Source organism: Lissotriton vulgaris, chromosome 2_1 (assembly GCF_964263255.1).
Source record: "Lissotriton vulgaris chromosome 2_1, aLisVul1.2, whole genome shotgun sequence".
NCBI lineage: Eukaryota > Metazoa > Chordata > Amphibia > Caudata > Salamandridae > Lissotriton > Lissotriton vulgaris.
This window is the reverse complement of record NC_141687.1, coordinates 1,789,906,637-1,789,978,725: the sequence shown is the minus strand read 5'-3', so window position 1 is coordinate 1,789,978,725 and position 72,089 is coordinate 1,789,906,637. Positions and strand designations below refer to the sequence as shown.

Below are 72,089 nucleotides of genomic sequence, written 5' to 3'. Positions count from 1 at the left end.
CGGGAGCAGCGCGGGCCTGGCGCCAACTGTGCATAGAGAGGAAAATTTTAGCAGCCATGGACCAAGAAAAGGCGGAATATGCGGCCCTCCGCCTTCGCCAGGCCTACTACGCTAGGGGGATAGGTGCGGACGCCTGCTAGCGGATAAACTGCGTGAGCAGCGCCAGAGGCAAGGGGTGCAAGCTATACATACTGCCCAAGTAGATTTGGTCTCGGACGACGGGGCAATTGTGGAAGCCTTCGGGGCGTTTTATGGGACCCTCTAAGCGGGCGATGCCCTTGACCCGCAGGCGGGCCAAGAATACCTGAAGGGTGCACACCTTCCCACCTTGAATCCAGTGCAGGCGGCACTCCTGGATAGAGCTATTGGCCTGGAAGAGGTGGTGTCAGCGATCTGGCGCCTGATACTGGGGAAATCCCCCGGCCCGGATGGGTATACGGCGATTTTTTACAAAACATTCTGTCATCAGGTGGCCCCTCTGTTGCAAGACCTTTTTAATTCCTTTGCCCAACCTGGCGCGATCCCTGCAGAACTCTTGGAAGCATCGATCACGGTCATACCGAAGCCCGGAAGGGATGCAACCCGCTGTAGCTAATATAGACCAATTTCGCTCTTGAACATCCATTTCAAACTGTATACGAGTATTCTGGCAGGACGGTTAGCACCTTACATGACACAGCTGGTAGAACTGGACCAGGTCGGCTTCATACCTCAACGCCAAACCATCGACAACACTAGGCGGGTCCTCCACCTCATTGAAGCGGGGTCCCGACCGTGGCAAGACTGCATGCTACTGGCAATAGATGCCGAAAAGGCCTTCGATAGGGTTCACAGGCCCTATCTTGAACAGGTCTTGCAACTCTTTGGTCTGGGGGACTTTCTTTGTACCCGTATTTTGAACTGCTACAGACTGCCTAATGCTGTGGTGCGTGTCAATGGGCATACCTCCTCTCGCTTCCCGATTGGCAGAGCGACCAGACAAGGGTGCCCCCTTTCCCATATCTTATTTGCACTATATATGGAGCCGTTAGCACACAGGATCCGGCAACATGCACTCATCGCGGGAATCAAATTTGGAGGGGACACACACAAGATTAGCCTGTACGCAGATGATATTTTACTTTACCTCACCGACCCTGTCCAATCTCTCCAAGCCCTTTTCATTGAACTGCACAGTTTTGCATTGGCCTCCGGATTCAAGATCAATACCGATAAGTCAGTTGTCCTCAATATCTCCCTATCGGCAGAGGCGTTAGCTTCGGTTCAAGAGGAACACGGGTAGCCACCAAACACGAGTTAACATCCTTCCCCTCTCCCTTGACACCTCTATTTGCTAATCCCGATTTCACCTCGGGCCTCGACCCCATATCGTTCGCGGCGTGGAGGCACTCCCCTTGCAGATCTTTAGGACACCTTTTTAACCTGGATGGTATCCTTTTGTTCCAACAAATGAGAGAGGATTATGCATCCCAGAAGGGGATAGGTTGCCCTATATGCAGGATCGCCATTGGGCTCTTCACCCACAGGTTAGGCCAGGAGCGCAACGTCATCTCACTTCGTACAAGAAGTGGCTGGTCACGTGCACTTCAGACAAAAAACTAATCTCCAACTTGTACCAACACCTCCTTGTTACAAACTTTTACACTTACAATGCTGGCAGATGTTGCTGGGAGCGGGAACTAGGGAGGGCACTCACACCAAAAGATGGCGTGGCATTTACCACAGAGCTCGACACTCCGCATATCATGCAGGCCTTACTGAAACCCTGACCAAGGTGGTCACTTACTGGTACCATACACCTGAGGCCTTCACCACTTTGACCCCCGCATTAGTGACCGCTGTTGGAGAGGGTGTGGGGAACTAGGCACATTCGAACATTTGCTTTGGAGCTGCGACCGATTGCAAGGGTACTGGAGCACAATTCTGGGTGATATAGACACACAGCTAGACACCCAACTCCCCCGGTTCCCAGCCTACATCCTCCTAGGGATGCCCACCGCCTTGATGTATCCCTTGAAATCACGGAGAGGCCGCCTCATCGCCATTGCATTAGGGGTAGCCACACAAAACATCTTAGCACACAGGAGGACCCCGCAAGCCCCCCCACATACGGGCTGGCTGCATAGGCTGTGGATGGTGCTCGGCATGGAGAAACTGTTGCTTGTGTTGGCCGGTAGAGGGGAGGTATTCCCGGAACTGTGGCGGCCCTTTCTGACACTACTCACAGGGGAGTTCCGAGAACTGAGTTGTCCAAGATACCTGCGCCTTTCTGCGTCTGGCTGATACCCCCATCCCAGGACAACTGTGCGGGCGCGGAAAGCAACACCTTGCTGATTCTTCCATCCCCTTCCTTTCCCTTTGTGTGAGGACTTCTTTTTGATTTGTGGACAGAGGGGGAGGGTCGGGTTGACTTGATTTGGTTTGGGAGATCTACGGGACCTATAATGCTGACCAGCTCCTAGCAAGCATTTAGTAAGATTGTCTTTATTGAAATGGAGTCTGTATCGAGATGTCTGCAGAAGAGATGGGGGTCTTGTTCTATTGTTTCTTTGAAATTTCAATAAAGAGATTTAAACCATAAAAGTGGTGTTTGCAAACACAGAATATTAAAATAAACTTCACTAAAAGATGTATTTTATTATTCTGAGTCCAGGTATACTAAACTCGAATTTCTACCATGTTCCCTGAGTCTGTTAGGACTATAAAGTGTAATAATTTTAACAGCCCATTCTGGGCTATGAAGAACAGGTAGCCTTGCAATAGTGAAAAACGAAAATGGCTGTTATTCACTATTAGGACATGCCACACACATCAGGGCTTGTCCTGCCTTATACTTACAATGCACCCTGCCCATGGGCCTACCATAGGGGTGACTAATATGAAGTCAAGGGAAGGTTTAGAGACTGGCAAGTGGGTGCACTTGCCCAGTCAGCATGATAGTACTAGACTGCACACAGGCTCTGCAATGGCAGACCTCAGACACGTTTTACAAGGCCGCTTCTGTGGGTGGTACAACCAGTGCTGGAAGCCCACTAGCAGCATTTGGAATTACACGCCCATGGCACATTCAGTGCACTGTACTAGGGTCTGACAAGTACACCAAACATCCAATCATGGAACCACTAATCAATACATCAATTTACAGTAGGGAGCACTCGCACTGTGGCACTGGACAGCAGTGGCACAGTGCTGAAAGCATCTAACACCAGCAAAAACACACGAGGCAACAGAAAAAATGGAAGGGAGACCGACGCCAATGGTGCCAGGTCTAACATGTGTCCCCTCCATCTGAAATGTGGGGAGAACTACCCTACCTCCTGGGAGTTCTCATCACTAAGGCAGAAAAATCTGGACAGACCATCAGCGTTGGGGTGTTCTGTACCAGGGCGGTGTTCCACCGTACAGTACATACCTGTAGGGAAATGGACCACCTCAACAGCTTTGATTCCCACCCCTCATCTGCATCAACCATCTGAGGGGCCTGTGGTCTGTCTGAACCCGGAAGTGAGTCCCAAATAGGTATGGTCTCAGCTTCTTCAGTGCCCAGACCACAGCAAATCCCTCACGCTCAATAACACTCCACCTCTGTTCCCGTGGAAGTAACCTCCTACTGATGAAGGCTACAGGTTGATCTAGGCCCTCTTCATTCATCTGTGACAAAACAGCCCCCACCTCATGCTCTGAAGCGTCTGTTTGAACGATTAACTCCTTGGAGAAGTTGGGTGCCAGGAGCACAGGTGCCGTGTACATGGCAGCTTTCAGGGCCTCAAAAGCTTTCTGACAGCTGTCAGTCCAAATCACTTTCTTGGGCTGCCTCTTGGAAGTCAGCTCTGTCAAGGGTTCAACAATGTTGCCATACCCCTTGACAAACCTCCTGTAGTACCCGGTGAGTCCTAAAAAGTCCCTCACCTCTGTCTGGGTTTTGGGGGGTTCCCAAGCCAGGATGGTTTCAATCTTGTGTTGTAGGGGCGCCACCTGGCCGCTCCCAACTTGGTGTCTCAAGTACACCACAGAACCCTGCACGATCTGGCACTTACTCACCTTGATCGTGAGGCCTGCCTTCTGCAGTGCCAACAACACTTCCCAGAGGTGGCACAGATGTTCCTCCCAAGTGACACTGAACACTGCGATGTCATCCAGGTAGGCGGCACTGAACTCATCCAGTCCAATCAACACTTGGTTGACCAACCTCTGAAAGGTGGCAGGGGGATTCTTCATCCCAAAGGGCATAACACGGAACTGGAAATGCCGATCTGGTGTGGAGAATGCTGACCTCTCCTTTGCCCCATAAGTCAAGGCGATCTGCCACTACCCAGACGTCAAGTGAAATATGCTGAGGTACCGCGCAGCCCCTAACCGATCAATGAGCTCATCAGCTGTCGGTCTTCATAACTGAATTGAGTCCTCGGTTGTCCACACAGAACCAGAGTTCGGGTGTGGCACCCGGCGCCACAGCCTTCGAGACCAAGACCACTGGGCTGGCCCAAGGACTGCTGGAGGACTCAATCGCCCCTAGTGCAAGCATCTTTGAGACCTCCTCTTTGATGCAAGCCCTAACCCTGTCAGTTACCCTGTAAGACTTGTGCTTCATAGGTAAGCTGTCTCCTGTATCCACATCATGGACGCACCAATCTGTGATACTAGGAACCAGGGAGAACAGATCAGAAAACTGTCCCAGCAACTGGCGCAGTCATTCTGTTGCTCAGGGGTCAGGGTGGAAGAGAAATTAACACCATCCACTGACCCATCTTGCTCTGTGGCCGCCAGGAGGTCAGGAAGAGGCTCAGTCTCCTCTTCCATTCCAGCATCTGTCACCAAGAGCATGCCCACTTCAGACATCTCTAAGTGGGGCTTAAGGCGGTTGAAATGCAGGACCCTCAAGGGGTTCCTGGGAGACCGCAAGTCCACCAAGTAGGTAACTGGACTCTTGCACTCCACAACCTCAAATGGTCCAGTCTACTTATCTTGGAGTGCACAGGGCTCCACTGGGGCCTTGACCCACACTTTCTGACCAGGTTGAAGCTCGACCAGAGTGGCATTCTGGTCATACCACCGCTTCACCTCCTCCTGGCTGGCTTCCAGATTCGCCTCAGTAATTTGCCTGAAACACCTAGTCTGGTTCCTGAAGGCCAGCATGTAGCTATATACATCCTGGGGAGGTTTCCTGGGAGATTGCTTCTAGCCTACCTTGACCAGACTCAGAGGTCCTCTGACAGGGTGCCCATTGAGAAGCTCAAAGGGACTGAACCCTAGAGATTTCTGTGGTACCTCTCGATATGCAAACAACAGGCATGGTAAGAGGACATCACACGTACGCCTCATGGGTTCCTCAAGACCCATAATCATGCCCTTCAGGGTTCGGTTGAATCTTTCAACCAACCCATTTCCTTGGGGGTGGTAGAGATTGATGAACTTGTAAGTTACCCCACACTCCTACCCTAGGGACTTCATATACTTGGAAATGACACAACCTCTCGAGGGAATCCTGCTCGTGAGAATATTCCCATCAGTGCTCCTCCCACCACAGGGGCCGTCACTAACCTCAGAGGTATGGCTTCCGGGTACTGGGTGGCATGGTCCACCAAGACCAGGATGAACCTGTTGCCCATGACTGTCTTGGGGTCCAGTGGCCCCACTATGTCCATCCCCACCCACTCAAATGGGGTACTGACCACAGGGAATGGCTGGAGAGGAACCTTCTGCTTCCTCCCACTCTTTCCACTTGCCTGGCAAGTCTGACAGGTCCTGCATTGAGTGTCTGAACTCTTGCGCATTTGGGGCCAATGAAAGTGGGTGACAAGCCTCTCAAAGGTCTTGTCCTGCCCCAAATGTCCTGCCAATGCCACATCATGAGCCAGCCCCAGTAGGAAGGCTCTGAAGCTCTTCCAGCACACGGGCTAACCCAGGCTCAGCAACCTTAGGCTCACTATACAGGAGACCATTCTCCCAGTAGATCCAATGTGACCCAGACTGAATACTTGCTGCCTGGGTCAGCTCAGGCAGGTCCCCCAGTTCAGCTACTTGTTACCCGGTAGGCTCCAGGGCATCCCCCTCAGGGTATACCTCCTCCTGGGCCGTGGGAACTTCGGGGGCCGGTTTCCCGCACCCCCTGCCTCTTCTCTCTAAGGAAGGCTCCAGGTCCTCATGAGCACCCCTACTGGCTACCATTGACCAGATGGTAAGGGACGCCCAGTCAGGCAGACCCACAATCGTCAGGTGAGTACTCTTCTCCACCTTCTCCCAAGGTGAGCTCTCCAAATCGCTCCCCTACAAACAGACAACAGGCATGGCGGGCCTCACAGCTACCTGAAGAGTACCATTGTTTGCATTGTTTGGAAATGGTTTGAGTTTCACTTTACTAACATGACTTGGATCTCTCTTAGGAGATACTGCTTTTATAAACATCAGACTTAATAAGTCATAATATGTACATTAATATGTACAAATTAGAGTTGGTGTGTTAGTATATATTGGTTTATCATACACAAAAATGGGGTTGTTATAATTGTAAATACATGTATATACTTGAGATATTGGCAAGGGGGACAATATATTTTTTTTAAAGTTCTGTATAGGGGGGGCGTGGCCAAGCAGCATGGCCGACAGGACGTGAGCTCCACCAGCTCCCGGCCATCGGACCCCGAAATCCTGATTAATCATTCTGTCTGGGCTTCTAGGGTACGGATTTAAGGGTTGCCTGCTCCCCTTGTACCTGGGGTTCACTATTTGAGCGGAAAGAAGGCGGCCCTCCGCAAGTGCGGCTGAGTAAGCTGCCCGGACTGTGGTGCCCCATTCCTCTATCTACGCGAGGCTGCGGTCTGCGGCCTGGTCTGGAGGGGTGACGGAACGGCGGAGCTGGGAGCCAGAGACTGCCTTTAAAAACTGCGTCTGCAGCGCTGCTCACTGGACGACGGAGCCTGCTGCCAACTGGGGCTTCATCCTGAGGAGATTTAAGAGGTACCTGCCGGGGCCGACGGAGGCCTGTGCTGCTCGGGCAGGTCCGGTGCCTGGTGTCACGGGCGCAGCGGCTGGTCCTGCCTCCCTGAGCCTCCCCTGTGTGGGGGACTTCGTCGCTCTTGGAGTCGCTGAACAGCCGGAAGAGCGCGGCTCGAATGAGGGGTCCCAGCGGAGCACAGCAAAATCCGCTGCGAGACGTTTGGAGTTGGCCCGCAGATGGGAAAGGCCCCGGTCTGAGGCCTACACGAACTTGGAGGCGCCGCCTCAAACGCAGGTGGGAGGAGGCGGCCCGGGCTCCCCTACTGTGTAAACAGGCCCAGGCGCCCCATAACTTTGAAACGCCGGGACATGGGCACAAGACTCTGGAGACCACGACCCTCATGGGTGAGCCTTCGTCCGGGCTCGGCCTAAACTCGCTTCCTAGCGGACGGACCCACTGGGGGGTCCCTGGGAGCCGCTGAGTGCAAGGTACCCCTAAGAAGAATTGGGCGGCGTTGCTGGGCCGGAATCCGCTCCTAGGGTCTCCCTGCAGCCCGTGCCCCGAATACTGGTCATTGGGGGCCTGGGACACCGAGTACGACCTAAACATTGGGTAGCCCTGCTGTGCCCATACGCCGCTGTTTTCCCCCATTTAGTAGTGTTGGAAGTTTGCTGGGGCAAGGACGGTAGATCTTGATCCCCTGCTGGGGTCACATGAGCCAGGGACGGTTGCTCCGCGGATGCTGGCAGCCTCCTACCAGCGACAGATATCTGGCGGAGAAGTGGAGCTCGGTTACTGCGTGGAGTTGCGGTCTGCCGCTGGGGCCTGAGGGGGAGACCTGTACCACAGGAGAGCGGGAGTTGTGGGAGCAGTCCTTGTCGCCCCTCCGGAGAACTGGTCGAGACACTTGGGGCACTGGCAATGCGCAAGGACAGGATGTATCGCTCTACGCAGCCCATCACGATAACACAGTACACCACCCAGCAGCTACCATCTCAGCGGATTACGCGGCAGTCGGGGCAAGATGAGGGGGCGGAGGACCCCGGCGAGCCCACCCGGGTGGAATTGCCGAAAGCGATCCAGGGATCCCACACTGCGCTGGAGCGCCAAATAGAAACGGTTTACATCGATGTTAACCTGTTGAGGATGGATCTCCGAAAGGTGGCGGATAAGGTCTCTGATGCTGAGGGCAATATAGAACAGTTGCAAGGCGAGGTGGCCGCCCTCAGGAAGACGGTCTCACAGCTAACAGCCACGACGGGTTCCCTGGAGAGAAGAGCGGAGAACGCGGAAAAGAGGGCACATCGCAGCAACATCAGGGTCCTTGGAGTACCAGAACGGGCAGAGGCAGGAAATGTGGAGCGTTTCCTTGAGAACTGGATTTGTACTAAGCTGTGCCCAAAGGGACTGTCGGAGGTCTTTGTGATTGAGAAAGCACACCGGGCTCTGGTCCCTCCGCCACGGCTGGGGGCCCCGCCATGGGCACTCAAAGCCAAAATTCTAAATTATAGGGACAGAGACTGTATTCTCCGTGCGGCTAGGGAGACAGCGAATCTTACCTTTGAAAACAGCAGGATCTCCATCTACCCGGATTACATCCAACAAGTCCAAGAGCAGGGAAAGTCCTTTTTGGGAGTTAAGCAAAAGCTCCGGGAGATGCATCTGCAGTACATGCTGCTATATCCGACTAAACTCAAGGTGCTGTCCCAGGGAAAGGCGCACTTCTTCGATTCCCCGGAAGAGGTCTGGGAATGGCAGGTGATCATGGGAGATGACCTTTCACTGGGCGAACACAGGGGACCCCGTGAGAACTGGGGAACTCGACCACCAAGGAAATGCCCCAAAAGGCGTAGACGCCGCTCCGAAGCTGCAGAAAGCGAGGAGAGCCGCAGAGTCACAGTGGGGGATGATGGGGCTTTACATCTAGCCCAGTCGGATGCCGAAGACGAGATGGGCGCACTCAAGCCTCAGGAGCCCAAATAAATACTGGTCCCGGAAATGCTACAGGTCACGGCAGAGAGCGCGTCGCTCACCGCTCCGGTGGTCCCAGAGACTGGGGGACCGGGACTCCTGAGGCGGCGGATCTTTCCTGAAGGGACCTATGGACTGCGTGAAATAAATGTTCGGCCTAAGCCAGGTCTTGGGACTGTGTTGAGCCCACTTTAGAGTGTGGTACCCATGCCACGTATCCTTTGCTGGAGGGTCTCCCCTCTATGTATAATGTATGAATGTAGGGGTGGGGAGGGGTGAGTGTGGATAGTGAGATAAGTGAGATTGGAATTGGGCAGCCTAGTAGAGCCCGGTATATGGTTTTCTATTGACATCGAGTCTGGCAGGGGGTTGGGGGTGGGGGGGAACTGGGGGGGTTTCTTTCTTTAGTGTTTATTGAGCGTATTTGTCTTGTTGGGAGACAGGGGAGGCTGTGCACGTCCTGGCACCAGCAGGGTAAGGGCATATTGGCGTATATGGTTGTTGCTGATATCTTGCTCGTAGGAGGGGGGCGTTTGTTTGACAGGGAAGTTGAGGGGAAATGTTTTAGGCATTATTTGTTTTGCAGATCGGGCACTGGTGGGGACAAACTCTGTGAACAGCTGGATGCGGCAGGGTAAATTCTACTGGAAATCATGGGGTATAAGTTTATGAGCTGGAACGTTAGGGGGCTAGGCACATGCACTAAGCGTTATAGAGTCCTCTCCTTCCTTCGCAGACACAAAGTATCTATTGCTTGCTTGCAGGAGACACACCTTGGGGAGGACGGGGCACAGAAGGTGTACACATGCTTCTCCCTCACACATGGTACATATAGTCGCCTAGATAGAGTCTTATTAGCGAATGCCGAGCCCACCATGACAGTGGATATAACGCATCAATCCCGTTTCCTGTCAGACCACTCCCCAGTGACTTGCATGGTTCAGTGGGAGTCTCGGGTTGTCCGCCCCCGGACTTGGAGGCTCCCAATGGATATCCTTCGGGCCAGGTGGGAAAGGACCACGTGGGCAAAGCCATCGAGGACTATGTTGAAATTAATTGGGGGGAGGGCAGCGTGTCCTTGGCTACCAAGTGGGAGGCCCTGAAGGCGGTGGTGAGGGGCGCTTGCATGGGACTCACCTATGGTGTCCGGAAACAGCTCCTCCAGGATCTCCAAAAGGCGGAAGATGCCCTTCTGACCGCCCAACATGTGGTGGACCCTAACGGACTCCAGAGGCTGGAGGAACAGAATGCCAGGACGCAGCTTCATGATACCCTAGATAGGCTTGACAAAAACACCCTGGGCCAATATCGGCAACGCCTCCACAGGGAGGGAGACAAGTCTGGGAGGCTACTGGCCTGGATTCTGAGACGGGAGCAGACACCCGAGCGCATTGTCGCCCTTCGGGACCGTGACGGAGAGTTGGTCTATTCTGAGCAGGTCCTCTTGAGGGTTCTCCACTCCCATTTACGGCAGGTATATTCTGCGGACTCTGATATTTCTGAGGCTTCTTATCTCCCCTATTTACAGGGGTTGCCTGTGTTGACCCTTTTGGATGCGGATCGGGAGGAGCTGGATGCAGGCCTGACTTTGCCTGAGGTTCATGGGGCGTTGGCCCGCTTGCCGTGTGCCAAATCGCCGGGAAGCGACAGGTTTCCCCCGGAATTTTATCACAAATTTCAGGATCATTTAGCTCCGCTCCTTCTGCAGGTCTACTTGGAGGCGTTCGAAAAAGGAGTCCTCCCACAGAGCATGGCCAAGGGGAAATCTGTATGATCCTTAAACCTGGGGGGAACAAGCATGACCCCTCCTGCTACCGGCCAATCACCATGATAAACATGGATATCAAAATTCTCACAAAATTATTGGCCACTCGGCCCACATGGAGCACTTAGTACACCAAGACCAATGCAGATTTATCCCCGGGTGAAACACGGCCATGAACCTGAGACGGGTGGCACACATTCAGCACGAGGTACATAACAGGGAAGAACAGACGGCCCTAGTCTCCATAGATCTCGCCAAGGCCTTCGATACCGTCGACTGGGGGCTACCTGCGGGAGGTCCTCCGGACATTGGGAGTTGGGCCCAACTTTGCCCGCTGGATTAGGATCCTCTATAGCTCCCCTAAGCCAGGTGCGTCTGGGTGGTGCGAGGTCGTAGGAGTGGCAGCTGGGTCGGGGCACGAGACAGGGGTGCCCCCTCTCGCCCCTACTCTTCGCTCTGGCTATAGAGCCGTTGGTTGTTAAGATCCGCACTGAGCTGCAGCAATGGGGTATTCAGGTGGGGGACACCTGCAATGTCATCTCGTTATATATGGATGACGCTTTGTTTTATTTACGAACCCCCAGGGAGAAGCTCCCGAGGTTGCTCAACCTCCTAGATCGCTTTGGTGAGGTGTCGGGCTTGCGCCTAAATCGTAACAAGACCTTAATTTTCCCGTTATCCGGCCTCAGGAGGATTTACCAGAGCTGGGACTAAGATGGGAGCAGACCAGTTTCCATTATCTGGGAATACATGTGTCCTCGACGGAGGAGCAGTCCCTCGAACTTAACCCGGATAGGGTGCCCACGTCCCTCCGGCAATCCATACTTTTTTGGAATACCTTACCACTGTCCCTAATGGGGCGGCTGTTAATCGCTAAAATGGTGATGCTGCAAAGGATACTACATGTCCTTCAAAACTCCTTGTGTCCTCTTCCTCCTAGGGTTTTCCGGACCCTTAACACATTGCTCACATCCCTGCTTTGGGCGGGGCGACGTAGCAGAGTGGCCCTAAGCACCGTCATGCGCTCCTTTGAGGAGGGAGGGTTGGAGGCCCTGCGCTTCGATTTATAATATTACGCGGCACAGCTCCTTCCAGCGGCCAGGTGGTTTGCAGACACGGACGTGTGGGAGACACGATTGTTAGTGGGACGGGCCACGGTGCAGGAGCTTCGTGTGGCCATAATGCGTGGGTCCGGGGCTAACACTGACCTCCATTATGTGGTGCGGCATACGGCTGCAATATGGCAACGCTTTATTGAAAGGATCCTGCGCTCTGCGCCATTTTACAGGGAACTGCCGATTTGGAAATTGGCACCCATGGTGGAGATAGAGCAGCATATGTAATTTCGCGAATGGAGGGAGGGATCTGTACCCCTCAGAGAGCTTCTTGTCATATGAGCAGGCAGAGGAGTCATTCGACCTCGCCGGCGGTCAATATCTGCACTACCAAGGTTTGCGCTCAATAGTGCGCTCAGTCTGGCCGCAGTGCCCGGAGATACCCCCGATGACCAATACTTTACATATTTTGCTGTCATGTGGCAGGGGGCAGAGGTTGATAGCCTTATAATACGCAGCCATGAAACGTGATTCTGCCCCCACCCCCGGTGCCACCAGCGCGGGCGGCCTGGGAGATAGACTTAGATGCACCCCTAGAACAGGGGCAACGCAAGCGCACTGGGATCTTGACACAGCGGGTGTCCTGTAATGCACGTTTTAAGCTTATCCACTTTAACTTTATGCACCGCACCTACCTCACCCCGACAACGGTGAGTCGTTGATTTGAGGTCTCATGGACAGGTCACTAGAGATAATGACGCCGAGGTTCCTCACTGTATCGACGGGACATGGTGGGGGGCCGAGAGATTGGGGCCAGAAACTGGAATCCCAAGGATTGGAGGACCCTCCTGTCAATACCAGCTCCATCTTGCTGGGATTGAGCTTCAGCTGGCTAAAGTGCATCCACTCAGCGATAGTAAGCATAGTGGACTGAAAGTTGGTACGAGAGGCAGAAGAGGAGTCGATGGGGAATATTAGCTGTAAGTCATCCGCATAGTTGAAGATGGTTACTGGAGTGTGACGGAGGGAAGCTAGAAGAGGTTGCATATAGAGATTGAATAGAAGGGGCGAAAGAGCAGAACCCTGAGGGACACCACAGGAAAGTGAAGAGTAAGGAGCAGAGAAGGTGGATAGGTGAACCGATTGAGAACGTTGGTGTAAGAAGGAGCTGATCCAAGTTAAGGCCAAGCCCTGGATGCCTGCATTTCTGACACGGTCGATCAGGATAACATGATCGACCGTGTCAAAAGCTGCCGACAGGTCTAATAAGACAAGGGCCTGGGTGAGGTTCCTATCGGCGCCTTGTCTCAGCGCATCCATCACAGCCACGATGACAGCTTCGGTAGAATGGGCCGGTCTAAACCTGGCCTGTTGGTCATCAAGAAAGGAGGATTTTTCAATGAATGCGCTGAGGCATCGGGTGACATAAGTCTCCGAAACTTTCCCCAAATAGGGGAGGAGGGAGATAGGCCGATAGTTGCTCAGAACAGATGGATCAGCACCGGGCTTTTTAAGTATGGGCACAATGACAGCTTGTTTGAAAGCATCGGGGACAGAGCCTGTAGCAAGTGAGTCATTGAGGAGAGCCAGGGGGGGACCTGGACAGGCCAAAAAGGCAGCTTTTAGAATTTGAGGGGGGCAGCAGTCATTAGGGGAGCCAGAGCTGACCGCGTGTAATAGGGAAGTGAATTCAATCAGGGAGATGGGGGGGAATTCAGACAGACAGCAGGGATTCATGGGAGGTAAGGAGCAGACGCTGGAAGGAGAGGGGGAAGGAATTTTGTTTTTGATGTTAGAGATTTTCTCGATAAAAAATGAATTGAGTGAATTGCAGAGAACTTGTGAAGGTTGGGGTTGCGCAGTGATACGGTCAGGCAGAGAGAGTTCTCCTACAATTGAAAAGATGTCCTTGGTTTTGGAAGCAGAACTGATAATTTTCTGGGAGAAATAGGAGGTTTTTGTAGAAAGGATGGATTTTTTATACAGTTTTAGTAAGTCGATGTAGGTGATTTTTAGTAAGGGATCGTAGTTGCGCCTCCAACGATGCTCAGCTTGTCTAAGAGCTAATTTGTTCTGTTTGAGTTGGTCGGTATACCAACGCTGCGCGTCGTGCAGGCGTTTGGTTTTAATGACTTTCATCGGGGCGACCACGTCGCTTGCCTGTGTCAGCCATTTATCGAGAACGGCTGTTTGGGTGCTTATTGGAGGAGAATCACTGGGGATTGTATTGAGCAGAATAGAATGAAACTGAGCAATATCAGCTCGCTTCCAATTGCGTGCCATGAAGTTAGCAATGGGAGGGGGCGGGTGGGTAAAGAAAGATTCAGTGAAAAAGAAATGAAAAAGTGGTCCGACCAAGTACAAGGATAAACTAAGGACGGAGAGATGTCAAGGTTAGCCGTCCATACTTGGTCGAGAATGTGTCCTTTGATATGGGTAGCAACTGAGATGTGCTGTTTGCAGTTCAAGCCATATAGCAGATCTGTGAAGTCAGCCGACAGACTGCTTTCCCGGGGGTCCTTTGGCCAGTAGTTAAAATCGCCTATGATAAGGATTTTTGCAGAGTTAATAACTAATTGAGAAAAGAAGTTGCCGAATTGTGAGGGTAATAGAGGCATATTGTCAGGAGGACGATAAACCAGGACACATATAAAAGAAAGTTGAGGGGAGGTGAATTTTAGCGTGAGAATATCAGTGTTCGGAATTGGGGTAGTTACTAAGTTAGTGAAGTGGAATTGGGAGCGAATGATAGCAGCAACCCCGGCACCCATTCTGCCCATCACCCTGTTAGACTGTAATATGTAATAGCCCGAGGGGGTGGCCGCCAGGATATCGGGGGTGGAGTCGTCTGTTAGCCAGGTCTCAGAGAGAAGGAGAATATCAACATTGCTGCTGTCAAGTAGTTGGAAAACCTCGAGTTGATGCTTGGGTAGCGATCGAGTGTTGAGGTAGACAACAGAAATGAGGTGGAATGTAGAAGGAGCAGTCATAGGTGATGAGGGAATAGGGTTATTACGGGGGTGGGGGCAGGCGCATCAGGAGGAATAAGGTGAGGGCAAGGAGACACGAGAATGCCACTAGATTGGGCAGTGCCGGCGGCGCAGGGGTTAAGGGGCCCAGGGCGACGGAGGGAAAAAAGTTCCTGAGGCGAATATGTAATGCGAGGGGCAGAGTGCGTGGCTTCTGGACGCGATCGGCCGCGGACGGGCGCAGACGGGCTTAACTTTGGCGCAACTTCGGCGCGAAGTCAGCGCTCCCGCTGCGCTCGTCCGCTGCGCTTCCGCCAGACCACCATATTATACCAGTAGGGAGGTGACCCACTAGACCGCTAACCTGCAAGATGGCGAGGCAGGGCAGAAGTGGTGTGAGGGCAGGAAGTGGTGCTCAGTACAGCGACCCTCCGCACAAACGGCACACTGCCGGGGCGGAACGGGGTCTATAGCAAAGTAATCAGGTAAGACAAAGCCCGAGCCCAATGCCCAGTAGTAAACAGTAAATAAATGCACTTTTGCGCTACAGAATACAGTTTTAAAATTAGAGCTTGTAATCAGCTATTAAGTGGATTAAAAAGAGCAGCAGCGCAATCCCACGCCGCAGCCTCAATCGCCACGTTTGTCTGTGGTACATGCTCTTTTTGGGCTTTAAGTGTGCTGTTGATAAGAAGAGAAGTTCTTAGTATCTCCTTAACATTCTTCATAACTGCCATTAAATGTTTAGCAGGATAACTCCGCTGATTGAATCTACGGATAGTGTCTTGTGCTTGTAAAGCAAAATTGTGAGGATCACTACAATTATGTTTGAGTTGCAATAGTTCACCGAACAGAATATTGATTTTCTGTCTAATAGGATATCCAGAACTAAAATGTAAGGCACTGTTGGTCGCAGTGGGTTTGAGAAACGATTTACTGTGTAGTGTCTCATTCGAGATCTAGAAACATCATTTGATGTTTATTAAATTCCAATGACTATTCTACATGAAGTGTCTTGCTATTCAAAAAAGGTATGGTAATCCTTAAGTTCATTAGCAGTTCCATTCCATATAAGAAAGATATTCTCTATATACTGATAACAAACGAGATCCTTCTGATATCCTGTGTGTAGTCAAACCAACCGTGAAAAGAGGGAGCAAACCTGGCACCAACTGCCGTACCATGCAACTAATGAAAGAAATCCTTTAGGAACAAGAAGTAGTTATTTTCCAATACAAATTCAGTCATGTCAAGTAGCATCTGTACATCTTTGTAGTGGCTTGCAGATTAAATTGAAAAGAAATATTAAAGGGCTCTCAGCTAGGCGTGGGCGGAAAATCCGTTCCGCTCGCGGATTTTGCGGATTTTCGGGAAATCCGCAATCCGCGAGATTTGCGAATTTCCCGCAAAATCCGCAAATCCGCGAGCAGCGGATTTTGCTCGCACTGCTCGCACTGTTCGCGTGAGTTCGCGCCCCGCGAATAAGTGCAAAATTGCAGAAATACGATCTTAGCAAAACTGAAAGTAACTACTTACCAGGTTCAAAAGTTCAGGCTCATCATTAGTAGCCATTTCCTGGAGTGCTTCCTGAGGGGCCCCTCCAGAGTTCAGTTGCCAGTTGAAACTATTATGTGACCCTGCTCTGAACCTCAGAATAGTTACACATATGCCACAAAGGTCCTGAATTACAGCTAAGGGAGACAAGCAGGAGCCAGGCTGGAAGTTAAAATCCATTAATCAGCCCCTAATTCATTATTGTCAGTTGGGGCAGGGCAGGTGTTGTAACTAATTTTGCAACAATGAAAGCACTTAGCAAGTGCAAAAGATCACTAATCAGGGCGCACTAAGGAAGCAGGTGCCAGCTAAAAAAATATTCTGTGACACATGAATCAGCCCCAAATTAATTCAGGTCACTTGAGGCAGGGAAGGTGTGCTTTGCTTTGCCGAAAATAATGTACACTGGACAACCAGAGGGTGTGGTGATGAAACAGAGGGTGGCATGGGTGGGCCAGAGGGTGGCATGAGTAGTCAGAGAGTGGCAGTGGTGACAGAGAGTGGCAGTGATGAAGAAGAGTGTCCCAAACAGGCTGGACACGTAGAAACAACAAGTTCGCGAAACTTGCGACCCGACAGGTAAGTTCGCAATTTGCGAAAGTGTACAAAACCCTCGCGAACTGGCAGAAACACGGGCGAACACAAAAAAAAAAAAAATCCGCAAATTCGCGGGAATTCGCGGATTTTGCGGATTGCGAATCCGCAAATCCGCAAAATTCGCGAACGCGAGATCCGCAAAATTCGCTCATGCTTACTCTCAGCCCATCTTTATGAGAAATGCTCATGTAGAAGCTCTTCACGTCGGTAGACACCAACAAGTATGAGCTTTCCCAGGAAATTTCGGACAATTTGCATGGAATATCTTGAATATCTTTTAAGTATGATGATAGTGTTGTGACAATGGGGGCTAGATTGATATCTATATATTCTGTCATCTTCTCAGTGTAAGAGCCAATACCTGATATGATCGACCTACATGGTGGATTGGCACATCCTTTGTGTATCTTTGGCAGAAAAATATTATAGGTGTAATTGGATTATTTACCACCAATTATCAGTATTCTTCTTGATCAAAATAACTCTCTTCAAACTATTTCAATAACATTATCAGGCATTTTTGTTGAGCATTCATGTATATATTACGTGAGCATTTGACATAAACAGTTACAGCAATGAACTGTTTGTAAACTTCCATTTAATAATTCTTAAAATCCATCACAACATTTCCCCCTTTGTCTGCTTGGCATACTACAATAGGATACCATAGGGGTTTGCCCAAGTGACTCCAGTATTCATGGGCCTCAGAACAAAAATACAAAGGAAAAAATTGTATATTGTGTAACTAAATTGTCAAATATTGCTTTAAAAGTGAAAACTTTAATTAAAAACTTGTATATTGGTATAGTTACCACCAGCAAAGATTTATTATTTTCTGATGTGCAATCTCCATAAACTGTACTCTTGGTACTCACACCTAGGAAAGACAAGTAGATTAACATAGAAATTGACATAAATGATGACGTTATACCAGATGAAATGGTATTAAAAAAAATGGAGGGAAAAAATGACACAATCACAATACTATTGTATACAAACAGGTACAAACAAAATTGAAATGCCAGCCTTAAAACTTCTCTTCAATCTTCCAATCAATTTGAACATATCTGGCTTTCTCAACAGTTGAGCCCAAAGGTAGTCTTTAGCTAAGTACATACAAGAAGACACACATTTCCTCTGCTACTTTAATGTATGTTCGAAATACTACTTAACACTATTCTACTTTACAGAGCTCCTCCGTTCGAGAATGTCGACATGTTTCGGCTGTAATGGTAATGAGCCTCTTCTGGATAAAATGGAGAAAAATTAAGTCATTAACGAAATAATATATACAAGCAGTAAGACTATTTATAGGCATGATAAACAACTACTGTGCATCCTGATAAATTCCGAACTCAGAGTGGGTACCTGTAAGCCACTGACATGCAGAACCATAAAGTGCTGTGTGAATGAATACCTTTAAACACGACTGAACCACCGCCCTATGAAGGATGCAGAGAGATTGTACCGTGCAAACATACTTAGCTCACCATTAATGGTAAAACTGCAGTGAATGGATTGTACAAAGTGGTGGTCCTGGATATTACTACATCAACATGTACAACATGCATGAAACACCTTAGTGCGTGACACGCTAATACTTAGATTGGATAGTACGCAGTCATGGTGGATAGCAATCAACAGTTGAAGGGCAAAATAAATGTCTCCTGTGGATTAAAAAGCACTTACAAAATCACGCCAGACCTAAATCCACTGGGTTGCCACAAGGAGAACAAATGCTTAGGGCATGACGTGCAGTTCAGCCTAAGATTGGCCAAGGAAACTGGTAGACCAGAAAAAAAGGTTTACCTGTATACCTGGCATGACTGTGTTCTGAGCATGCTGTCCAGACTGAAGCTAATATTTACAACAAGGGGTGGTGAGGGACAGAGTCTCTGAATTAAGCAGAAAGCTCCCACCCAGTCAAGAGATCAGGGCTAGATCCAACACTGTTTTTTAGCTCACTGCACCATCCCAGTTTCAGAACCTGGCTGTATGCAAATTAGTCTGTTCCTGTCCCAGTGCATGATGGGAACAGGGCAAACCAAACTACAAAAGCCAATTCTTACACTGGGAAGGAAACAAGCTCCCGGGGACCGGTTTGTGGCATTACAGCCGTCTTCGGCCCGGTTTGCTTGAATCCTGATGGTGCAATGAGCAAGGGTCTCACATCTGAGAATACCCTTCCACGCTTAGGGTGGACAAAAATATTTACAACAAGGGGTGGTGAGGGACAGAGTCTCTGAATTAAGCAGAAAGCTCTCACCCAGTCAAGAGATCAGGGCTAGATCCAACACCGTTTTTTAGCTCACTGCACCATCCCAGTTTCAGAACCTGGCTGTATGCAAATTAGTCTGTTCCTGTCCCAGTGCATGATGGGAACAGGGCAAACCAAACTACAAAAGCCAATTCTTACACTGGGAAGGAAACAAGCTCCCGGGGACCGGTTTCTGGCATTACAGCCGTCTTCGGCCCGGTTTGCTTGAATCCTGATGGTGCAATGAGCAAGGGTCTCACATCTGAGAATACCCTTCCACGCTTAGGGTGGACAAAAATATTTACAACAAGGGGTGGTGAGGGACAGAGTCTCTGAATTAAGCAGAAAGCTCTCACCCAGTCAAGAGATCAGGGCTAGATCCAACACCGTTTTTTAGCTCTCTGCACCATCCCAGTTTCAGAACCTGGCTGTATGCAAATTAGTCTGTTCCTGTCCCAGTGCATGATGGGAACAGGGCAAACCAAACTACAAAAGCCAATTCTTACACTGGGAAGGAAACAAGCTCCCGGGGACCGGTTTCTGGCATTACAGCCGTCTTCGGCCCAGTTTGCTTGAATCCTGATGGTGCAATGAGCAAGGGTCTCACATCTGAGAATACCCTTCCACGCTTAGGGTGGACAAAAATATTTACAACAAGGGGTGGTGAGGGACAGAGTCTCTGAATTAAGCAGAAAGCTCTCACCCAGTCAAGAGATCAGGGCTAGATCCAACACCGTTTTTTAGCTCACTGCACCATCCCAGTTTCAGAACCTGGCTGTATGCAAATTAGTCTGTTCCTGTCCCAGTGCATGATGGGAACAGGGCAAACCAAACTACAAAAGCCAATTCTTACACTGGGAAGGAAACAAGCTCCCGGGGACCGGTTTCTGGCATTACAGCCGTCTTCGGCCCGGTTTGCTTGAATCCTGATGGTGCAATGAGCAAGGGTCTCACATCTGAGAATACCCTTCCACGCTTAGGGTGGACAAAAATATTTACAACAAGGGGTGGTGAAGGACAGAGTCTCTGAATTAAGCAGAAAGCTCTCACCCAGTCAAGAGATCAGGGCTAGATCCAACACCGTTTTTTTAGCTCACTGCACCATCCCAGTTTCAGAACCTGGCTGTATGCAAATTAGTCTGTTCCTGTCCCAGTGCATGATGGGAACAGGGCAAACCAAACTACAAAAGCCAATTCTTACACTGGGAAGGAAACAAGCTCCCGGGGACCGGTTTCTGGCATTACAGCCGTCTTCGGCCCGGTTTGCTTGAATCCTGATGGTGCAATGAGCAAGGGTCTCACATCTGAGAATACCCTTCCACGCTTAGGGTGGACAAAAATATTTACAACAAGGGGTGGTGAGGGACAGAGTCTCTGAATTAAGCAGAAAGCTCTCACCCAGTCAAGAGATCAGGGCTAGATCCAACACCGTTTTTTAGCTCACTGCACCATCCCAGTTTAAGAACCTGACTGTATGCAAATTAGTCTGTTCCTGTCCCAGTGCATGATGGGAACAGGGCAAACCAAACTACAAAAGCCAATTCTTACACTGGGAAGGAAACAAGCTCCCGGGGACCGGTTTCTGGCATTACCGCCGTCTTCGGCCCGGTTTGCTTGAATCCTGATGGTGCAATGAGCAAGGGTCTCACATCTGAGAATACCCTTCCACGCTTAGGGTGGACAAAAATATTTACAACAAGGGGTGGTGAGGGACCGAGTCTCTGAATTAAGCAGAAAGCTCTCACCCAGTCAAGAGATCAGGGCTAGATCCAACACCGTTTTTTAGCTCACTGCACCATCCCAGTTTCAGAACCTGGCTGTATGCAAATTAGTCTGTTCCTGTCCCAGTGCATGATGGGAACAGGGCAAACCAAACTACAAAAGCCAATTCTTACACTGGGAAGGAAAACAAGCTCCCGGGGACCGGTTTCTGGCATTACAGCCGTCTTCGGCCCGGTTTGCTTGAATCCTGATGGTGCAATGAGCAAGGGTCTCACATCTGAGAATACCCTTCCACGCTTAGGGTGGACAAAAATATTTTAATAATTCAGACACTCTGTTCATCACCACCCCCTTTTCTGAATCGTTTTTGGCCACTATAGGTGTGGCAGGGTATACTCAGACATGAGTCCCTTTCTCACTGCACCATCAGGATTCAAGCAAGCCGGGCCGAAGACGGCTGAAATGCCAGAAACCGGTCCCCGGTAGCTTGTCTCCTTTCTGGTGAAGAATTGGCTTGGTAGTTTAGTCTGCCCTGTTCCCATGATGCACTGGGCCAGGGACAGACTGATTTGCATATAGCCAGGTTCTGAACTGGGATGGTGCAGTGAGATAAATAACGGTGATGGATCAAGCCCTGATCTTTGGACTGGGTAAGAGTGGTCTGCTTAATTCAGACACTCTGTTCATCACCACCCCCTTTTCTGAATCGTTTTTGGCCACTATAGGTGTGGCAGGGTATACTCAGACATTAGTCCCTTTCTCACTGCACCATCAGGATTCAAGCAAGCCGGGCCGAAGACGGCTGAAATGCCAGAAACCGGTGCCCGGTAGCTTGTCTCCTTTCTGGTGAAGAATTGGCTTGGTAGTTTAGTCTGCCCTGTTCCCATGATGCACTGGGCCAGGGACAGACTGATTTGCATATAGCCAGGTTCTGAACTGGGATGGTGCAGTGAGATAAATAACGGTGATGGATCAAGCCCTGATCTTTGGACTGGGTAAGAGTGGTCTGCTTAATTCAGACACTCTGTTCATCACCACCCCCTTTTCTGAATCGTTTTTGGCCACTATAGGTGTGGCAGGGTATACTCAGACATGAGTCCCTTTCTCACTGCACCATCAGGATTCAAGCAAGCCGGGCCGAAGACGGCTGAAATGCCAGAAACCGGTCCCCGGTAGCTTGTCTCCTTTCTGGTGAAGAATTGGCTTGGTAGTTTAGTCTGCCCTGTTCCCATGATGCACTGGGCCAGGGACAGACTGATTTGCATATAGCCAGGTTCTGAACTGGGATGGTGCAGTGAGATAATGACGGTGATGGATCAAGCCCTGATCTTTGGACTGGGTAAGAGTGGTCTGCTTAATTCAGACACTCTGTTCATCACCACCCCCTTTTCTGAATCGTTTTTGGCCACTATAGGTGTGGCAGGGTATACTCAGACATGAGTCCCTTTCTCACTGCACCATCAGGATTCAAGCAAGCCGGGCCGAAGACGGCTGAAATGCCAGAAACCGGTCCCCGGTAGCTTGTCTCCTTTCTGGTGAAGAATTGGCTTGGTAGTTTAGTCTGCCCTGTTCCCATGATGCACTGGGCCAGGGACAGACTGATTTGCATATAGCCAGGTTCTGAACTGGGATGGTGCAGTGAGATAAATAACGGTGATGGATCAAGCCCTGATCTTTGGACTGGGTAAGAGTGGTCTGCTTAATTCAGACACTCTGTTCATCACCACCCCCTTTTCTGAATCGTTTTTGGCCACTATAGGTGTGGCAGGGTATACTCAGACATGAGTCCCTTTCTCACTGCACCATCAGGATTCAAGCAAGCCGGGCCGAAGACGGCTGAAATGCCAGAAACCGGTCCCCGGTAGCTTGTCTCCTTTCTGGTGAAGAATTGGCTTGGTAGTTTAGTCTGCCCTGTTCCCATGATGCACTGGGCCAGGGACAGACTGATTTGCATATAGCCAGGTTCTGAACTGGGATGGTGCAGTGAGATAAATAACGGTGATGGATCAAGCCCTGATCTTTGGACTGGGTAAGAGTGGTCTGCTTAATTCAGACACTCTGTTCATCACCACCCCCTTTTCTGAATCGTTTTTGGCCACTATAGGTGTGGCAGGGTATACTCAGACATGAGTCCCTTTCTCACTGCACCATCAGGATTCAAGCAAGCCGGGCCGAAGACGGCTGAAATGCCAGAAACCGGTCCCCGGTAGCTTGTCTCCTTTCTGGTGAAGAATTGGCTTGGTAGTTTAGTCTGCCCTGTTCCCATGATGCACTGGGCCAGGGACAGACTGATTTGCATATAGCCAGGTTCTGAACTGGGATGGTGCAGTGAGATAAATAACGGTGATGGATCAAGCCCTGATCTTTGGACTGGGTAAGAGTGGTCTGCTTAATTCAGACACTCTGTTCATCACCACCCCCTTTTCTGAATCAGACTGAAGCTAAGGCGCCAAAAAAGGATGGAAGCATTAATGAGCCTGAGCAGGGCTTTAGCAGCTCAAAAAGTAAGCCTTCGTAGAGGAAGAATGCAAATAATCAAGCTTAATCATGCCAGGCAAGTCAGGGCAATACAAAGTATAGGGTCAGGTAGACCTTCCATGACTACAGGCTCAAGCAAATGGTGTATCAGGGGGAGGAAAGACTTCTCACTCTGCATGAGACACCTGCAATCATGGGAAATAAACACAGGTTGAACCTATATACTAAGCAGAGAAATACTAGCTCCATGGAGACATGAAAAATGCCGAAGCCACTTACTGGTGGCTAGGCTCCAAAATGGATCCGTAGGAATCTGCCGCCAATGCAGTCGCTTTTTGGAAGGTATATGCACGGCGTCAGGAATCCAGAGCACTCTGAACCCATTTTGGGGCGTGGCGTGCTGTCGCATGATCAGCACCCACTGGTGCATCTTGAAGCAAGCAAGGGCTGAAGAGGAGTCTCAGCCTAGCAAACTAATAAGGGGACGTGTCAAATGGGGCTGGAGGTGAGATGCTGTGGCTATATTGGAATGTGCAGGCAGACAGTGAAGTTCGGTTAATCATACTGATAGATTGTTATATATGGTGCCATGACGTAAAACTAACGTAACACTTTCATAATGCATGCACAGATTAGAAAGCATTAGGGTACCTGTGAAGCCTATTTACATGTATAATGTACATATATACAGATTTGCATGGAGACAGACTAATAGTGAAAGTTTTAGTGTAATTTGTGAACTGGCAGGCAGTGCAATTATTGCATTTGAAATGGCCGTGCAAGCCTAAAATTTTGCGGAGTTGAGTTTGATTTTCTTTTGAGCGTGCAGCTTTGATCAGGTTGTTGCGAAGCGTGGTACCTCTTGGGAAAGGGAACATAGATTTGGGAATGCCCAAGAGGCTCAAAATTCCCAATTCTCTGAATTATATTTTTAACTTTGTTGGCCTTGGGATTGTATGTAAGGGAAACAACCATCACAACACAACTTTTACAACGCACTACCATCACAACGCAGGATCCATTACAACGCAGGATCCATTACAACGCATGCCATTACAACGCAGATGCTATTAAAACCGTGCCATCACAACGTAAGTATAGGTAAGTATATCATTTTATTAATATTAATTTAATTTTAATTTAATTACAATTTTTTTTATAAATTTTCTTAAATTAATTATTTCATTTATTATAATAAATTGGAATCTTTTTATTTTATTTTATTTAAATTAAATAATTAAAATTACATTTATTTTAATTAAACTCCATGTTCACTATCCAACACTTACCCTACTATTACATCCCCCTGGAGTTAGAATAGCAATTTTTACCCCTACACTATCCAACACTTACCCTACTATTACACCCCCCTGGAGTTAGAATAGTAATTTTTACCCCTACACTATCCAGCACTTACCCTACTATTACACCCCCCTGGAGTTACAATAGTAATTTTTACCCCTACACTATCCAACACTTACCCTACTATTACACACCCCTGGAGTTGGAATAGTAATTTTTACCCCTTCACTATCCAGCACTTCCCCTACTATTACACCCCCTGGAGTTAGAATGGAAATTTTTACCCCTACACTATCCAGCACTTACCCTACTATTACACCCCCCTGGAGTTAGAATAGTAATTTTTACCCCTACTCTATCCAGCACTTACCCTATTATTACACCACCCTAGAGTTAGAATAATAATGTTTACCCCTATACTATCCAGCACTTACCCTACTATTACACCCCCCTGGAGTTAGAATAGTAATTTTTACCCCTACACTATCCAGCACTTACCCTACTATTACACCCCCCTGGACTTAGAATAGTAATTTTTACCCCTACACTATCCAGGACTTACCCTACTATTACACCCCCCTGGATTTAGAATAGTAAATACAATTTTATTAAATAAAAATTAATTGGCATTAATTATTTCAAATTTTTTCAATTACATTAAAATTAAATTAATATTAATAAAATGATATACTTACCTATACTTACGTTGTAATGGCATGCGTGGTAATAGCATCTGCGTTGTAATGGCATGCGTTGTAATGGATCCTGCGTTGTAAAAGTTGCATTGTGATGGTATGCGTTGTGAATGTATGCGTTGTAACGTCATACATCCGTATGTAAGGACGCATGTGAGGTGTTTGGTCTCTTGATGTACTTTCGAGGTGTGCAGTGTTTCTCTTGGCATAAACCAGGCCCTTTCCAATGGTGCTTTGATCAATTTATTTGGGTACTTCCTGTTTTTCCTAATCAGAATTGTATCATTTTGAAAGTAGTCCTTTCTACGTGAAAAAATCCTCTGAATACCGAGGTAATTGCCCGTAAGGTAAATTCTCCTTCATAATGCGTGGATGTCCACTTGAAAAATGTAAGAGGGTATTGCTGTCAGTAGACTAGGTAAAAAATCTGACTTCTAGGTGTCCTTCGTCACTTAGTATCCAGAGGTCAAGAAAATTGATTTTCTTATTGTTGCATGACATGCTAAACTTAAAGTCCAGTGTTCGTGTGGTGAGTCATTCTAGAAATCACTCTAAGGTTGTTCACCTCCCCAGAACATCAGGACGTCATTGAGGTAACAAAATCAGTGTATCATATTGACCTCAAAGTGGTTGTCATTGGTGTATAGACATCTTTTTTCAAAGAATTACATCACCAGGTTTGCTACCGCTGGTGTAAAACTGCATCCTATTGCTACTCCTTTGTCCTGCAAAGAAAGGTTCTCATTGAAGGCGAAGAAATTGTTCTTGAAGCACAATGTGGCTAATGCTACTGTGAATTCTGTAGAGACACCATACGGCCTAGATCTGGTTTCAAGGACCTTCTTTTATAGCCAACAGCACTTCATCTTGAAGGATGTTTGTGTAAAGCGCCTTGATGTCAAGGGTCACTAAAACGTGTTTGGTCTCATCAAATGGAAGTATTCATTCTTGCTGCAGTTTTGTTTGAAGAACAACTTTTTGCTATTAAGATTGTCTATTTCCCTGATGATTGTGTCTTCAAATACAAGAACCTCAGGGGGCATGCTGCTTTTCTCAGAACAAAAAGAGGACTTGTTTTTAAGACCACTTATGTTAGGCTTGGGGGTCGATTCCGAATCGGTAAAAAGCGCTCCGAATTGCCGTTCGGAGTGTTTCTCCCGTACGAATCGTACCCTGCAACGTACCCCGTCCGTACGACGAAGTACGATCCGTACCAGGAGCTGGACTCCGTACGAATCGTACAGGGACCGTACGAATCAAATCCCCGTACGAATCTCCCTCGGAACCCGCTGTACGGTTTGCAGCTGTTTTTTCCAAACCGGCAAGTACGATTCGTGTTTGGTACGCACCATACGACCCTTTTTCTACGGGAGCTGAAAACAGCCATAAAAGCAGAGTTCGCCCCAAAACAGGTACGGAACGCCCCCCCCCGATATGGTGCGTACCCCCCATGATCGCAGGGGGACGGTGCGTACCCCTGCGATCATGCGGGGGTACGCACCGTACGGTGTGTTTGTGAATGTACGCTTTTCTGTACGAATCTCCCTTACCGTACAAATCGCGTCCTGATTCCCCGGTCCGGATCGTACTCGTCAAGTCGTACGGATTATGTACGAGTCGTACGGAAATGGCTCCGGATACGAATCGTACGGACGAGAATTTTACTGGATCGGAATCGGCCCCTTGGTGTTATTAGTAGCAGAAGAAATGTTTGAAGTCTAATTAAGTGGTCTTAAAAACAAGTCCTCTTTTTGTCAATTTTTGTGTGAAAACAAAAGCAACCCAGTTTTAGTCGCTATGGTCATGGATCTTGTTTTGACTCCTGTATTTGGATGTCCTCCTCCTTTTGTGCTTCTGTCCTCCCTTCCTAGCTTCTGACTTTCTACTACTCTGTGTTTTGTAAGTTATAGTTACATAACTGCTGAATTTCTATGGTGTTGTGTGTGTAAAATCTGAGGCTAACTATAACGTCTGTGTAACCTTTGTTTTTTTTTCTGGGAATATATAGATATATGCATTTATCAGATGCAGCAGCTGTGATATTTTAACTTTTGCAGGATCTGCATGAACATTGTCAAACAAGTTGATAATGCTTTTTTTAAAGGACAGCTGCATTGGCAGTTTGCTTTTATGTCCATGCAACACGTGATATGTGTAACGCTATTTAAGGCGAGCTCAATTTGGCGCTCAATTTATGTGAAAAAGGCCGGTGCCTCGGCCGAAACGCGCAATATTGGCTGTAGTATAGGAATAAATTCAGTGGTTTAGAGGAATTGGTGTCATGTGCTGTGTCAGAGCCTGTTCTACCCATGGACATGTTGTGGTTGGATTATATATTAACAATTTCTTTGCATCGTTTTCTGACATGCTCCTTCGCGCAGGTACACCGCAGAGGATAATGCTTTGGTTGGAATGTGCTACACCCACACCAATGAATTTCATAAATGTATGCATTTTCCGTTCTTCCAATGGTTAAATGATGGATTTGGGCACATTGTATTTACAATATTGATCTCCATAGGCATGGAACATGACACTGGTGTTGTGATCTCTTCATCAAAATTGTGTGTGCTGCAAGGTGTTTTGCATAAATTGGGGTTTTTCTATGAAGATCCGACACTGGTCGTTGGTATTTAACCGGAGGGCTTCAAAGTGTTAAACATCGAAATATGCAGTCATTAGCAGTAGTGCATTTATTAGATGCAGCAGCGGTGATATTTTAACTTTTTCAGGGTCTGCATGAAAAAGTTGATAATGTTTTATTTAAAGGACAGCTGCATTGGCAGTTTTCTTTTATGCACATGCAACACCTCAATTTGCAATTGTTTAAATTGAATTGTTTTCTAAAAATCACACTTTCTTTTTCTAAAATGTTATGTATGAATCATCCCTTGATGCGCACGTATAATAATTTCCCGTTGCATTGCTCTGAAAACAAATGTCACATTTCCTGTTTTGCACCCGTTCCCTCTCTTACACATTCCAATCTAGACGTGACAACAGAAGAAAACTCTTGCAGAGAGCGAAAACATTGAGAGAAATACGTTCTCAAATTAACTTTCATTAAGGGCATTTAGTGTAAATAAAATAAAAATAAGGTTAGTTGTGCTAGAAAAAATCTGAATTCTACAAACTAAATAGGAGCGCTGGAATTCAAACCTAACTGTTTTCTGTAACTCTCTCTAGATTTCATGGAACTGCACCACGCGCTTTTAACTACACCTGCAACAGCGGGACCACCAATATACAATTGGAATAGAGGACACATGCTATTATCAAGCACGTTTATAAGGCACTTTAGGGGCGGACATCCGGTGGCGCCAGAAGGGACGTCACCCAGGAAGTGACATCACCTACCAGTGCCGACGTTATTAGAAACAGGCGAGGCCGTTTACGGCTGGAAAACCGAAGAGGTATGCGAAATAGGAAAATGATTGCTTTTCTTTGTCCTTCTCAGATGCGTTTTTCAGCAACTAGCAGCTCTAGGAGGTCGCATTAAGCCCCTGTTTCCGAATTACTTTGAGGTAAAGCTTGGTCAGGAAAATAGTGGGTTCGGATTGTAGTCCGGGGGTGGGGGGGGAATTAACTCACTGAGCACACATTCCTCGCACTCCAGCTCCAGGAGGTTATTTTTTATTGCATCACTTTTAAAGTATTATTTAATTTTGAAGTAATTATCTTCCCGGTTTGTGGCCTCACTCTTAGCATTATTCTGGAGATAAGCAGAGGCAAGTTGTATTTACCAAAAACTAGGCAGCTGCGGATTTGGACATTTAAAATGTATGCAACAGCTGACGTTTAAAAAAATGCCTCATTTATCTCTCACTTTTTATCCTTTCTGATCTATATATTAATTGCGCTCAAATCGCTTCGGGTCAGTTTCTGCTCCATAAAACTGAAAACAAAATACTTTCCTCCCGTTAGTTTCTAATAGCAAGAGGGTATGTTTTTTAGACATGGGTTTTTATATTTCAGTTTTATGGAGCAGAACTCGACCTGAAGGGATTGGAGCGCTTTTACAAGGGCATCCGTATTACACAAGATCACATTTGTGTTTTTCTTTAGGCACGGGAAGCTTACGTTATTTGCAGAGAATCACAGGATGTCTGTGCTACCAATTTATTAGGTGTGGGGGCGTATTTGGCAATCCCTGTCCTCTGGCTTTTTCTACGGTATCCCTATCCACCACTATATGAGGCTGTCTTCCAGTAGCACAGATGTTTTCACCTCACATAGGCTATGCTGTTTGCAAAGCTATTTTTCATTCACTGCTGGGTCTGTCAGTTGGGACGAGACATTTTCAACATTAGAGAGCCACCAATATAATAGTTTGTCTTTCCAATCATCCCTCCTATCACTGGTACCCTGATTCTTAAAATGCAGTGAATGGCACTTTTTTGCACTAATATTTTACTAAATCACATTCCGACAAGAACTGTGCTCCTTATTCGTGCCCTTTGCCATGGAGACATTTATTTTCAGTCTTGCCCATGGCAAGGGACACAGTGGTGTCAGTTATAAGGTCCCAGCTGTTTGGATCTCCCCAACTCTGCAATCAGTATTTCAAATGCCGGGGGTGTGGCTGACAGAGCAGCAAGATGGCCACTCATTGAGAGTGTTCTGCTTGCCGCAAATAATATCCTACATAATCTTGCATAGCTAAGAACCAAATGTGACTGCTACACTGGAGATTGAAGTGGACAGCGGTGCGCTTTGATTGTTGCCGCTGTTGGGGATTTCTGCCCAGCTTCGACGATTGTAGACGGCCTGGTGAATATATTGGGGCTGCGCCCGCAGTACGTAACTGGCGGCTGGGCACAAGCGGAGGGTCTGCGAGGTGGTACCCCCAACAACGTTCCTGCATCCTGTAGTGTTTGCCCGGCGAGGCAGTGCTGCACATTGCCGACATTTTTACTCGTTGAGCTAAGTGGCCTGTTTCCATGTTGCCTGGGCCCCAGCTCCGGTGTGCAGCTATCTAAGGTGCATGCGGATTGGTATTGAGCTGGAAATGGATGTGAAGCTGCTGGTGCTTCCCTGAGGTTCGAGATTGTTCCTGCCGTGCTGCTTCGGTTGGGCCGTGTGAGGAGCAAGAGCGGTCCTGTGAAACGATGATCCACCATTTCGAATTTGGGGCCGCCTCTGTGCCAACTGAGGTGTAGTGCTTTCCTCGCGTGTATAGTGTTAGAGGCCAGAGGCACGTAGAGGTGTGCTTCTGGCTCCTTGCTTGGCCCTACTAGTTGAATTGCTGCTGAGCTCCCGAAATCTCTGGCAGCTGCGCTGGGCAGCAGAGACCTGACCGTGGAGGGCGACTCGTGGGTGCCAGCTGAATGTGAAGCAGGCAGGCGCGGCTCTCTCACCGACTCATTCGTGTCATCCTTTGTGGTGAGTGGCACTTCCTGCTCCCCCGGGGGCTGTGTGCTTTCTCTCCTCGCCTGAGCTGATCTGCGGAGTGAGCTGGGAATTACCATCAACACTAGCGAAGAGGTGGAGACGGCTGGAATATTGTATGCAACATAAGCAGGTGGATTGTACATCTTCTCCACTCAGAAATGGTTGCTCTGCTGCCTGATTTGCTGGATGTATAATTGATGTGTGCTCGGACGAGCAGCGGCATATGCCTTGTGTCAAGAGAGACCACGTGTGTGGGCTGCGGTGCGCTCCTCTTCCGGTGGACTGAGCTCGTTCTACCTGGGCTTGCCTGTTCCACTTTCTTTATGTGTGTCACACTCCACCAGGGTATCTGAAGACTGTGGGAGTAAAGGTGGGTTCAAACTTGTGCCTGTAGCTTTGGAACTGTAGAGTGGCAGCCCAACAGTCGAGGAGTAAAGTGCACTGGACAGTGATTCTTAGGGCTACTCTCCAACAGTCCCTTTCACCAATTTGACATTGTCAGGGTGCAATCTTCCTATCCTCGTATCTCTTAAAACTGACGGTGCTGTCAAAAATTGGAAGTTAATGCATGTTTGCCCACGGGTCTTTGACCATACCAAACACTTAATTATTGTGGTTTTCTCATTCTGCTGTTGACTGCTCAGGGTCAGTTAAGATGGGCAAGTCGGATACAAAGCAAACTAAACTACAATTTTAGAGAAGGCACTTAACCAGGCATACTGAAAACAAAGGTGACACAGATTCTGAATCTGGCGCGAGGGATGGTGCTTTGGGTGGAAGGGTTGATCTGCGGACTCTACTTCTTGACATGAAGTCTAGCTTGAAAACTATAGATACCAAATTAGGCCCCCTCACATCACGGCTAGATCAAGTGAAAAAGCATGTGGACACTCATGAGACTCGTCTTGACCAGCTTGATAACCACGCCACTGAACTGTATGAATTTCAAACAGACACTAAAGAGCAGCTGCTCCAAATGTACAAGCTTCTGAACGTTCTACGGGCCAAGAATGATGACTTAGAACCCAGGTCCAGAAAGAACAACCTTCGTATAACGGGTATTCCTGAAACGACAGCCATAGATAAAATGGCAACCATTGTAGAAGAGCTGCTGCGCGACTTGTTCGGTCCCGAACTATCCACAATGTTCTTTGTGGAGAGAGCTCACCACACGCTGGGCCCTAGGCCTCCTCTGGGGTCAACGCCCCGACCTAATCTTGCACGTATACTAAATTACTGAGAACGGGACACCATTCTAAAGCTCTCCAGTGAAAGAGGGTCCATCAACTACAAGGTAAATAATATTTCCATTTTACCGGATTTCACCCCATTGGTCCAGGCGGCTAGACGCAAGTTTGTGCCGGTTAAACGTATTCTTAGGCAGAGGTTTCAATATATCCTACGAATTTGTAGGTGTCACTGGAGGGCACAACACACTGTTACACCGACGTCAAATCAGCACTGAAGTTTGCTAAACATGTACGGGGAAGAAAAACCAAGGGAAGAGAGCTACAGGATCCCAGTCAGACACCAGACTAAGTGATATAGAATAGTTCTGCTGGCTTGGCATGTGGTATTGCTGTTAACAAATGTGCTCTGTCTGCATAGTTTGAAAAAACAACAACATTTTAAACAAGGTTTGTTAGACTTGCATATACTATTTAATATACTACCACTGGTCCTCTGGATGATCAAGTTCTTGCCTACCTTATCTCAATGCGGCCACCCTGTCGCCGGACAGGGGTGTATGCTGAGTAAACAATGCCCCCCGAAAGAACTTCCATCTCTGACTTTCACGCAAGAGTAGTGGGGCTGTTTTTTAGGATGTTTCTAGTGGGTGGGAAATGCAGCTGTGATGATCTACTCATTACCTTGTGCACAGTTGACGTGTTTTTTCAGAGATCTGTTGCGTGTATACTATGGGGATTTCGTGCCCGGTTAGGACTAGCCATAACTGTGACGTATCTGTTCCCACTCATTATCTTGCTACTTCAAACAATCAATCAATCAATCAAAGCATTTGTATAGCGCGCTACTCACCCGGAGGGTCTCGAGGCGCTGGGGGGGGGGGGTCCGCTACTGCTCGAACAGCCAGGTCTTGAGCTGTTTCCTGAAGGCGAGGTGGTCCTAGGTCAGGAGGAGGTGGGTCGGGAGGGAGTTCCAAGTCTTGGCGGCGAGGTAGGAGAACGACCGTCCCCCTGTGGTGGCTCTTCGGATGCGGGGGACGGCGGCGAGGGCGTGGCCGGTCGATTGAAGCTGGCGACTGGGAGCGTAGAAGTTGAGGCGGCTGTTGAGGTATCCTGGGCCTTGGTTGTGCAGGGCTTTGTGTGCGTGGTTGAGGAGGCGGAAGGTGATTCTCTTGTTGACCGGGAGCCAGTGCAGGTCTTTCAGGTGTCCGGAGATGTGGCTGCGATAGGGGATGTCCAGGATGAGTCGAGCTGAGGCGTTCTGGATCCGCTGGAGTCTCTTCTGGAGTTTGGCGGTGGTTCCGGCGTAGAGGGAGTTGCCGTAGTCCAGTCGGCTGGTGACAAGGGCCTGGGTGACCGTCTTCCTGGTCTCGGTGGGGATCCACCGGAAGATCTTGTGCAGCATGCGAAGGACGTTGAAGCACGACGAGGAGACAATCACTATAATAGTGAAATTAATTAAATGAAAGTGGGTTTTATAGAGCGCATTACTACCCGAAGGCCTCGTAGCGCTGAGGTTGCTTACTTCTGGGAGACTGCACAATTATGTGGGTATATATATAAATTATAGTATCGTGGGTATATATATAAATTATATATATATAAATTATAGTATCTAAATGATCCTCTATAATATATTTCCCTATAACATAAGGGGGCTGAACAACTTCTGTAAGACTAAACTACTCCACTTGTTTCTAGGTAGGCATAGCGTAGATATCTGTTTCCTTCAGGAAACTCACTTAAACACTACTTCTAAGGTTAAATTTCACGCCAAACGTTGGGATCCGATATACTCCTCTAATTATTTTAATTATGCCAGGCGGGTGTCGATATTGATTAGAAGGGGTATTGGTTGGACCAATGTCGAGTCAATTGCAGACCCTGAGCGCAGGTATATAATTCTGGTTTGGAGGCTGAGTAATGTTACTGTTACTTTGGTGGCAGTCTATCGTCCGAACTTGGACGCACCCAAATTCTTCCATAAGCTGTCCGCATCTCGGATACAATCCCTATTACTCCTGATTGCACCCCCTGATCAATCCGGCTTTAATCCTGGAAGGTCCACTGCCCATAACCTCCGCACCTTTTTATTTATTTTTATTTTACTGTTTTACATTACCTAGATCCTTGCTGTAAGGCCTTAGCGGCTCTCTTGGATGCGACCAAGGCTTTTGATTCTCTAGAGTGTTCCTTCCTTTTCACTATCCTGACTCCGCTAGGTTTCAGCCCTCCTTTTTATTAACCAAATAAAATTGCTGTATAATCATCAACTGCTAGGCTCCGTCTTTACGGTGTAATATCTGCTCCTTTGTCAATCATACGTGTTACAAGACAGTTTTGTCCTCTGTTCCCTTTATTCTTGGCTATAGTCATGCAGTCTCTGGCTGTGCGTCTTAGGCAGCACCACGCCGCTAGGGTTCTAGGGTTCTCCACCAGAGGCTCATTGTATTATTGTACATTACCCTACATGTCAACAACCCAGAGGAGAATCTAGACCTGGTGCTGCGCAAGCTGCTTTTTTTGATGGACTATCGGGTATAGAAATTGGGCAAAGTTGGTCCTCTTCCCACTCACTAAGGATACTGCTCCTTTTCCATTCGAATTTTCTCTTGGCTGGGCGCAGGACCCTGTCTGATATCTGGGCATTTGGCTCTCCGGTGATCTACAGAAGCTGTGGGAAGCTAACTATGGGAAAGCTACCACCTGGTTGGAAAGCAAGGTACAAACTTGGGTGCAGCTACCGCTTTCCCTAGCTGGTACAGTTGCCATTGCCAAGATGGTTGTTCTTCCAACATTTTTATATCTAATTGATAATCTACCCCTTATGCTAACATAAGCCTTTTTTGACACCTTGAGGTCCTTGATGATATTGCTGGTGTGGGCATGCAAACAGGCACGTATCTCGTGGGAGTTGTTGACTCTCCCGCTGACATAGGGGTATCGGGACTCCAGATCTTTAGCTGTATGCTTACTGTGCTCAAGCCCAGTTCCTGCACTTCTGGATACACCGTTGCCTTTCCAGACCCATGTTGCGATGGAGATGGACAGAGTGGATCCAGCTCCTCTCTCAGTGGCGGTTTATCATAAATACAAGAGACCAACTGCTGAGATAAATACAGTAATATCACTACGCAGGAGCTGGGAGGGCTTGAGGAAAAGGGACAACCTCGATTATGTATACGCCCCATCAATGCAGCTGGCCTATCATCCTCCTATTCCTCGCTTGGGTGATAAAGGTGCGATGGATCGGGCACTCAGACTAGGTCTTCATACTTTCCAAGATTTGTTCCCGGGAGGTAATATTGGCTCTTTGCGGGAGTGGGAGAGGGGGTAGGATTAAACTTTGCCTACCTTTTCCTGCGTCACAAAGTACTAGATGCATGCAAATAGAAATACAAGACCTTTCTCAACTCTCCGCCCAGACTGTTCGTGCTTGAGCAAATACTAACATGCCCATCTCAGCATAAGCTTATTACACGCATGTATAACGGTATACAGACTACCCATCCAGCGGTCCTGCCCAAAGCACTAGCTGGTTGGAAAGTAGACCGAAGTCCCACAGTAGACCTGGCACAATGGAAATACTGTTGTGGCCAGTTACGCATGTTATCCCCCAACTACAAATTAAGGTTGATTTATTTTAAATTCTTGCAAAGATTTTATCGCATCCCTGTGCAGCTATTTTGGATGGGGCTTCGTTCGAACTCCAACTGTTGGAAGTGTGGGGCTACCCCAGCTACCTTTTTGCACCTGCCTTGTACCTGCCTGGTCATAGCGACATACTGGGTTGCTGTTTTCGCCACAGTAGGAGATATTCTGGGTACGTCGGTCGAGCCCAGTCCCCTGCTAGGCCTACTGGGGTACGTTAAAGATGCTCCAGCAAATGTTAGCCATCTGCTTGCTATGTTCCTCCTGAAGGCAAAGTGGGTAGGTATACATTGGGGCTTACCTGTTGCTCCATCAGTTGAAAACTGGTTACAAGACATCACCTTTTGTCTACTCAACTGTCATTATTTTGGTAGCAAATGCAGACTTCCTCTAGACCAAAGTACATCTGGGAGCCATTGTTGGCGTGTTTCCGTAATAATGCTACAGAGGACGAGGCCGGACGCACCCCCCTATCCACTAACACTATATCAGAACGGAATGGCACGCCTGTTCACCTCCAAATGGCTGGGGTACGTTGCTTATATATACACATTGTAATATGCTGTACCCTGTGAATAGGTACTTGGTAATTGAATTGCTCTATGATTGCAGAAATGGTAAACTATTCTGTTGTAAATAACTTCAAGCACAGACCAGTTGTTTTAATGTTGTGTTGCTGTGAGATATTGTCTATCTATTACGCCATATTGATGCAGAACATTGATATGTTTATATGTGTTTGTTATTATGGCAAAATGACAATAATTAAAAAAAAAGTGTTTCAAATGCCTATGTCTGCCATCATATGCTCAATAAAAACATATATGTAGATGTCGAAGTAGTCAAAAAGCAGTGTTAGAATATTTTGGCCTCCTACATGATTGTTTCTGAACCAAGCAGACCTCTGAGTTTCTCACATCCATGTATGAGTAGCGCAGGCGATTCATTTTTCTGCGTTCTGGGCTTTATAGTCCTATTTATCAGAATATAAAAGTGACACAATAGGTACAGAATACAGTGGGAAACCGGACCTGGCAAAGCAAATGGGTTGGACATTACCTGCCAGCCTTCTGACATTTTCTGTGCTAGTTTTGTACCTACATGTCTTTTGCAAAACTTTGTTAGCAGCTTCAATCAGTTTTTTTTTGTTTTCAGATAGCTCACTTGCTATAGCAGTTCCAGAAATGAACTACGCTGTCTCGCAGTATCTTTCTTATGAAAGGAAGAATGATGTCACAGGGAAGTTAGTCATTCAGCTCAAGTGAGCTGACTGACCCTCTGCCCATGCTGTATGCTGCACTGGGTGGGACAAAATTGTAAATTACACAACATGCCAGTGGAAGAAGAGGCCTGACTGAACGTCCTTGCAATTTAAGTCTATTGCATAAATAATTTTAGTGAAATCACCAGACATAAAACACCTGGGCTGAATAACCTACAAAAGAAATTATGCTTGAAACTCATTCTGTCACCTTTTTTTTTTCTCTCTCTACCCTTTAGTCACTTTTTGTCTTTTACTTTATTCTCGATTTGTTTAATCTTCATCACAATTTTGTTATTCCTACTATGTTTCACACTCTTCCTTTCTATATATTTTTTTAATCTACGTAACTAAGCTCATTTTTAGGTAAAAACCTGCGCTGTCTAGTTTGCTGAAAACATCTTGCGGAGATTCAGAAAACTGACCTAGGAATGCATTCACCCTTTGTTTACCATTGGCTTTGTGGTTTGTAACTCACATTTTCTAGCTTTCTATTTGCTGGCTTTATTAGCTTTAAACTGTCCAGTTCGAGTTCGCGCCTCATGTTGCCCAAACCTTGTTTACTGTATTCTTACGAATTTGCTATCTGCTAACATTCGTTTAACTCTTGTTCCTATCATATCATATTTGCTGTGCATTCAAAGACAGAGGTGAAAAATCAGGCTTTTTCTTTTAAGAACCTTTGGTTTTTGTTCTCTGACTTCAAAGTGAGAGCATTTATGTGACAGTCCTGCTAAGTACCCATGTAAGAGGAGAGTATGTTGGAAGTCTTTTTCCCAGCACACTACAAATCAATTTCAATTGTCTTTATTTCGATTTGATTCATCATAAAAGACATTTTGTACAATAAGAACAGCCACAGGGAAAACGAGCAGTAATTCATGAATATGGTTAAAATACAATTTCCATAGGCTAAAAGGGCACTTAGCGTATAAAATAAACATAGTTAAAACAATTGTTAAAATTCATAAAAATCAAAATAGATGCTACACTGATTCCGGCCTGGACCTAATAATCCATACCCATCCTAAAAATGTTGCTATGGCAATAACAATAGGTTCACTTGTATCATACCTTAGGACCCTTAAGGCTACAGATCCCACCCTTGTACCCAGATTTCGACAAATCGCTTTTAACCATTTAACCCGAGGGGCCACATAGGCCGGACACTCAAAAATATGTGGCCAATAGATTCCCTGCGATCCATACACCATCTACAGGATTCACCAGCCTTTCCCCGCCAGTTTTTAGTAAATGAACGGATGGGAAGACAACCAACCCAAAGCTGATGGTATAATTTCCTATCACTGGACCTACTAATAGTGTCCCAATATTCTTCTAGTAGACGGTCACTTTTTAATTCCAGTAACATCCCAGTCAGTGAAGTGACCGGAGTCTGACTGAAGTGTTTCTGGCTAATCATAGTCCAGTACTGCTGTTTAAATAGCTTTTTAGATGGAAAGAGGCTATTAACAGGGTCAGACCACAAGTTTCCCAGTCCCATAGCCTCCAAGAGCAATCTGATCTGCCTAAACCATGGGAGATTTCCCGAACCCATGATGGAACGGGCAATGTCATCTATGGCATGGTACCCAAGGTCCAATAATAACGGTTTCGTGGGGCTAGAACCGGGGAGACCTATTAGGTTCCTTAGACATTTGTTTTGTGCCTTAACCAAAGAGGAAAGGTCCGCAAAGCCCAATAGGTCCGCTCCGTACAGGATCGCTGAACCTAACCTGGAGTTATATATTATCAGAGCTGGGCCTATCCTAATGGTCTGGGACGTTCTCTCCTCTTTTATCAGACATCCTGTGAGTTGGGCAAACTTGAGGGTCAGAGTGTCAATTTGCGGCTTCCAAATAATTTTGCTCTCTAGCAGAATACCCAAATAAGTCATTACATTAGTCTGATCTAGTTTTGTGTTGTTCATTGTAACATGGCCCACAACAGGTCTACCCCTATTTAATACCATAAACTTAGTTTTTGAGACATTAACCTGTAAATTGTGGTCTTTACAAAAATCATCTAACTTGTTTAGGGCAGCCTGCAAGCCCATCTGCGTCTGTGATAATAGAAGCGTATCATCCGCAAACATTAAAAGCGGATATTTGGTCCCACCCAGGGAAGGGGCGTCCGTTGAGAAGTTTGAAAAATACTGCACAACCCTATTAATGTATAACAGAAACAGGGTTGGCGCAAGGACGCACCCTTGCCTAACACCCCTTGACACTGGAAATATGCTTGTGACCTGCCCTTGCTTGCCCCATCACACTTGAGCGAAATTCGACTCATGGAGTCTCATAACAATATTCAGAAGTTCCGGGGGCATCCCCATACTACCTAGAACCCACCACAGTTTGGTCCTAGGGACAAGGTCAAAAGCAGACCTAAGGTCAATGAAGGCGGCGAACAGGGTACCACCGCCAAGGGTGACTAGTTTCCAGTAGATGAGTTTGAACCTGAGGACCTGTTCGATGGTACTGGTACTTGATCAAAACCTGGCCTGAAGTGGTGATAGAATTTCCTCCAGCTCCATCCAACTCTGTATTCAAGCCAGGACCATCCTTGCAATGATTTTTTGGATGGTGTCTATCAAACTAATTGGGCGATAGTTCCCCGGGTTTGAACGGTCCCCTTTCTTATATATTTGTAATATCTCGGCACCTCTTCACGACTCCGGGACAACAGCTCCCTTAGATATGCCATTAGCCAGAAATGTAATATAGGGTACCCAATTGTCCTGGTCATGTTTGAAGAGGTCCGCCGGGATACAATCAATACCCGGAGCCTTTCCACTAGGGATCTTACTCAGGGCCTCCTCAACTTATCTACTTTCAATGACTAGGTCGTGCATACTGGCCGTATCTTGAGTGACTAGGGGAATGACAACCTCATTCAGATTTAACCCTGAGAATTGGGACTCCAAGTGCTCGACCCATCTATCAATAGGGACATGATTTGCGGGCACCTGCGAGTTTTGGGAGTTGCCCCATTTCACGATGTTCCAGAACTTGGTCAAATTTTTATGTTGACTGGCAACAAGAAGGTCCTGCCAGTGGTTGTTATCCCACTCTTGCTTGGCCTGGGTTTTAGCTTTGCAGTAGATCCGCCTGGCAGATCTGATAACATCCATAATCTTTGTTTTATTGGCTGCAGCTAATAGACCATATTTCTCCCTACACTGTTTGTTATACCAGTTTTTGCACTTGGATTGGCCCATTTTTTCCTTGAGATTCACAGATTTAGTAAAGTGCATTTTTAGGCCAGAAAATAGGTCTACATGAAGTTTTGTTATCTTCCTGTTTATGTCTGCCTGTGTTGGGAGAGAGCGCAGGGTTTTATGGGCCCTAGTTACTTTGGTATTCATCGCATCTAGTACCCCAGGGTCAATAACAACCTTCGCCCAGTGCACCCTACGTTGATCATTTGTTAAAAGGGCATCAGTCGTGACTATCTCTGCGTGCTCTTTACAGCGCAGGTCTCCGCTTAGCTGAAAGGTAGCTACAAGGGGATTGTGGTCGCTCTCAGAGCGATCCACAATCTCCATATCCCTTAAGGTTGACCAACACTCAACTTTGATAAGGACATAATCTATTCTATTTTTGCGCAAGCCATTATCATATGTATCCCTGCCCATTTTGTCAGAGACGGTCTGCCCATTCGCTGCCCTAAAACCACGTTCTAGGCAGAGACCCATCCATTGTAGGGCCGATTCAAGAGGGGGGATATTCCATTGGGCGTCTGATTCTGTCAAAAGTATATCCCCGTCAACATACAGTGGCTCAGAAGAACAATTTATGTCTCCTGCTATTATTATGTTTATACCCGGGCTACCTGAATCCAAAAAAACTATCAAGGTTTTGAAAGGTAACCGTCCCACGCCCGCCAGGCAGGCCTCTATTATAGACATTAATAATGAGTATTTCTGGGCCGCCGGAAAAGTGTAACTTTACAGCCAAAAAGATCCGGGTTGTCAAAGGCTATTTCCATGGGGCTACATTTGATGGTTTGCCTAACTCAAGTACTCAGGCCTCCCATTGGTCTACCTTTTGCCCCTTTGGCTGCTACTTTATAAAAATTAAGAAAACCTGGTAAGTAAACCGGATCAACTGCCCATGTCTCCTGGAAGACTAGTATATAAAAAATTTCCGCCCAAGCCAACCACTCTCCTATAGAGATTTTGCTCCACAGACCAGCTATGTTCCACGAAACCAAAGTAATTTGTTGGGTGTCAAAAGCCTTGAGTATTGCTTGAAAAGGCAAAGCAAACTGGGCATCCAATAGGTCAATGCTACCCATGTTATTACAACCTCTCACGCGTGGACAACGGTCCCTGGGTCTGGGCTAATCATTACCCAAGTTTAATCCACCCACAGATAGGGCCACCCCAGGATTTAAAGGTCTTATATAAGATGTGTTACTGTCATGGGCGCTCTCTTTGGGGGGGGGGGGAAGAGTAGATTGAGAGTCTCGAGCTGTCTTGTGGTACTAGAAGGGAGGAGATTTCAGTGTCAATTACTGCGTTTCCAACACCCAATGACTCCCCATTTAAGGAACTACTAGGTACCATCTTCTCATCAATTTTACAGGCTTTACCACTATGCATAACTATACTGTTTCCCCTGTTCCCATGGGTCAGTCAGTCCACACACTCCAAACTACTCAACGCCTCAAAACGGTTATGCAGGGGGAGACGGTACTTCTGACCACATGGGCCATAGGGGCTTCTGGAAAACATATCCCACCCATTAAACTGATCAAATGTCTCTCCTCTGCGATAGTGGGGAAAAACGTATCCCAGGTCTAGGGTGAGAATTTCCTTTTCACCCTGATTGCTATGCTATAGCAATGTACTCAACCCCTACTCCACCCTAATGTACAAGAATACAAAGTACGGAAAGGCAACCTAAAAGGGAAGATTATTATTATACAGTTGTGATTCCACAGAATGAGATCAGGAGTCTTCGGTGTCTCTTTTGCTTCTTTTTATTTTCAAAATATTGAGGTATAAGACAAACTCATGCAGCCAATTCGTTTCGCTCTGAATAGGGCTTCATCATGGCTGCAAAGATTAACATATCTTACAATAAGACAAAACAGAACACAGTCTCCAACATAAATACTTAACCCAAATGATATATCCCAGAGACTGTAACACTGGGTTTGTACATGTTACTGAATTCATTTCACCAAACATTGCTTTCTTTACTGTTCGCTTACAGTTTATCCTGAAAGTTACTCAGATACTGTTTCGTGTAGTCTCATGATGAAAAGCACAGAAAACCCAAAAGGCGTATTAAACGATGAGCAATACAGAATAGTGTTCATACCAAGAACCTTCAGGCATATCAATAAAAAGAAGAAAGAAAAAGGAAAAAGAACAAACGTGTTTGCTACCCAAAAAAGTGGGAGGCAAAATACCAACTCATAAAATCATTGTAGCTTTCCATATCACCAACACAATTGTACCAAGAGAAGAAAAAGATTTGCAAAGTAGAAAAGGAGATCAACTGATTCCTGTATGAGAGTAGGATCTGCTTACTATGGTTACCCCCACTTTTTGGTGGTGTTGAACTGTTTTTTTACTTTAGTCTGGCTGGGGCCCTGCTACCCAGGACCCCAACCTAGCTGCTTCCTCTCTAAATGTATTGCAAGTATTATAAGTACACTCCAGTTTGGTTACTGGGGTACCCTTGTGAGTCCCTAGTATATGGTACACTAGGTACCCCAGAGGCCTACCAGGGGCTGCTGCATGTATTACGCCACCCCTGGGCAGCCTTCCAAAATGACACCACAGGACTGCTACTGCAGCCTGGGTAAGGTGGTGCATGCACCCCTTACTAAGATATAGGTTGCCTAGATCTACCTTTAATCACTGCACATAAAAACCTATAAGTCACCCTATGGCAGGCCTTGTCAATCCTGAAGGCAGGATGCTTGGTTTCGTGTGAGAGGGTGCCCATGCATGAGCAGGACCCCTCTACAGCTTTCGGAATGTATTCTCCGAGGCTGTTCGGTGATGCAGCGAGACCATATACTCTTAAGTGCATTATGACCTCGTGGTAAATGCTAACTTTGGAATGGCTGCATGGACTGGCGTCCGAGGTAGAATTTCACCCTTCTAGAGGGAGAGACATGTATACAATGGTCTTACCAGTAGTAGTTTAAAAAAGCCTTGGCATCACAAAATGAATGCCACACCCACAGACATGGGTCTGACCTTCTGCTGCTGGATCAAACTCCGGCAGGGAAGGTCTGGACAATAGGTTTCCTGTCACAGGCAGGTGTAAGCACCTCCTAGACAGGCTTTAGTGTATTGGGGCTGGGTGGGTGCACTCTGAGAGTGCCAGAAAGTCTGCACTGGGGCACATTTGGTGTCCCTGTGCATAGCCCAGTTCAAACCAGTTGCAGGTGCTACCAGCCCCTGCTCTAGCACGAAACTGGACAAAGGAAATGGGTGTAGCCACCCCTCTTTGCAAACCCTCCCGTAGGTGGGTCCCCAGAGTATGCCCAACCCCTTTCTTGAGTATAAGTAAGGAACCCCTGGCAACAGGACTTTAGGTTACACCTTGACGAAACTCTGAAACTGAATCTTGGAACTTGGACGCTCTACTAAAGACTAGAGGACAGAAGAATCTCCCTTAGGGTGCTTGGCATGCATAACGAAGCATCTTGCCGGTCTACATTTCCAAAGCTCCCGCCGGACTCTGAAGTATTTTCAGCACAGGAAGAGGATTTCAAGACTTCAGAGGCCCAACCCGAGTCCCCAGCAAAGCTGAGACCCGCAGCCCTCGTGAGTGACGTGAAACCGGAATTCCTGGACACCGTGCACATTTGCTAGTGCATTGACTTCTCGACGTCTCCTGAAGTTGTGCTTTGGGTTACTTGTAGCCCAAGCTCCGAGCACCATCTGCACTGAAGAATCCAGGGCCTACGCTCCACTAGTGTTCCGTAAGCCCGCTTCTTGCATTTACGCTTGAGGCTCCTTTGCGATCCCTGGTCCTTCGACTGGTGGGTCCCTTTGAAGGCAACTCTGATTTTCCTTGGGCTTCCCTGGTTACTCCAGACGTGCCATGACTCCCCATCCTGGCGTGGTGAGTCCCTCAGACCTTGCTGGTCTGCACCAAAGCATTTCTTTGATTTCTGCGTGGGTTGCTGTTCCCAAGGCTTGTTGGGTCCAATCTGGGCACCAACAACGCAGCGCTCGACATCCTTCGTGGGACAGCTCGTCGACACCTCCTGGTCCTCGTGACTGAAGAGTCAAGCTTCACCTTCACCTGAAATCACCCAACATTGGTGGGCATTCGACTATCGTGCCCCTGGTCACTGGCAAGTGACCCAGACTCTGTCCCCTCTGCTTTCAGGTTCTTCTCATCTTCAATTCACGCTTGGATCAACCTGTACACTTTCCACTTTGGCAGCAGCACTTTGCAGCAGATTGCCATTGAATACGATGACGATTCCCGACACCAAAAGACACCTATGCAGCCGGCTTCCCTGAGTGAGGTAACTTGAGTACTCCGGTGCTCCTGTGGGTGTTGGCCCTAGAACCCCTTAAGTCTAAAGGGGTTTAATCAAAGTCCCCCTCTAAGTATCCTTTATCTTTAAATTTCCAACAGCGACTTTCCCCATGGAAGCTAATGGTTATTCACGGGTATGTTCTCATACTGCACGCGTCCCCCGTTGGTCCCCTGTGTCACTACCATGGGTGGTTCCTTGTGGCCCCAGTAGTTCTACAGGCTCCAGGCCTTGTGTCTAGGCAAGTCGTGGTTCATATACCACTTAATATATGGATTGGTACGCCCCTAGGGCTCCATGTTTATTGTGCTAATTTACTGTGTGTTATATTAAGTCTACTGTGTGTACTTTTGCCTCTAGCCTCATAAAGAGACTAGTGGGATGCGTTTAGAATAAATACATATATTATATTTATATATATATATATATATATATATATATATATATATTTTTTTTTTTTTGAAAACAGCAAACTCCCAACTGCTATGGACGCAGTTCAAGCGAGCGCAGACCTCGAGCAATCTCCTCAATCAGATCACAATAGATGAGCCAGAAACCAACGCTGTTTTAGTTGAAGCAGTGCATTTAATGAGCAGTGAATAGTGCAGAGCAAGTGCCCTCCATGACGCGTTTCGCCCCGCGGACGGGGCTTGGTCACATGACGCGTCAGGAGTAGGCGGTGGATTAAATTACAATTAAAAGCCCAAACACCTAAAGAAACAGGTTGTAAGGGTAAAATAACGACATTAATTGGCAATAAAATTCATGTGATGGTAAGTCCATAAACAAAGTTCCCAAAAATAATGGAAAGTTGCAAAACAATTAGAGCATAGTGCTAAATATATTTCTGCACGCTCTCTCGTATACAAGAAAAAGCAGACGGCACTCGAAGCTGTAGATTAGGTGGTTTATTGACAGACCCCCGTCACCCCATCAAAGACAAACTCGTTTCGCCGTAAAAAAAAAAAAATATATATATATATATATATATATATATATATATATATTCGAAAAACAAAGGTTGCCCTTTAGAGGATGCCACCTATATCAGAGTTACAGCACTCGGCGCTGCAGGCAGCAATATAGACAGCAGGCCGCCTCCCAACTCTTACAGCCAAACACGTTTCGGGCTCCCATGAGCCCTTGATCACTGGCGAGAAAGAAAGCAGGGCGGGACTCTGAATGCAAATAAATGATGTTCCATCCTCCCGCATCCTGCTTTCTTTCTCGCCAGTGATCAAGGGCTCATGGGAGCCCGAAACGCGGTTGGCTGTAAGAGTTGGGAGGCGGCCTGCTGTCTATATTGCTGCCTGCAGCGCCGAGTGCTGTAACCCTGATGTAGGTGGCATCCTCTAAAGGGCAACCTTTTGTTTTTCGAATAAATTGCAGCCATGCCCGGTCGCGAGGATGCCCTGACGCTGATTAGCGGACCCAGGCACTTGTTACCACAGGTGCTTCTAGGACATCAGGGGCCTGAGCCGCAGGGCGGGACTCTGAATGCAAATAAATGATGTTCCATCCTCCCGCATCCTGCTTTCTTTCTCGCCAGTGATCAAGGGCTCATGGGAGCCCGAAACGCGGTTGGCTGTAAGAGTTGGGAGGCGGCCTGCTGTCTATATTGCTGCCTGCAGCGCCGAGTGCTGTAACCCTGATGTAGGTGGCATCCTCTAAAGGGCAACCTTTGTTTTTCGAATAAATTGCAGCCATGCCCGGTCGCGAGGATGCCCTGACGCTGATTAGCGGACCCAGGCACTTGTTACCACAGGTGCTTCTAGGACATCAGGGGCCTGAGCCGCAGGAACACAGTGGCAGTTGGAAGCGGCGCTGCCTTCACTTCTCTCCTGACAAGGAACAAACATTTATTTATTAGAGGAGCAGGAGCGGTTTCCACTTGGTAAAAGGAACTGCGAGTCAAAGGGCAGCACTTCGAACTACAATTTCCAGCATGCCTTTGGCCCACCTGGGCGGGACTCTGAATGCAAATAAATGTTCCATCCTCCCGCATCCTGCTTTCTTTCTCGCCAGTGATCAAGGGCTCATGGGAGCCCGAAACGCGGTTGGCTGTAAGAGTTGGGAGGCGGCCTGCTGTCTATATTGCTGCCTGCAGCGCCGAGTGCTGTAACCCTGATGTAGGTGGCATCCTCTAAAGGGCAACCTTTTGTTTTTCGAATAAATTGCAGCCATGCCCGGTCGCGAGGATGCCCTGACGCTGATTAGCGGACCCAGGCACTTGTTACCACAGGTGCTTCTAGGACATCAGGGGCCTGAGCCGCAGGGCGGGACTCTGAATGCAAATAAATGATGTTCCATCCTCCCGCATCCTGCTTTCTTTCTCGCCAGTGATCAAGGGCTCATGGGAGCCCGAAACGCGGTTGGCTGTAAGAGTTGGGAGGCGGCCTGCTGTCTATATTGCTGCCTGCAGCGCCGAGTGCTGTAACCCTGATGTAGGTGGCATCCTCTAAAGGGCAACCTTTGTTTTTCGAATAAATTGCAGCCATGCCCGGTCGCGAGGATGCCCTGACGCTGATTAGCGGACCCAGGCACTTGTTACCACAGGTGCTTCTAGGACATCAGGGGCCTGAGCCGCAGGAACACAGTGGCAGTTGGAAGCGGCGCTGCCTTCACTTCTCTCCTGACAAGGAACAAACATTTATTTATTAGAGGAGCAGGAGCGGTTTCCACTTGGTAAAAGGAACTGCGAGTCAAAGGGTAGCACTTCGAACTACAATTTCCAGCATGCCTTTGGCCCACCTGGGCGGGACTCTGAATGCAAATAAATGTTCCATCCTCCCGCATCCTGCTTTCTTTCTCGCCAGTGATCAAGGGCTCATGGGAGCCCGAAACGCGTTTGGCTGTAAGAGTTGGGAGGCGGCCTGCTGTCTATATTGCTGCCTGCAGCGCCGAGTGCTGTAATCCTGATGTAGGTGGCATCCTCTAAAGGGCAACCTTTGTTTTTCGAATATATATATATATATATATATATATATATATATATATATATTTATATACCTGCTGTGGTTCTCCTTTCATTTGGTCATTCACGATTATAGACTGTTAAACAAGCTGCTTTAAATTCCTGCAAGACTTAGCCTGAAGGCTGCTATACACACCTACCACTAGGATAGCTTTCTGTAAAGGTTGTCTTTAACCTACCATCAATAAGGGCCGTTTGGACTGGTGCAAGGTGCCCACTAGAATAGTGGACAGAATATGTCAGGCCAACTTCTCACAGTTCCTTACCAGTGTTTGCATATATTGAGTAAAAGAGCACCAGCTTCTAAGCAACGTTATAGCACGCTGCAAAGAAAATATGAATATAATCAGTACCCCTCCGGCACAGTTCAGTCTCGGTGCTACTAAATAACTAGCATCAAATGGCTAAAACAAGGCATGTCATGGAACGAGGGCTTGTAAACATTGCGGGAAATCATTAAATCCTATTCCAATAAAGTTTATGCTCTATAACTCAGGCTGATATTTGTGCGTACTGGTGTTTAAAGTGAAATTCCACTTGGTTGCGCACAGTTGCTTCTGCTTTTATCTGATCATTTTCTGGATACGTTATGTGCCTATAAATGGAGGTACTTTGGGATGCTAGTTATTAAGTAGCACTGAGACTAAACTGTGACTGAGGGGTACCGATTTGTATTCATATTCTCTTTGCAGCATGCTGTAAGGTTGTTTAGAAGCTGATGCTCTTTTACTCACCGTATGCAAATACTGGTAAGGAACCAGTTGATCTCCTTTTCTACTTTGCAAATTTGCTAATCTTCTTCTCTTGATACAATTGTGTTGGTGATATGGGAAGCTACAATGATTTTATGAATTGTTATTTTGCCTCCTACTTTCTTGGTAGCAAACACATTTGTGCTTTTTGTTTAATGTTTTTTTCTGCTTCTTCTTTTTATTGATTCGTCTGAAGGTTCTTGGTATGAACACTATTCTGTATTGCTCCTCGTTTTACACGCTTTTTGGGTTTTCTGTGTTTTTTCTCTCTTTTCATCATGAGAATACACGTAACTATCCGTGTAACTTTCAGGATAAACTGTAAGCTAACAGTAAAGAAACCAATGTTTGGTGAAATTAATTCAGTAACATGTACAAACCCAGTGTAACAGTCTCTGGGATACATCATTTGTGTTAGTTTTTATGCTTGAGACTGTGTTCTGTTTGTGTTTTTGTCTTATTTTAAGATGTTTTTATGTTAATCTTTGCAGCTCTGATGAAGCCCGATTCAGGGTGAAACGCTCTGGCCACATGAGTTTGTCGTATACTTCAATATTTTGAAGAAAAAAAATAAGCAACACACACACGAAGACTACTGATCTCATTCTGTGGAATTGCAACTGTATAATTAGGGACCCCGATTTTATGTTATTTATTTTTTTCACATTTCCGTCTGTATTTATCCATATTTCTTTTTTGGTCATTTTACCTGTACTTATCCACATTTTAGTAAACTCATCACTCCCTACAAATCCACCAGATCCCTTCGTTCGGACACAGAAAACTTCATCACTACCCCCAGATTCAAGAAAGCCCGCTCAGGAGGAAGACGTTTTTCAGTACAAACTGCACGCCTTTGGAACTCGCTCCCCCGCGACCTGCGGCTCGAACCACAATACCTGCGCTTCAGGAAGCGACTGAAGACTCATCTTTTTCCCCAATGACTCCTCTCCACTCATTAACTGATCTTCTGTCCCCCCCCAACCCCCCCTTTTTTAGGTTTCGACTTTCGGCGAGGGGCGAAGCCCCTCCCAGTCGAAATCTTTTGTTTTCAGTAGTGAGGTTAGGACAGCCTCTGTTTCCAATTGGCTAGCTCCATAAATGGAGGCTAGCCATTGGGAGGCAGAGGCTGTCAATCGCGCTTTCTCACGAAAACGCGATTCGGGGGCATTTCTGGTGCTTTTTTTAAGCCCCGCCCCTTTGTCCCGGGCCGCGCTGCGATTGGCTGCCGGCCCGGGACACCCCCGTGACGTCATTCCCGGGCCGCGCTGTGATTGGCTGGCCGGCCCGGGACCTGACTTGTTTACGTTTCTTTACACGAGTTCGTGGTTTCCTTTAAACAGTTTTCCGTGTGCCCTGCGTCTGCCGGCGCTTACTCACGTCGTAAGCGCCTTTCTCACAGCAGAGACCTCGGCTTCGAGCCCGGCAGGCTGAGAGGCGAGCGGATCCCGCGAGCGCGTGGGACAGTGTCGCCCCTCCACCCTCCCGTCCCGCCGGCTCTCGCGCGCGCCCTGCGCACACCTCCTCGTCCATAATTGATGCCCGCTTTGGGCAGATGCTGCGGGGCCGGGGACTGGAGCATCTGCTAAGTTTATGGAGGAGAGCGGGAGCAGGATGGTGCAGCAGGTATTTCACTTTCTTTTCCGCTCGGCGCTGGCGTTGCGTCACAGGGAGGGCACTGCGGGTGTTAATCTGTCCCGCGCCGCGTGAGCCTCTCGCGAGCCCCTGCTGCCCAAGTCATTCAGCAGGCACCTTCCCCGCCCCCCGCAGTGCGTGGTATCTGGAGCGGAGACACCCGCCAGCAGCAGGTTAACGGCAGCAGCATGTGCGCACTTCATTTCTGCAGCTTTGTGTTCCTGCCCCGAGGAAAGAGATGGCTTAGCTTTTTTTAACTACAGTAGATGCGGCTTCATTTCGCAAACGTTATGCCACTTGAGTGGTAAAAAAAAAGAAACAAAATACCGCTATTTCAAATGTTGGCAGGTGTAGTTGTGACGTTAAATGGGAGCTGTGTTGATGTGTGTGACTGTATTTGTATCAATACATCTGTCTATCATTCTATGTTTGCTTTGAGTAAAAGACCGCATGTTTCTGTTTACCAATCTGTGTACTAGTGTGTCTGTGTTTTGTTTATCTATCTATCTATCTATCTATATCTATCTGCATGTTCATTCCACACATCCTCAATAGAGATGCACACGCTGTGCTGATTCCATTGCTTGCTACGTAAAAACTTCCTTTTGTTTTATGAAAACTGCTGCCACCGTAAACTACGGAGACAGGCACTTACGAGACTTAATGCAGGCTAGAAAATGCACGGCTTCTACTAGTATCGATTTATTTTTGTTCAGAAAACAGTTTTCATCCATAGGGTATGTATGATTTTTCAGGTTCTCCCTTTTATTCTCTACTTTTCTGTTCAGCCACTTCTTCGCGAGCAGTTCCGTGCAATGCCACGTAAGGCATATTTTGGGAGCTGAAATGTGGTTTTCATTAGATTCCAGGCCAGAGCACTGAGCAGAGTCTGACTGCCTGCCATCTTTTGTTCTCCTCACGTCTGCCAGGGATTGCTTTATAAGGGATCCTCGCGCCACGTGCAGTCGACAGATCTAATGACCGTTGAAGGGCAGTCTGAAGACGGTGGCCTGTAGGGAGTTCGAATCCCCCAGCCCATACCTGCAGGAACACTGCAGCGCAGTGTTGAAAGTTGCTACTGAGAATTCTTCGAAAAGCCCAGTTCTCTTAATTAAATATTAGCTGTGTGTTTGAATGCAGCAAATATTAATCAGGGTCTCGTGGAACTGCTGTCAGCGTTAATGAGAAACAGTGGGGGTTTGGTAACATCTGTTTTAGCACTCAAGGTAGTAGTAAAGCCTTCTGATGAAATGCACCTGCATAAATGCTGCTCGGGCCCCTTCTGCCCTCCGTGTTCAATTTATGTCTGCTGAGGAGAACGCTGGTCGAATGCAAATCTGGCAGGAGGGCAAAGGTCAAGCTAGGCCAAACCATGGGTGATACTGTAAGTGATGTGACATTACCATATCATTTCTCCCGATCTGAGCTACAAAATTCACCATATTTCTGTTCTTCCCTGCTTGCTTTTTCCAGGTCTTTTCTACCAAAATGCAAGTGGGGAAAACTGCTGCTTGCAGTCATTTTGCAACAGTTATAATCCCTGCTTTGGTGCCAGCTAGCCAATTGCGGTTGATTATGGATTACGGCAGCCTGCAGAACCCGGGTTTAGACAAGGCAGGTGAAAAATAGTCATGAACTAAGTGCGCCCACTGAGCGTGGCCAATCATGCTGAACTAGCAAAATGTAATAAGATATGTAGAATGTGATTTGGGAAGAAATAGACCTACTCATGCCGCACCTTGGACCTCATAATCAGAGGCCTCTACATTTATGTGGGATGTGAATTAAGAGATCTGCTTTGTTGCCAAAATCTCAGTGTGAGAATCCAGGGTAAAATGAGCAATAACCAGGGAATTGGACCCAGAATTACTGATTCCCCTGGTAATTTCTAAGGAGCCCTGATGTAATAGCCCGACCTTTCATCACCTCCAGAATTTCCAAAACCCTCTATAGCGTAACTCCAAGGATGAGAAAAATTGAGGCAGATTTTGTGTGTACTCATAATGAGGGCCCTAATAGTGCTATCACACAGAGCTGAGAATTCTACAAGTTTAGAGTCTATACTTTATAAAGTTATGTAGAGAAGGTTTAAATATTTAGTTGTAATCCACACCATGCTTTGCAAGCTTAACATGGATATGAAATTGGGCTTTCAACTGCATGTCTTATCTTACATCCAATCAGGCCTGCCTACATAACAATGAAGCTGAAATTTTGTTCCTCCATTTCCCACAATTTCAAAAATTCCTGACTGCTTCAAGTACCCCTGGTTGGGAAAAGTCCAAATTAAGGCCAGAACATTCCTAAGGGTAGCATGCCGAGGATGGAATGAACAGCCTGTTCCAGGTATTTGGTCAGTGCACAATCTTCTGTTCAACCCAAAGCTCCACAGCTGCTTTTCAATGAATTTTATCTACCCAAATAGTACGGAATACACAGGGTGTCATGATCTAATAAATAGTTTTTTATGTTCTTGCTTGACTGTGCAGCTGTTGCCAGACAATTAAGTGAAAATCACAAGGAGTGGGGCTTTGGCTTTTCCAAAGACGAAACCGTTGCATTGTAAATGCTTGTTTTACTTTGTTTTGCCCTCGGTCCCGCTAAATTTAAGAGATAGGGTTCCTAGCGCTGGGATACCTCAGGGTGACTATGCGCTCTACAAAAATAAATAATAATAATAATAATAATAATAATCATTTATTTTTGACACAAGAAAAAAAACGCTAAAGCTAGTATTTTTCCACATTTATTTAAGTTGACATGCACACTTGCAAAAGGTTGTTATAGCTGTTTTTTTTAATTGGAGCCTATGCTTATTGGGAGGAAAATGTCTTCCCTGTCCTCTAAGAAAATATGTGTGAATTTGTGACTTTGACTAAGTCTCATTTGCGCATCTGTGTTGCAAAATGTCAACAAATTACTGCCTCTTTTAATCCCATTTAATCAGCCATCAGAGAGTGTCTGCTCGAAGAATACCAGATCACTCTTAGTGTGCACTAGAAGATTACCTACCCCACGAGGCATTGTAAATCGCCAAAATATCTAAAGAATCCTGTAGAGAATAGTGCTTTGATGTGGACGCTATGGAGAAAATGTAGCGCACAGGTGGTGCACAGCCATTTCTGTTTTCGTTTTTATTTAAGTAGCACTTAAATAAACATTAAATAGAAAATTTAAGTCATGCTAACTGACTTGCTCACCTCTCACTCAGCCTCACTGCCCTACAGCGTGTATAGTCACTGAGAGATGCAGCCAGACTTTATGCTAATAGTTGTTGGAGGCATTTCTGCCCCCCCCTGCCCTACCACATCAACCTCCTTCACCCTACCATACAACAAGCAATAGGTCTCGCATTTACACGAGTTTCAGCTATTGGCATTCTAAATGACAATGCCTTTTATTTCGGTTTTAAAAACTGAAACAAAAATAAAAAGCTTTGTTATTTTCAAAGTCAATAGCTCAAACTCGCGTAAATGCGAGAGCTATTGCATTGCAAATGCTTGTTTTTCATTACATTGTAACTGGTGCTGATGTAAAGCATGCCAATACCTTCGGCTCGAGTTAACGCTATATAAAAGTGAAAATAAATAAATAAACCACTTCTGACAGATATCATTACTGGTATAAAGGTAAGTATGAAAACTCAAGTTACACTCACTTTAATTGAGATATGCACTCCTTTTCAGAAATACGCACTATTATCATTTAAGAGAGCACTAGCCTCATTGTGCAGTGATTGAATACCCTGTTTTGGCACTTACTGGCACACTATTGGACCGCCACATTTAGTATCAAATACTAAATAAGGTGCATTAATAAGAGTTTAAACCCGAGTCAGGAGTGAGAGTCCCGATTTATTTTTGTTGTAAAAAAAGCCCTTTATTTTGGTTGTCTCCCGCCTGACATTGCCTCGATTTCAATTGAGGTCAATGGGGAAAATAAATTAACCCCATTTTTTTTAAATCACCCACTTATCTATATTGTTGGCATGTCTGCAGGAATTCGAGGCACAGCTGTATCAGACACAAAACGATCCTTGCACATTCTGAAGTTCAGTGCACAGAAGCAGCGCTGTTCTTGCCGTTTGTGGGAAGAGTAGGAAAAAGACTGTATTGATAATTGCTTTGCTACCATCCGGTTTAGCTGGAGGTGTGGGGGTTTCCATTGCGGACAGGTGCTTGCATATTAAAGGAGGCAGTACGGGGCAGAGGATGGAATCTATTTCCTTTTGAAAATCTACGTTCTTTTAGAATTGAAGCTTCCTGAGCGAGAAAATGAACACCCTTGATAAAACCCGCCAGGTAACGAGACGTATTGATAGCAATTAAACACGCCTCTGGCGCTATACCAGCTTTCTAGGTGCTATGTACATGCACGCCAAGATGCAAAACTGTGAAGCCTCGTTTAAATTGAAGACCCTTTGAAATAGGCTGCTTGAAGTGCTATTACAGAAACTCTGATATATGTCTGTTGTGCATGAAAGTGAAAGCATTCACCCAAATTTTTTTTGTTTTTAAATCCCCCACTTTCATCTTCTATCTATATTGTTGGCATGTACGCAGGAATTCGGGGCACAGCTGTAACGGACACAAAACGATCCTTGCACATTGTGAAGTTCAGTGCACAGAAGCAGCGCTCTTCTTGCCACTTGTGGGAAGAGCAGGAATTAGACGGGGTTGGTAATTGCTTTGCTGCCATCCGGTTTAGCTGGAGGTGTGGGGGTTTCCATTGTGTACAGGTGCTTGCATATGAAAGGAGGCCGCGCAGGCCGAGGATGGACATCTGCTGCTTGCACTGCTCCAGCCATTATCTTGTGTGAGCTACCGCTTTGGGGGGTGCTGGTGTGTCTCTGCAGACACCGCGCTCCCAGTTTTCCCGTCTCTGGAGAAGATTCAGGGCAGCAGTTCCCGTTTCTTTTGGACGCCCCTGTGCACCTCTGACTCAGATTTTATAGAGGAGCACAAAGGCAGGAGGAGCATTTGTTTTGCTGGTATTTTCCCGATGTATATATATATATATATATATATATATATATATATATATATATATATATATATATATATATATATATATATATATATATATATATATATATATATATATATATACAGACAAAAACAAAAAAGTTTTCAGTCTGTATTTATATGTAAAAATCAATTTAAACTGAAAACCGGGAGCCTTAATTATAATCTTTCCTTTTGGGTTGTCTCTCCGTACTTTGTTTTCTTGTGCTATACATTTTGGGTCTTCTGGCAGCAGATCCTGGAGGTGGGCATCCGGACCAAGTATAATTATCTATACTAAGCATTTAGTTACCATGAAGTTAGTGCGGCTTTAATCATCCCTTGCTGCCTTTTTTGTGCATATTATCCACCCTAATGTATCCCTCTACACTCCAATCTACTCCATTCTACCTCACTGCACTCTAATCTTGATTCCACTCCAATTCATCCAGCTCCACTCCCCCACTCCACTCTACCCCACTCCACTGCACTCCACTCTTCCCCAGTCTACCCCACTGCAATCCACTCTACCCCACTCCAATCTGCCACATTCCCAGTCTACTTCAGTTTACACCACTCAACTCCAATCAACCACACTCTACTCAAATGTACCCAAACAACCTCACTTCAATCTCCCCAGCTCCACTCCACGCTACCCCACTTTGCTCCAGTCCATCCCACTTTGTTCCATTCCACCTCACTGCAATCTACCCCACTCCATTCTAATATACTGTACTCTAATCTACCCCACTCTTCCCCTTTCAATATCGACTCCATTCCAATCTATCCATCTCCACTCCACCCTACTCCTATCCACCCATCTCTACCTGCAGTCCACTCTACCCCAATATTACCCAACCCCGCTACCAACTTTTAGCCATGCTGAGCAGCTGCCACATTTGTGCACAACATGGCTAAAATGCATTGCGAAAGCCAAGAGCTCTCTCGTAGGTAAAGCCTATTGGCTTTGCCAATGCGTGTTATCCTCTAGTTGTGTGCTACTCACTTTTGTTCACATGATGCTCTTTTAATTTCTGTAAGAAGGTGATCGATTCAATGTACAATGGCTGCCTTCAATGTATAGTGGCTACCTTGGTGTCTGCTGTCCGGTTGCAATTTGACTAATGAAAATTTCAAAAATGTATGCCTAAATGCTAGACAATGCCGGACATAGGTTATGATGTGTATTTATTAGAAACTTAATTTGTAAATACAATTAATTGTTTTCTAACCTCGGGTTTATGACAAATTCCTAAAGAGAGCACAGATGACTCCAAGCTTCATCAGTTTTACAAAGCTGCATGCAGAAAGCGCTGGACAGACTGGAGTCAGAAATACCAGTCAGTGAATTGACAATACTTAAATCAATATTGGCATTGCACTCCAAGCTAAAATGGCTTACCAGCTTTCATCTTTCTCCCCAGGAGTAGGCATTTTGATAGGTCAGAAGCGCCAGGACTTGCCCATTAGTGCATCCCTGATGATGGGAACAGGAACAAGTACAGCTACAATTTACATTGTGTCTCAGTGCCACTGACCAATGTTCACATCCAGTACGGTGCTTACAGGGTCAAACAAGGGGGTTACACTTCCCTGTCTAAACCTCTTCCTTAACCCCTCCTTAGTTCTTCTATTCCACCCCCAGTAGTATTTCTCATTTTCCAACCACTCTCCTCTGTCCCGCACACGTTTACTACTAATATGTATACTTGTGCATGCAGAGAGTCTGCAGTCAGATGAGGGTTTTTGTAGGAGGAGTCGAGTTCTGCACAGAAAAGTATAGGAGAGGCGTAAACCCTGCACATGGGTTTGTGAATAGCATTTTGTAGTACTTCAAAACCGATTCCAAAATGCAGTTTGACTATGCCGGTCAGTGTTTCGACACTTCAATATGGCTGTGTTCATCATCAAATGACCTGCCCTACAGTGAAGTTTATGCTGGTGCAATGATCACTGATATGCACCATCCTGCTCGTCTTCAAGACCAGTTCACAAGCAGTGAGTGTGGCGGCCATCATGTAAGCTGAGATTTATAATTGCATAATTATACGGAATTGCATAGAATAAGCCTGCACTCCTATTCTACTTTGCATGATGACGAAGGCATCCTTTTTTTTTAAGACTTAATCCTTTCTTGTAATACAGAAATAATGTAGTTAATTAATTGTTTTGACTAAAAAGCCCTTTTAACATAACTTTTAAAAAATTTGAATGAACAAAAGAAAAGAGGTATATTATTAACAGTTGCACAGGAGGGATTTTAAGTTCACTGGTTTCTCTTGTTTTTGTTTCAGGACAGGGAATTATATAATCGTTTGATAACTCAAAGTGCATAATTTCACACTGGGATAAAGGTGCTTGCTCCCCAATGAAATTATGTATGACATGTCAATCATTAATGAAGAGAACACCTATTCCTCTGATTCCATCTCTACCTGTATAAAAAAAGAGTGAATACTTTTACGAGCAAAATAGAGGTGTACAATCTGAGATTGACTGCCTAAAAGGTAAAGGATATTCTGTTTTGACCAGATAGATGACAACTCATTTTCTGAGATGTATATCTCGCAATACCTAAATCCATAATTTTTTCTGCCCTCCACTTGGGTTTCCCATATCTGCTCACTTGAAATTGTTTGTTTCCATTATAGCTCAGGTATGTGGCACATGCTGAAAGAAGATGACTGAAAATCGTTTGCTGCCAGCAGTCTGCATTGACAAGGTCAAACATCCTACAAAATATCCACATCATCAAAAATATTCAATGGATCATTTGCAATACAAAGGGTGAGTTGCTTTGTTTTTCCTCTTTTGGTATATTATATCTGTTACAATCTGAAAGTATTGTGGATATATTTCATACATATCTACTTCATTTTTATGGATTTATAAACATAATCTTTGTCACTGTTATGTGAGTTATGCCTAGATGTCCGATTACTTTACACAGAATACCACTATATATGTTACATTATGTTAATAATAGTATGATGGCATGTGTTAATACGTAGTGGGACCATGTGTAGGCTGATGTGCAGGAGATGATCAAAGATTCGATTGATCCTTCCTGATACAAAAATTACCTTTTCCCAAAGAGAGAACTGCACAAGCTGTTGGAAAAGGCCATGTATGGTTGGGACAGTGCACATTTCCTCCTCACTTTTTTAAGTGAGATATATTTTTACCCCCCAAAAAAGTAGAAGAGGTGTTGCCAAGGATCATGATGGAACTGCTACCCTTGATTTAAAGAAAAGGTTGATGTTTAATAAAGTAGTTCACTTAATAATTATCACAACGCATTTTGTTACATGTGGTTTCATAGCATGTCCAATGAGCACATACAGATTCTGTTGTTGCTGTTTTGTATTGCCTTTTCATTCTTAACTGTCTCCAAATTAGAATGAGCAGGTCTGCTCTGGTCCCAGGGAAAGAGCTCTAACATGAAATCTGATGACTGCTCACTGCACTGATTGCACACACCACTTGAAGCATTACCAGGCTCTTGAGCACCACTTGCAATCTGTAGATAAGCAGGCCTGTTTACAACTTGGGTGTAAGATCCTTTTGGGGACCAGATATTTGTTGGCAGAGCAGTCCTTAACTAATTGAACACAGTCTCTGAATACGTTATCCTGTCTAACAGTTGGGTCCCTGTAGGGCACAGCTAGGAAGGTGTTCTTTCCTTTTTTGATGAGCAGGCGATCAAAAAGTGAACTAGTTCGCTTTGCAGACTGACCATATTTGGCTACACCTTCATAACTAGAAGATTGATCTTCTGAAACTGCTTCATTCTCTATCACAGTTCAGAAATGGAAACGTTCTTTCTTCACCTCCAGCATGACCAATGACCTAATATCACCTGTGCACCAGTGACTACTCACCATAAGCAAACTGTTGGAAGCTTATGGTCTTATTCCATTTTGAAGGCAACACCCTCTTTGACAAAAGATCCTAATAAATGTTTTTGTTATCTTTCAGAGTTTATGAAATCTGTGTAGAAGGCCAAAAGCTGGTAAACCATGAACATCAAAAAGATGCAATGAAAACTTGCCATAAAGACCTGCCTTGTCAGAAGAGAACTGAAGAATCCAGCAAATCTAGCAGCAAAGTGTTGTTTTTTTTATTGAACAGTTCTTGCCTGCTTTTACTATTCTATTTTATGGTAACCTGAGCCCTTTTGCGATCAGGTATGTGTTTCAGTTCAGACATGGCCATATGCAAATCAGTCTTGACCCTGTGCCTCATGGGTACAGTCTAGCCCGAACTGCCAAGCCATGTCTTCCCTGGACCGGAATCAAGCATCCTAGGACCGGTTTCTGGCTATCAGCCGTCATCAGCCAGGATAGCTTGACTCCAACTGTTGTTTTTACATTTGTCACCCTGAGTGGGACGGGTATGCTCAGAGGAGAGTCCCATGCTCTCCATGCCACTGGAATCAAGCTAACCTGTCTGATGAGGGCTGAAAGCCCGAAACCAGCCCTAGGATGCTCGTTTCCAGTCCAGGGAGGACCTGGCTTGGCAGTTCGGGCTGGACTGTTCCCATTTGGCACAGGGTCAAGACTGATTTGCATATGGCTGAGTTCAAACTGGAATGGCATGGTGAGCAACAGAACAATGGATTTAGGCCCAGATCTCTGTACTGGGGTGAATGTTTGACATTGATCTGCATTCTGTCCATCAACTATTGTTTTTGCTGTTTCAGCTAGAAGCAACCGAGCCTGCGAGTCTCTCTAAGGGGAGCTTTTCTTCCGTAAGCCAAGGTCTCCAAGTGCTATATAATGAGCACTTTTGGAGGCAGTTTCTGTGAACCAGGTCTGTTTTGGTTCGCAGCACATTGTTCAGAAATGTTTCCCCCCCTCATCCTCTGCTTGGATCGACCTGATTAAACTTACCTCCTGAAAATCTGCAATTTATGTTTTCTGAATATTAATTATTTTGTAGAATGTTTTTGCCTTTTTTTTTTGATTCATCGGTTCATCTGTGATTTTTGAGCAATATATTTAAAACTAGTCTTGAAAGCTGCTTGAACATCGTTTTCCGTTGTAACCGGTTGGCTGATGTTTCCGCAAGCTCCACCCTTTTGCGCCAGCCGAGTCCTGTCATTTTCTTCCTTCCGGGGTTTTCAGTCAACCATAGGCTTGTATAATGCAGGGCCCTTTAACCAAGAGGGATTTGAGTGAAATATCCGGAGAATGGCAGTGTTGAAACCCATTTCTTGTCAGACTTGAGCACATCACCCTTTATTACATTATGTATGTAAATGAACCTCTGTTTACTTTGCACCGGAACGGTGTGTTTTCAGAGACATCCTGCAGGTCTACAGCAGCAGGCATTTTACAAGGCACTGGTGGAGAAATACCTTCCCAGCCACTGCCAGGAAGGGTGATACAAACACCATGCCCGTCTTGTCACCCAGACGCACCTTCACTGCACAGGCTGCGTGTCTGCATTAAATGACACCGGCGTGGGAGAATGTGGGTCATAGCACTAGCCCCCCCTTCTCTTTCAGTGACCTGGCATATGTGTTGAGGTTGAGCTTCCCCTCAATGATGACAGGACACGATATGTGTTGGAACCACTATTTATTTAAATAATGTATGTCCTACGAAGAGCGCCAAGCTTGCTGCTCTTTACGCCAGCTCGGGCGCCGAAATGGCGCTACTCGCGCATGACCCTAAATGGCCGCCGTTCACGCTACGGCCTCACGTAGCGTGAACACTAGACTGCCAACTCTACATATCTCCCCCTTTTTGTATCACATGTGAAGAAACATTCTTGGGGAGTGTTACTGTCCTCCACCCATCTCGTAGTCTCGGAACCTGGAAGGTCTTACAATCAATCGGCCACCCCCTCGTGCGTCTTACCGGGGTGGACGTCACTTCTCTCCCGCTGGCCACTGTGGACCCCTTCTCTCTACCTTCTTGGGTACCCAGGCTCTCTCTGCAGGACGGCTCTCCCCTCTCTCGACTCAGTATCTCTGCTCTGGGAGTTCCGCTGCCTCCTTGCTCCAACTCTGGTTCTGCGCCTGCCATGTCTCCTTCCAGGGTGGTGTGCTCATTCTCTGATGTACTCTGATCTGTCGCCTCCTGTTCCCGATCTTCAGGAGTCTATTGGATGATCTTGTTGCATCGAGCCATGCGATCCTGGGACCACACATTCCCATTACTGAGCAACGCTGCTCGGTCATATACTTCTTTTACTTGTAGGGGTCAGCTGTATTTACTGTCACTCTTTTTCTGTAACACCTCCAGCTTAACCCTCACCCATTCTCCTTCTTCCAAAGACGTGTCCTTTACATTTTTTCTTTTGTTATAATGGTCTGTATATATGGTTTGGGCTTTTTCCAGATTTTTCTGTACTACGGCAGGAGACCATGTGCTTGTAACCTTTTTTTCTTTTTATGCCAAATTGTCTTTAGTGAGGAGATCTCTGCATCTGAGGATCTGGAAGGGGCTGTACCCCGTACTTGTGGGTGTGATGCGGTAGGCCCAAATCATGTGTAAAATCTTTTTCCCAGTCCTTTCCTATCATGATGGCTGCCTGGATGGACCCCATTAGTACTCTATTGAATCGTTCCACTTGTCCATTCCCAGCGGGGTTATATACTGACGTGTGTTTGGAGGTGATCCCATTCCATATATTTGAGCCATTTTTCTGATGTGAATTGAGGACCGTTGTCACTCAATATGGACTTGGGAATACCCTCCCTGAGGAAGGTCGATGTGAGGAACTTAAGTATGGCCTCCGTATCCATCTATTCTTGGATGTGAACTTCAGGCCGTTTAGAGTACCTGTCCACTATGACACACAGATATTTCGGGGTTCCTTGGTCGTCTAATATTGGTCCTAGAATGTCAATGGAGAGTTCCTCCCATGGAATCTTCGGGGCGGCGAATTTTCCTAAGGCCGGCCTCAATGGTATCATCGTCTTATCTGCACGCTGGCATTGGTCACACTCTCTTACATGTCGTTCCGTTTGTATGTCCATGCCTGGCCACCAGTATCCTTGTTTGGCCCTCCGTTTAGTTTTCCCAATGCCTAGATGGCCCTCATGAAGTATTGCTAGTAGCCTTGGAATTAGCCCATCTGGGGGTACCACTTTATCGCCTCTGTTTATGAGCACTCCCTTGTCGTCCAGGGACAGTTCTTCTCTCACTTCGTAGTATTTCCTCAAGTTTCCTCGCAAGTGCCTTTTTTCGGGCCATCCTCCCACTATGTGTTCCATCAACTCTTGGATGTTCATGTCCTCCTTGTATGCTTCCTTCCATTTTTGATTGCTTATTACTTTCTCCGGGTCTTCCATCAATGCCACCATCTCTTCACTCCCTTCCTTTTCATCGTTGGCTATTTCCATTGCTGCAGCCCTGCTCAGGTAGTCTGCCACCTTGTTCCTGCTCCCCGGGATGTACTCCACATCGTAGCGATACTCCAATAGTTTAAGGGTCATTTCGGCAATTCTGGGAGTGGCACTCGCATGCCCACTGGACATGAGCACTCTCACCAATGGTTTGTGGTCCGTTTTAAGTTGGAACCTCGTGCCCCATAAGAACTGGCGAAACCTGCCCATGGCCCACACTACTGCAAGCATTTCTTCTTCGATGACACTAAACTTTTTTTCTGTGTCTGTCAGGGCTCTGGATGCGAAGCTCAATGTCCATTATTCCGCTACCCCTGTCTTGCATTAGGACTGCTCCCAGCCCTTTGTCGCTGGCGTCCGTCGTCAGCACCGTTTGATCTTGTGGATCGTACCCCTGGAGGGGTATGGCCTGAACAACATCCCTCTTGATGCATTCAAACTCCTTCTGCGCCTCTTCCGTCCATGCAAACGCTGTCTTCTCTCTCGTGAGTTGCCTCATGTGGTGAGTCTTGGTGGCAAAGTGCTGTACGAACTTGTTGTAGTACTCAGCCATCCCTAGAAAGGACCTGACTTCTTCCTTGCTGGAGGGGGGTGGAGCGTCACATATTGCTTTCACATTCTCCTTCTTTGGTGTGATGCCTTGTTCTCCAATTTCATGTCCTAGATAGGTGACTAAAGCTATCCCTAGATGGCACTTTTCTCACTCTGAGTTTAGGCCTTTATCTTCCAGTACTCTCAGTACTCTGGCCAACTTGGTGTCATGGTCCCGCCGGTCTCTACCCATCACCAGGATATCATCTTGGAAGTATTGGATACCTTCCATGTCTTTGAAGAGGCGGTGCATGAGTTTCTGGAAGATGGCCACTGCCGAGGCAAGTCCAAAAGGCATTCTGCAGAATTGCTAACATTCGAAGGGAGTTATAAATGACGTCAACTTCCTGCTCTCCGGATGTAGCGCTATCTGGTGGTACGCCGACGTTAGGTCAATGGTGGAATACCATTTTATACCCTTAGTTTTAGCTAACATTTCCTCGGTGCGGGGTAACAAGAACTTTTCCACCACAATGCTTTTGTTCAGTGCACGTAGGTCCACGCACAACTGGACCTTGCCATTGGGCTTCATTACTACCACCAGGGGCGCTAGCCACTCCGCGCACGTTATGGGTTCGATGATCCCATTCCTTTCCAGCTCCCGCAGTTCATGTTGCACTGCTTCCCTCACTACAATGGGTATGTTCTGCACTTTGTGTGATACCGGTGTGGCATCCATCTTGAGGACGATCTTGTGCGTAAATCTTTCCAGCTTCCCGACCTTTCCACCAAACCCCCTCGGGAAGTCTCTTTTCAATTTTTCTAAGTCCGGCCATTGTTCCGGCGCTGTCATCAGTACCTGTACTGCTCCTCCGGGGTCCAGCTTGATGCCCAGGTATCCTTGATCCATCCAACCTAGAATGGACAGGCCCTTTTCTGCCACATATAGCTTGCAATCGGCACTCCGTCCACTGAACTCTAATTTCAAAAGTCGATACCCCACCATTGGGATACGATCTCCCGTGTACGAGACAGGTCTTATGTCTGCCGGTTCTAACCTTGGACCCAAATGAGGCATGAATTTCTCAGTCCAGACTGCTCTCTGGACTATCGTGAATGGCGATCCTGAGTCCGCCACGATGCTCCTCTTCACTTCGCCTATTAGCATGTCGAGTAGCGGTTTGTTCGACCTTCGGATGTCCACTCCTAGCACCTGATCCTCTATACATAGCACCGTGTCCTCTTCCTCTTGACATACCTTCTCGTAGTGCCCCATTATGCCGCAAAACATGCACTTGGCACGGAACGCCGGGCATCTCTTGTCGTGCGCTTCGTGATCTGAACTGCTGCAACGGTAGCAGGGATTCCTAGTGCCTTTCGTCTGCTTCCCTTGTGGTCCTGTCTTCCCCAGCCACTTGTTGGGTCCTCTGTAGGTCGTTCTCATGTTCTTGTACCCTCCTTTGGGCTCTTCCTCATCCACCTTATTTACCATTGGCATTACCGCTGGTTCTCTTAGCTGTGTCTGCGCATCTCTTCGCCAATTCCGCCTTTGTAACTATCGCAATCACTTCCTTCAATGTGGCGTCTCCACTCGCCCATAGTTTGTCCTGTACTGTTTTATTTGTCGTGTGCATTACAATTTGGTCCTTGATGAACTCGTCATGGAGCGCGCCATATTTGCACGTCGTCGCTAACCTTTTTAACGCTGCCACGTACTCGTCAATTGATTCTGCATTTTCTTGTTTCCGCTGCTGAAATTTGTAGCGGTCTATTGACACACACACACACTGCTGGCCGGTAGTGCTCGTTGAGTTCTTCAATTGCGTGAGCGAAGACATCGTCATCTGCATCTTGATGAGGCTTGGGTACTAGGTTCTTAAATACTCTGATCCCTTCTGGACCTAGGTTGTGTAGTAAAATCCTTCTTTTCCTTTTACTAGTGAACGCCTCCTCGTTTTCATCTTCCAGGACCTCAATGTAATTTAGAATGTAGTCTCTCCAATCATCCCACTTCATTAGGGGTTCTCCCGGCTTGGGCAGGAATGGAATTGGAGCCGTCGCTGAGGATGTCTGCGCGCACATGGTTTCGCGCTTTTCGGCGCTGTATTTGGGCTCTTGGGGCCTGGTGCACTGCTCTCCTCTCCCTGTTCTGATTGGAGTTGGGGATTCCCTGCGTCTCCTCTATCACTGCTCCTTGACTCCGCCAGTGCTCCTGTCCTGTTGGGCTCCCTCTTTGCAGTGTTGCACCCCTGCGTGCTTTCCTGGTGTCTGTTGGGACGTGGGTGACTGTCTCCCTGCCACCTCACCCTTCCTGGTTATGCTGATTCCTCCCTCTCAGTCCTGGGTGAGTGGTGCCCTTGTACCTGGACTCTTTGATCTTCTGTGATGCTGGTGAGACCTGCCGCGCTCTCCATAGTCGTCTGGGCTTCCTCCTGTTGTGCTGTTCTTGTGCTGCTGTCTGGGTGTCCTCTCCTGGTGCTCCTGTGGGTTACCCTTACTTCCCAGCCTCGTCGCCACTGTTGAGGTTGAGCTCCCCCTCAATAATGATAGGACACAATATGTGTTGGAACCGCTATTTATTTAAATAATGTATGTCCTACGAAGAGCGCCGAGCTTGCTGCTCTCTACGCCTGCTCCGGCGCCGAAATCGCGCGCGACCCAAAATTGCCGCCGTTCACGCTACGTCCTCACGAAGCGTGAACACTAGACTGCCAACTCTACAATACGTTCCATGGGCCCCAGGGAAAGCAAGGCTCATGCACTCCAAGACTGGTATTTGGGTTGTGAAATAAAACAATTAGCGTGCCGGGTCCCGGTACCACTACACGTGCTGTATCGCCGATAACTATACCCGTGGTCTTGTTTGGCACTGAAGTGTGACAGTTGGCTCTGCAGTGCTCGCAACTTAAGGCTTCAGCTCCCCTATCACGAAAACCTCTAAATATTTTATATTCTTCTGTAAGTGATTTGCGCGTGATGTTGGCAAATTTAGAAATGCAAACACTTCTTGATAAATGTGATGCCTCAAAGCGCTCCGTGACGTACTAATTGGCTAAGCAGAAGATCCAATGAATATTTTGGTCTAATTTATAACCAGATAAAGGGTGTAGTGGCCAGGATAACATGTTGTTAAAATAATGTTTTCGCTTTTTATCTTGCTGGCTACATAGTGAGGGTTAGTTTAGTGTGTGAATGGGCCTTTGTTATATGCAGATGAGTGTCGCCTGTAGGTGTAAGGTATTTTACAGCTGGTAAACGGGTTTGATCAGATTTCCAAGTGATTCCGTGCACTTCTAAAGTTAAGAATTTCTGCACAGAATTTAGAGAACGTGGTGGCTGTTGCTTACATAGACAGACGGACAGAAGAATGTATAAATGAGAGTGCAAGATGTGATTTGATGAGATGGCTAGAGAAACTATTCGCATTGGCTGCAGGAGTGAATGACCACTTCTTTTCTCTGGCAGTCTTGTCTCTTAGAGTGCCTGAGTTAATTTGACCTCTAATTTGACAGAATGTTTGAAAGTGCATGGTGTCTGTTTTCTAGACCAGGGAAAGAACGAAAATGCTTGGTTTTCATAAGTATAGCAATCCTGTGTATTGTTTTCTGAAAAGTCAGAGAGCTCGTGTTGTGCCCATCCTTCACCCTGTGGAAGAAGTGCAGGAGAATGTTGTTTTTTATCTAGTTTTGGCTGGTCCCTGGCCCAAGGGCAGATGTAGGACAGCTGGAGCTCATCTCTCGTGAGCCAGTGGTTGACTAGTACCGTCCCACAGATTGGCATTTGGGGTCATATTCGGGGTCATATTTGGTTCTTTTTTTTACCGATCTAAGGTATAATTTGGGTGTTTATCTCACCAAGTCACTCAGCCCAAGCGCTGCACCACCTCAGAACCAGCGCAGACCACCAGCAAACCACCTCAACACCAGCTCTGCTGCAGTGCAGCACCACTGCACTACCTCAGCATCTGTGTGGCACCACCACCGCAGCCTCAGCACAGCACCAGCACAGCATCACTCAGTGCCACCACAGCATCACTCTGCACCACCTCAGCACCAGCGCAGCATTACCTAAGCATCACTCAACATCATCACCTCAGCACAACACTACCTCCGTATCAGTGCACCATTTCCTGTGCAGCACCATTGCAGCCCCAACACAGCATCAGCACAGCGCCACCTCATCCGCAACTCAGCACCAACGCATCAGCAGCACAGCATCACCTGAATATCACAAAAGCATCACTCAGCACTACCTCTGCATTTCTCAGCACCACCCTAGCATCACTCCGTACCACCCTAGCATCACTCCGTACCACCCTAGCATCACTTCGTACCACCCTAGCATCACTCCGTACCACCCTAGCATGACTCCGTACCACCCTAGCATCACTCAGTATCACCCTAACTCAGCACCACCCTAGCATCACTCAGCACCATCCCAGCACCACCTCAGCACATCCGCTGCATCACTTAGCACCACCTTAGCATCACACGGCTCCACCTCAGTATCACTAAGTACCATTTAAGCACCAGTGAAGCACCGCCTCAGCATAGCATCAATACAGCACCAACTCAGCCCAGCACAGAATTAGCACAGCACCAACTCAGCAGCACCTCATCACCAATACAGCACCACTTTAGGATTAGCACAGCAGCACCAGTGCAGCAGCCCAGCACCCGCTCTGCATTACTAAGTACCCCTTAAACACCAGCACAGCACCACCAAAGTATCACTCAGCATCACCACAGTGTTACTCAGCACCACTCAGCACCACTTGAGCACTACCACAGCACCACCTGAGCACCGCAACAGCACAGCACCATCAGCACAGTACCAGTTTCTCATCCGTGCACCACCACCAGGGCAGCACCATCTCATTATCAGCACAGCACCATCTCGGCATTAGCGCAGTACCACCTCTACATCATTGCACCACCACCAGCGCAGCCCCACCTCTGCACCTGCGTAGCCCCACCTCAGCAGCAATTAAGAACCAACGTAGCATCACTTCAGCATCAGTGCAGCACCACCTCAGCGCAGAACCAACTCCGCATCATTTAGCATCACCTGATCACCAGTTCAGCTCCACCACCTCAGCATGTGTCATCACCAAAGCATCACTCAGCAACTCCATACCACCTAAGTATCATTCAGCATGCCCTGAGCATCACCACTGAACCAGCACACCACCACTTCAGCATCACCTCAGTATCATTTAGGATCACCTGTCACCACCACATCAGTATCACTCCGCACCACCTCAGTCTGCCCTTGTAATCTGGCTTCTGTTGATTCTCCCCTAGTGTCACTCCACTGCTCCTATTGTAATTAAGGTACTATTTCCCAACCTCCACCCTCCAGTTGTTTATGTCCTCCTCCCCCATAACAAATAAACGATAACAAATTAGCATTAGAACAGGCTGAGGAAAGTTGCCAGCATTAATTGGACAAAAAATTAGAATACATTTTTTTGTGTTATTTCTGTTTTTATTAGGGTCGTTCAGTTGTACATAAAGTTTCTTGGTTATATATAGGGTGATAAAAATGGTTATAACACTTTTTTTAATATAACTTTTCAACATGCTGCACAACATTCACAAAGCTCAACAACACAGCTTAAAGACATTAAAAAAAGCCAATAGCTCTGTCAAAACACTTATAAGGTCCCAAAAGCAAGACCTATTGGCTATGCCAAAGCTTGTTGACTTGGGGTGCCACACCATCTTACTCCCAATTTCCCATCAAGGAGTCAAATCTGGAATTGACCCCAATGCACCCAGTGTTCCCTTGGTCATCCGCAATCGCGTCCTTTAGAGAACCCATGTTGCGCATCTTGCCACTCTTCTGATTCCCTCTGGGGTGCCTTTGGGCCCCCAGTAACCGCAAAGGACTTCAGTCGGGTAACTGCCGGCGGATCCTGCCTCTGCACTGTCCATGCTCCTCGAACATTTCTGGGGTTCCCAACGAACTTCGGTGCCAAATTCCACTCTGATGCCACAATCTGCACCGGTCCCTTTAGTGTCGACACTGGTTCCCACACAACCGGCGCCAGAGAAGTTAGGTCAGACTGCCACATTGGGCAGTCAGGCAGTGCCGGAAGTACTGCTCTGACAGGTCAGAGTGTGGACTGTTTTTTGTGGCTGTTTGTAGACCAATTTTAGGGACAGGTGTGACAGTTTTTTCTGTTGATTTCCCTGATACTAATAAAAACTTTGATGCATTAATCACAAATGCATGCAGTCTCCCATATCTTGCAAATCACCCACTCAGTATGTCTTTAAACATTAAAACTGCCCAGATTTTTAGAATATGGACAATTTTTTTGCTCTGATTCGCTAATGGGGACGACATTTAATTTGGTCCCTGGGCCTATTTTCTGCCTCAGTCTGTGTTTAGATACAGCATTATTTCAATGTTACTGAAGACTGGAGCTGGTACACCAGCTGAGAGCATAAAGTAGCAGTACAGTCATATATTCAAATGCAAAGTGCCGTGCAATCTAGCTGCAGAGTGGAGGATGTAAGAACTCGAAATGGGTAAAATACAAGATCGTCACGCCGACAGAAAGTAATTAAGTTAACCGATGTACTGCAGTTGTGAAAGGATGGAAGTCGGTATAGATACCATAACCTTGAGTTTGGCTGTAGGACTTGACAGCAGAATAACAAGCAACAATAGTGAATGCAATAGCAGAATCCAGGACAGCCCAAGATAACAAAACAGACACCATTGTCAGTAATATTAATCTCTTGTAAGGAGTCTTGAGGAAAATAGCAGAAACTGAAGAAGTGATTGGGCTTTTTAAGGGTGATACGGAGGCCTACATACAAACAAAGGTGTCTAGGTATCAGTGCTCCAGTATGTTAGCAGAAAGAGTTGAAGGTTTCCTGAATGCGCCAAGAGGCCTCGTAGGACCCCTTTCAAGAGAAAAATATATATTTCGACACTCAAACGAACAGCCTGAGGGCATTCTTCTAAAAAAAACTGTTTCATAGGCTGCTTGCACCACAGCTTGGAGCTTAGCCAAGGGCCATGATCGCAAGGGTCCATGCTTATAGAGGTGCCATTCTTTAATGGAGCAGCCAAGTGCGGCAGGTGCCAAGAATAGAATTGATCCCTTGGCAATACTACCAGAAGAACATGAGCTTCTGGAAAATGTTGGCAGCACAAACGGAGAGGCAACAAGACATGCCCAGGATTGTGGTTAGAAAGGATGATACTCTAGACAAAGAACAATTTCAGAACACCCAAAAGAATGAAATCACTGATAACAAGTAATGTTCTAAACTGTAAGTACTCACAAACATTTCCCCAGGAGCCACAAAGTACTGCCTGTGACATGCCAGAGGGCCACACCTATGCCAGCAGGGTGAGGGCGGGATGATGAAAGGTGGGAGTAGGGGGATGTGAAGCAGATGCATGGTGTGGACAACAAACCGAGACTTCACGTGACTTCTGTCTGCCACCAAAGCTCTATTCTCATGCACCAAGAATTAGTCAAAGCATTAACTTCTAATGTAGAAAGAGAAAGAGAAACTCATCTGGTGGCTGAGTTGCAAAATGTGAAACCAGAAAACCTGGTATCAGCCCTGGCTTCTCCACTTGAGCAAATTGTGTGATGCTAGGCAATTGGTTCATTTCACTTTGCTTCCTTTTTCTTCATTACCACATATGAAAGCCCCTTGAAATAAACGAGTTCAGGAAATGTGCTATACAAAACCATCTCTTGTGTTTTATTTAATAAACTATAATGTACCAATTGTATAAGCACCAAGGCTACACACAAGTCCCACATGACAAGTGACTAGCCTCTTGGTTCACTAATGGCATTGTTTTCAGACGGGGTGGCATGAATGTTTCCAAGATCACGTTTGAAAACTATCACTGCTAATTAAGGCCTATCAATGCAGTGATATAATCTGATCTACAAAGGTAACCTGCTCATGCATGTTAATAAAATACACTGGTTGAAGTGTGCAGAGAGTTTATCATGTTATTACATGTTTAGTGCAATATGTCTTTAAAGCTTAAGGTGTTCCTAAAGATAAGTTGTCTAGGATACCTTTGTTGCTTCTTTATCGTTACTTTACATGTAAATAATTTATTTCACAGCTTTCTGAATCTTTCTGCTCTGTTAAGTGAACCGCAACCCAGTGCTGCTGTTCACCAGTGCGGAGCAATTAATGATCCGGAGGGCTACATGCAGTCCCCAGGCCATACTGAGTATCCCTGTCTACACAATCGCACAACAATCCCTGGTGCAATATATATGTCGGGGGATTCAATTGTTACCCTTAAAGACACAGGGTGCTCTTGAACTTGATGTATCATGGAGTAGTGACAGGGATATTACAGGAGAGGCATTTAACTGTGGAAGAACTGGGGAACCTTCAAAAGAGATCGAAAGATGGAACATATGCTGCAATATACTCTGCCTATGCTTGAGGGGGTGAAATGGGAGGTAGTGCAAGGTGAAAGGGAAGAAATCAACAAAGAGTGGATATGTGTGCGTATCTATGGAAATTGAACGGCATGGATATATGGACTATGGCTGAGAAATGTTTTTCAAAAGATCCTACAGACTGAAACTGGAGCAGGGAAACTGAATTTATGTACTCAAAGGACACCTCCACAAACATTCCTCAAAGATTAAGCTGAAAAAGGCATACAGCCTGCATGGAACTACTAAATGGGTGGTGAATGCCACCTTTAAACCACATGAATATGCGTGTAATTCTATGTGAGGACACGGAGGAAAGGACTAGGCTATTCTTTCTTCTTTAATTTCAACAGCTGCCATTTTAAAAATCAATAACAATCAATACAAGGACTTAATTTCCCATGGAGCTTGAAGAAAAACATGAAGTTCTTAACCGTATCTTCAAATCAGACGTCTTCTGGCTCCATAAGTACTGATGACCCCTTCTGGACTTCCTCTTTCTTCTCTGCTACAGCCCTGTGTCAGTTACGTGCCTTACTTTCCCTCAGGGCTGTTGTTTGGGGATTGTGCTTTCTGATTTTTATTAACGCTGTTTGCTGTGTTTTGTGACTCACATGATGTGTGCTTTCACGAAACCTCGGTTTTTGCTGCGCGAACGCCTTTCTGCTACTACGCAGCCGTGATCGTCTTCACTGAGTGCCGGCAGGAGTGTGTTGTGGTCATCCGGCCGCCAGAGGGTGCGCCTCACTTATTCCTGACGGACGCTTTTCTCTCCGCTTACGGAGGGCGTGCCCGTTACCGCCATTGCTGAGCACCTCCGTCCACGTTTGCTGGTCCGGCCCGCCTGGAGTGTTAACCCCTGCCCTTCGGGGTAGGAATGCCGTTTTTTCTGGCCCAAATTGCTTAACCGCATGCGCGCTAGTGGGTTTTCCCGCTGCGCGCTGAAAATTCGAAAATCGCGGGTTACGTGACAAAGCCAGCTCGTCATGGGCACAGCGCAGGTAACGCCCATGACGAGCTGGCTTTGTCACCAGCATCGAAGGGGTTAAGCAGACCGACCCAGTCTTCCTTCAATCCCTCGCACCTA

General features: G+C 46.7%; 1 long non-coding RNA gene across 3 annotated transcripts; it reads left to right on the top strand.

The window, feature by feature from the left end:
- The first annotated feature begins 28,618 nt into the window (after positions 1-28,618).
- LOC147733278 (uncharacterized) lies at positions 28,619-59,576 on the top strand. 3 transcript variants are annotated; one of them, XR_015308713.1, is made up of 4 exons: positions 28,619-28,715; positions 56,969-57,181; positions 57,326-57,461; positions 58,653-59,576. It is a non-coding gene; the product is annotated as an uncharacterized LOC147733278 (long non-coding RNA). The 3 variants fall into 3 exon arrangements; XR_015308714.1 differs by having other exon boundaries at positions 28,702-28,826; XR_015308712.1 differs by lacking the exon at positions 56,969-57,181.
- Positions 59,577-72,089: the final 12,513 nt, after the last annotated feature.